Genomic DNA, 62,817 nt, shown 5'->3' on the forward strand with positions numbered 1-62,817 from the left:
AACCTACCTGCTTCTTTTGAATAAAACGCTGAAAAGACTCCTTAGCTTATCTAAACCAAGCGAGCCATTCTTTCTCACAATAGGCGGTAAGAAGCCTCATTTCTTTCTCATAGTCTCTTACTGTGAAATATGTATTTTTAAACCCCTAGATGTACTATAGCAGTATAAAACATGCCCAGTTTAGGAATCAAATACTCAGACTCTGGAGGTAATCCATGTATTAGGGTAAACCTATTAGTTTTAGCTGTGAAGGACTATGGATTTCATCATTTTGCCAATCTCCTACCTTGTGCTATTATCTGGAACACACACTCATACACACACAACACCACACACACGTACACAGACACACAGACACACACACATACACACACACACACACCACTGCAATTCTGATAACCCCCCCCATCAAAATGCTGGTTGTTAGCTCAGTGGTGAGCTAACAACCAGCATTTTGATGGAAGGACGAAAGGTTAACAAGCGCCAATGTCCGTATAGCAGTGTCCCAGCGCTGACTCCATGAGCTCAGGACCACAGTGTCCCCAGTCCCACCGTCTCCCCGCCGCTCTGTGCCCAGGCTCGGAGCTGATGCCCAAGGCTCTGTCCACGCGCATCGTGGGGGGCATCTGGTGGTTCTTCACCCTCATCATCATCTCCTCCTACACTGCCAACCTGGCCGCCTTCCTCACCGTGGAGCGCATGGACGCGCCCATCGACTCGGCCGACGACCTGGCCAAGCAGACCAGGATAGAGTACGGCGCGGTGCGGGACGGCTCCACCATGACCTTCTTCAAGGTAGGGTCCGGACGCGGGTAGCTTGAGGGTGGGGCTCGGTCTGCATAGGGTCGTCGGGCTGCACCAAAGCCTCTTAAAAAGAGAAAGACAAACCTTTGAGCAGATACTGAGGACTCTGGCGTTTTTCTATTTTGTCAATAAAATGTTGCAAATGATTTCCGATGTCCATTGCATGTTAGCAGGGCCCAAAGGGGTCTGAGGGCTTAACTAAAACTCAAGTAAACTACAATAGTTCTGTTCAGAAAATACTGTATATTTGAATTACTAATTACAATTGCTTCGTAGAAGTTCCTAAAACCTTTTATTTATGTTGTGATCTTTGCATCTGTCGTTGTATGTCTATCTGCATGTCAATCACAGCAGTTCTTTAATTTCACAATAGGTTCATCATTGCATCATTAGGTTGGTGATTGTGTGTTTAGCAATATATATGTCACGGTTTATGCTCTCTCATCTCAATACCAACGCTAGCTGTCCTGCCCTGTCATGCATATGCTGTGAAGATAGGCATGAATAGCAGCATAATTAGCATTGTTCATTTTCCATTTTCCTTAGAATGTGTGTCTGCTTCGGTGCTAACTGCACTTCAACCAAACTCTCTCTTTAAATTAAGCTTGAATCAACTCACACACATACACATACACACGCATACACGACCACTACCGACAACGACAACAGCAACAAACATCAGCAACAACAGTTATCAAAAATATGCAAATGTTGTTTACTCTGAAATCAGTGCAATGGTAATATATTTTCTGCAATGGGAACATCTGCAAAATGTGCTGATACAAACACACACACACACACACACACACGCACACGCACACGCACACGCACACACCTACACCTACACACACCCGCGCGCACGCACGCACACGCACACACGCACACACGCACACACGCACACACACACACACACACACACACACACACACACACACACAAACATAACTCCTGCTGGGGGCCAATCCGACCTAAATAATGATTAGGCAGAAGGGTTATGGGGAAGTCTTTAAAACTATATACTTTTTATAAACTACTGTTTCAAAGCCCAGTGTGCATCTGCGTTATCTTAGGTTTAATATCGTATCCAGCAGTCTTTTATATGTTATCGCGAAACTTTAAATAATTAATCAAAAGTCAGATTTTTGAGTGACTACCTAGATCAGTATGAGACACACTCGGAGCAACTTTGCTTGGCCATGGCTTCGCTCCCTTACCCCCTCCCTCCCTCCCTCGCTTGTAGCCAACCCGTCCTGCATCCTGGTGGCCCAGCATGGGTGATCCGCATGGGGCTTCATCCCCACAGATTGCCGGCTGTGATTATAGCTGCCTGGATGGGAGGGAACAGACAGCGTTGATGGCCCAAACAAATTGAATCAGCCTGGGAAGATTTAGATTGCAGCTGTCCCATTTTTCCCTTGAATTTCTCCATACTGAGCGAGGAGAAATGCACACACACACACGCGCGCACGCACGCAACGCATACACACACACACACATACACACATACATACATACACATACGCCCACACCCACACAAATGAAATGCACAGACACATAGATAGTTCATAAATGCACAGGATCATTTGTGTTCATTGGTGTATCTAACCAGATGTCATGGATTTGTTATCATATGCATATTTCCATATCCATAGAAAATGAAAAGGTAAAATAAAACAATAATATAACCATACCTTTTAACAACTGTAAAAAAAGGTGCAAGCACATGCAGGGTCTTCCAACGCAATGTTTTCTTGCATTAGAAATCAAAGATCTCCACCTACGAGAAGATGTGGGCGTTCATGAGCAGCAGGAAGAACACGGCGCTGGTGAAGAACAACCGGGAGGGCATCACGCGCGTGCTCACCACGGACTACGCCATGCTCATGGAGTCCACCAGCATCGAGTACATCAGCCAGAGGAACTGCAACCTCACGCAGATAGGAGGCCTCATCGACTCCAAGGGCTACGGGGTGGGCACGCCCATAGGTGAGGAGGAGACGTCAGAGCACAGCACAGCACGGGCCCTCATCAGAGGCCCTCATCACGGTGAATAATGACACAGGTCATTAAAGGTTCCCGGTAATAGGCGGTCTAATCTTGGCTCAAGCCGTCCTTCTTATGTTATGGCAGAACGTCTGGCGGGGCGGGGGGGGGGGGGGGGGGGGGGAGATGGTTCGGAGTATGAGCCGGAAACCAAAAACTGAAGGTTTAGAGTTATGCCTTGATTTAGTTTTGTTACAGAGAAATTCCACCAAAGATAAGCACAGAAAGACAACTTTCACAAAGGGGGTTTTGTGCTGTTGAATTTGAAACTGAGAGACGGTATTTAACTGTTTTCTAGTGCTGGCCGAGCGTGTGATCGCTGTTAGTAGCCAATTACATGCTTACTGATTCCACGCTCCAGCGTCATGATTGGTAGAAACAATTATGAACCAAAAGAAAGAAGCCCCAGTCCCCTAGATGTTAGCTCGTCTGCCATGATCAGAGTACAGATTATACATCTAAAGTCTTGCTCATTGGATCGGACACGGAAACTTTTTGAATGGGAGTCAGACGCCCACAGGCACTTCGCTGAAAATCTTTATCTGAGCGCTGAAAGCAAACGTGATACAAGGGCATGTTGGGCTGAAAGGAATAGAGAAGGTTAAGAGACACTTAAGACTTAAGCAAGCACCAGCAAATACCACAGTCAAGGTTCTCCGGTCAATAGCCTATTGTATCCACACTCACGCACACAGAAAAATCCTCTTGCCGTCAGCCCAGTGCCAAGTGCATTAATTAATACTGCATATTGAGCTCTTTTTACCTCTATTCTGTGTTAGGGCAACTAGCCTTGCAATGCTTAACCTTGAATCAATGCAAAATGTAAATTCTGGCGATGCAATTGTGGCAAGGATGTTAATGGTACTTATAATGTAAAGATATAATGGTGTTAATGATACTTATAATATCCCGATGATCGCGCCATCCCGAGCGACCCACTGAACGATAGTTATGTTATTATACCTCTCTGATTGTAGGCGTCCCGTGCGCGCGCTCGGATGCACGGGACAAGCCCATAAGGTCGAAGCCCAGACGGCGTAACCTAACCTCTTACACACCTCCCATGAAACGTGTCCACATCCAGACAAAGCCAGCCATTCTTCCCCCCCCCCTGAGAGGCTTAGATTAGAGATCTAGACCCATAGCGTGTCCAGCATCACTACCACTTGTAACAAAACATGATCAAGGACAGCTCTCACCCTGGGCCTGGCCTGTCTGTCCAGCTGCCCTCAGGAAGGAGCTACAGGTGCATCAAAACAAGGACTGACAGACTCAAGAACAGTTGTTTTTTTTTCAAAAGCCATTAGGCCTACCACCCTGAACTCACACGTGCACTGACCTCATGCACTCCCCCCCCCACCCCCCCCGCCCTTTTTTTCTGCAGTATTTATTACTTTTTGTACGTTATTCGATTTGTATTTTCATATTCGCCATGTGTATACACTGGGAAGGAGATGCTTTCAATCTCATTGTACTACGTATAGTGATAATAAAAGGCATTCATTCATTCATTCATTCATTCATTAATACCTTCTCTCCCACGCCTCCGTGCCTTCCCCGGCCCCCGGCGTAGGCTCTCCGTACCGGGACAAGGTGACCATCGCCATCCTGCAGCTGCAGGAGGAGGGCAAGCTGCACATGATGAAGGAGAAGTGGTGGCGGGGCAACGGCTGCCCCGAGGAGGACAACAAGGAGGCCAATGCGCTCGGCGTGGAGAACATCGGCGGCATCTTCATCGTGCTGGCGGCCGGCCTGGTGCTCTCCGTGTTCGTGGCCATCGGGGAGTTCATCTACAAGGCCCGCCGCAACGCCGACATCGAGGAGGTGAGCGGAGAGAGGGGGGGGGGGGGGAGAGGGGGGGGGGGGGGCGGGGGGGGGGCTGTGGGTTCTGAGGGGCGGGGGGCGATAGTCCTCTGAAGAATAAGTCCCGCCTCCGAGGCTCCCGGTTCCCTCGGTCAAATGTCTATGGGCAATAACGTGGGGTTTATGAATGATCGTACATAGCAAACTCTGTAGGTGGCGGAGAAGTAAAAAGCTGCGTCACGTTTTGAACTACACACATTTTCCATCTAGTTCCGACTGGCGTTTTGGATTGTCGGTGCCGTTAAAGTAGTAAACGTTATTTTAACGGCACCGACAATCTAAAAAGCCAGTCGGAACTAGATGGTCCCCCCCTCGCTACGGCGAGGGGATCTGAGATGGACTTTTATTATTTATTATCGCTACATTTGTTTTTGGGCAATGTTGTCTTATTTACATTACATGTCGTCTACATGCTTAACGTTGAACAGAACATGCATGGAGGCATTTTGATTCCCCTCCATCCTTTTTGTTATTAATTATGACGTTTATGTTCTTTATTTCTTATATAATTCCTATATTATATTACATATTACACGGTCAATACATGGTCCTGGCACATGGTCCTCGTGCTGCTTGTTCTGCTGCTGTGGGCCGGAGACACAACTAATCATGCATAGCAAACGATGCCAAATAGTGCCATCATTGCCACGGTTACCCGACCTCTGCAAAGCAGAAATCCAATCACGATTCACAAGGTTGGACGACGACGATGTCTGATGTGATCTGATGGATGTGATGTCGTTTCTCTTCCCCCCTCCTCCGCCGCCGCCTCCGCCGCCGCCGCCGCCGCTCTGCCGTAGCCAGGCCTTTTGTTTCTTTTACGGTGTGCAGTCCCGCGAGTCCCAGCGGCGTGGCTCCGCCTCCTCCTCAGGCACCTCCCTGTCCACCGACCTGGAGAGCAGGGGGCTGCTGGGGGACGACCTAGAGTAGCCAAGCCCCGCCCGCGCGCTCTAGAGCCCAAAGGTCGGTCACCTGTAGCCAGGTCCCCCCCCCCCCCCCCCCCCCCCCCTACTGTACCTACCAATCTTTACCATGACCTGGTTCAAATGATCCCAACGCTGTCCCTCTTGACCCCGGTGACTTTTCCGTTTCCCCCCCCACCCCCCCCCACACACACACCCTCCTTGTGGTTGCTTGTGGTTGTAGTTAGTAGATTGCTTATTTCCTAAGCGGAGGGAATTCTGTATGGGAAGCATGCCTGCCTCTTGAGTGTATTTACCCTGGCTTCATTTACTGTTATTGCTGCTTGAGGTGCACTTCAGTGGATGAAGGCCGGGAAAATGAATCTTAAGGGTGGAAACAAGCACCAGTAATAAGAACCCAACTTCTGGCTTCCACTGTTGAAATCTTTGTTTCATCACGTTAAAGAGTATAACGTAATATATGTTAATTAGGCTTCAGTTAGTGAAAGGATGATTATATATTTCTACTATATATTTATTATTTCCACTAGAAATTGTCTGTAACTATTTAAACAAAGACTATCAAACAATGAAACTGGAAGTATATATAAAAATGAAAGTGGCTCTTTTGACTGTACAGATATATGTTGTATGCAATAGAATAACCTTTCAGTGTGTTGAAAAGATAGAGATGCACTTTGGAGCGTTTTTATTCCAGCCCTTTGTTCAAGGCCAGTGCACCTTATAATAAAGCCCTCAGTCCCTGCACTTTAATACTAAAACGAAAACATGATAATGTCTTCATTTTAACCTCCCTTGAAAGGGGATTTGTGCAAACTAGTGCAATGTTAAACTGTATAAATGACTTTGTAATTGCAGGGCAAAAGCAGCAGCCTTAATTGCTTGGCCAGTGTGACACATTCCTTTGTGGCCGAGTCATTCTGCAGTACCAGGCTCTTTCTGGGAGCTAGATCCAGGCAGCTGAAACAAGTAGAGAGAGACAGGCAATATCAATTAATTGTATGACTTGTTTATCTCCCGTTAAGTGTCCCTTTTGAATAGTATGTTTGAAAATTGCTTTGTGCTTTAAAACTTCAGCATGTTCTCTCTGTTTATTTGGTTGGGTTAGGAACCGAAAAATGTCTTTATCAGGTAAGTTATGGAATTCCTCCTCACAATTGAGGAGGAATAGTGATGGCTGGACGATAAAGGGACAGCTTACGGCCAACATGATAACATGGTGACTTTGGCACATGGATGCAAATCTACAGTGTAACAGTGTAATTGGACATGTCCCACCTTCTGAATTCACAGCATTGTGCATGCAGATGTAACATATTCAAAAGTTGTGTGTCATCACGGTGTCAGAATTGAGTGTAAACAAATGACGCTATAAAACTCATTCGCAGCTCATACAAACCAATGGCTTTTTAAATCTTGTGTTATTGTTAGGCCTTCTTGGGCAGGAGAGGAGAGAAAAGTGCACACTTCATTAATCGTTAACCATAAATCAGCGATTCTCCCCAGGCGTTCCAGTCTGCATTTTCTTGCCTTTTCTTGAGACCTCCAACACGTCAGCCAGCACACCCCATAATTCTAACAGAGTGCCTCCATGCCTAAGTCTAAATTGCTGTCCCTCTTTTTCTTGGTAGTGCGAGTCTTTAACTGCCATCATGGAAGAGCTGGGACTCAACATGCAGTGTTGCAAACCCACCAAGAAGAGCTCTCCTCTGTCCAGCGGCCGGGCAGAGTCCCCCTGCATATTCTGTCAGCCCCCCCTTCTTCCAAAGAGGGAGGCCCAGACCTCATGCTGCAGCCCCTGAATCCATACCAGTCCAGGTGGAAGATGGGATGACAGACTGTTATCTAAACACCATTGAGCATTCCTCAGCTGTGTTTGTGAGCTGTGTTATGATATACAAATCAATGTGCAATCTTCATCAACACCCCCCCCCCACACACACACACACACACACACACACACACACACACACCCCGCCCTCCTCCCCCTACAGCTGAATGTTTATGGTTGTATGTAATGTACAGGAATAGGCATCACAAGTAGGTTTCATTGTGTGTGGTGCATTTGTTGAGACTTGGGAGAACGAACGGGAGAGATGGAGGGTGAGTACCTCGTGTCCCCTTGTGCTCATGCTAGTGTGTAGTCATGTACTGTTCTGAGCACAGTGAAGGCAGTGGAGCAGGCACCATTTGTAGATGTCCCCCTAGCCGGAATTTGTTACCACTGTACTGTTTTAAGAGTAAACAACTTTTGCATATTTTTGAAGACTTTTGTCCTACTGGATTGTTGGTCTGATTTGCTAAAATCAGGGTGTGTGTGTGTGTGTGTGTGTGTGTGTGTGTGTGTGTGCATGTATGGGAAGGGTGACAGGTAAGGTGGTGTTGTACCACAGGAAAGCTGAATACTTCCATGGTTGAATCCATGGTTGGCTCACCTCTTTTTGGTAGATATGCACACATTCCACCCCTTCTTACAATTCCTTCTACTCTGTGCAGCGTATGTCGATCCCCTCTTGTATTTGCCAAAATTACCGCCAATCCTGTAGGTCTATTTCTACCTGCTGAGCCAGGCCAAAGTGAAAAGCAAATGGAACAGGAGGGGAGAGGCAAACGTGGCAAATTACACCCTGTTCCTTCCGGCTCCTTTCTCCCGTGTTCCCTCCATCTTCCCTTTATCTTATTCTGCTTTCCTAGATATCTCCTCTCCCCCATCACCTTTCATGTTGTTTTAACACCAATCCAATCATTACCGCCCCCTCTCAGATGCTCCATCTACTCCTTAGTACTCTCTTCGACCTGTGCCCCGCTTCTCCCCCACCCCCTCCTCCCCTACCCTTCTCTCTCTCTCACTCTCTCTCAGTGGATGTGTCTGAGCCTCCATGCCGAGGCAAAGCCTGACAAAAGACGCACACGAGTGGGGGAACAGCAGCAGTGGAATTGTCCTGGGAGAGGATTGCAAATGCATTTTTGTTTAACCCCGGACAGGACGTCCACAGAAAGCCCATAGAGATATGTAGCTATGGGTTAACGGCATGTTGCTGTGTGAGCGATATCATGGAGATTTATGCCAGCATGGAAGTTTTTACTATCACACAAGACCAACAATGGGCTCAGGAAGCACACGGAGGAATTCAAATCTAGTTTTATATGGGAGAGATGGAAAAATCTGGGCGAAATAAATAGAAAGAAAGAGATCCATGACTTTAGAACTCCTGAACAGAAATCATGTTACACTTTTGTATCACCTGACTTGGACTTTTTTGCGATTCTATCTATATAATCAGTCAATTAATTAAAATACCAAACCTGTAATAACAAATAACATTAATGACTGCAAACATATTCCGTATAATATAAGCTTCCAGAAGGATTTAACATTTCACTTGGTGGGGGTGAGTGCATGTGTGTGTGTGTGTGTGTGTGTGTGTGTGTGTGTGTGTTTGTGTTGATTTTTATGCATGCTAACAGAGTCCAACCAGGCTTTTCTTAATCTCTCCTTATAATGAGTTTTCTCTTTTTTGGTATTGAGATTAATTCTGGGATTGGGCTGTGGCCAATGCAATAGCAGTTAGGTCCCTCTAATCTCCTTAGCCCATAATTCTTAATCAAAACCAAAGTCAGTATTTATTTTTATCATTATCTAATCCGCCACGAACGAGGCCATGGATTATGTTTGGCCGCTGCTCTGAGTCACTGCCTCCCCTGTTCACCATGAGCACCTGAAGAACCTTCCAGAATCTCACCACCTTCATGTCATTCAAGAAACATGAAGACCTCAGAGGTTAGGTGACCTGGAACCCAGAGACGCAGGAGAGATAAAAGACAACATCCAAACAACATCCAACAGACTCATCACTAGACTCTTTTAATGACGATGACCCTAAACATCACACAGGCACGCACGCACACACACGCACACATGTACATGCACACAAAGGAAGAAAAACAACGTATTATGCTAATTAGGCAGCTAATTATTAGATTCAGTCTGATGAAATCGAGTGAAAGAAAATTCATGCAAAGAAATAGAAAATTAGAGCACAAGAAATGTATTTGCCTCCCCACACTTTTACCACAAGCCTTTTTCTACATAAAAAAATACCATTGCTTTGATCTATACGCGCTCTAATTAGATCTCAGTGAATGTATTTTAAGTGCAGAGAGCATCGAGGCATACGAGAGGGATTGCAGGTGCATTACAAAACCAATCCCTCAGCCTTGTCCGTTTCTGTAAGTCCGTAAGAAACAAAAACCCGGTAGGTTGTTTTGAGGAAGCCGGACTCGTTTTCAGACATCTGTCCATCATACGTATAAACATGATTGCCATTAATGACCATAGCCTACATATAGTAAATGCTGCCATCTATCGGTTTCAACGGATTCAACGCCCATTTCTATATGGAATTACTACTGCGCTCATTGTAGCCGATGATATATAGGCCTGGCTTTAGGCCTAGGCAATTTAAACGGACTGCAAATGTAGGCTTACAAAAAAAAAGAAATCGACAAAATATTAAAAGCAAGGCCACTATAAAACTGTCCTAAATTTAAAGAGCGTACAAAAATCAACTAAATAAACAAATAATACAAATTAAAATTAAACTTTACAATATTAAATCTGCACTCACTCTAGTTTAGGATGAGTCGTACAACGTTAAACAAAACACTGTGTATCAAGTCCTAGCCCTTCCCGAAAGTAAAATTCAAGGATGCTTTGTTATTTTTTCTTCTTCCAAGAAGCAATTACAGCAGCGGGTCAGATCGAGCCACGGCATCATGTCCCAGCTATTGCGGCGGGCGGTAGTCAACCAGTGTGGTATGAGCATGTGTCACTCAAAAGCGCGCTTGTGCTATGGACATTTTTGTGCGTTATAGTGTCATCTGAGACATTTAATTGGATCCAGGGTGCTACAGGGGTATAGCTGGACGGCATTATATCAATGCCTGCGCCCTGTTGTGTTGCTAATGCCGTGTTGTGTCGCTAATGCCGCACGGCCGTGGCTCTAATATGTCACCGAGAGCTGCAATAGGCTTGAACCCGCCTGCGCTGCACTCCTGCTCTACGCCAGTGGCTGCCTTCCCAGCAGTGTGGACTACCTACCTTTGTTTTCTCCGAAATACGTGTCGAATGTTCACAAAAAAAAGTGTCAGTGTCACTTTCCTCTCCCAAGCTGAACGGCAAAGTGAAGGCGAGGTCAACTTATTTCAAGCAGAAATACTTTCCCCATTTGCTGGATAACAAATTTGGGACGCGCGCGCTGAGAGAGGGCTTTTCTGGTCGTTAGAGGATCCCGCTCAAATCAGTGTTGAAGACTCAAGTGTATCTACGGACCAGGAGTGAAAGATCCGGACTTTCTACATTGGTGCGGTGTCAGGTAAATACATCAATAAAATAGTTGGTCCTTTTGGCTTAATTTCATCTATCCTGCACAGGATGACACGAAACTAACTTAGGCCTCTCTGTTTGTCAAGATAATGATCCATTTCCTCTATAAGGCTGACGATCACAGTTAATGAATATATTCACATATTCATAAAAAAAAAAAGTATATTATTCACGTTATATGATGTGATATATTACTTTAATTTGTATTGCTATTATTATGATCATAATTATTATTACAATTATTGGCTACTAATCTGTATTATATCTTACAAAAAGCAAGTAATAATAGTATCCACCTTGTGTGACACCGTAGGGTTTGTGTGGGGTTAAGGCAGACACCCACCCTTGATATAAAAAGCCTGTAGGACTACCTTTATCCAGGGGGTCCAAGCCAAAGCCTGGCAACAGTGCCAGCCTTTCAAAGCCCTCTAATTATTTAATCCCAAGTGCAACTCTCAATGCATGATGACACTCTGATGTTGCAGTGTCGGGTGTGTGTGTGTGTGTGTGTGTGTGTGTGTGTGTGTGTGTGTGTGTGTGTGTGTGTGTGTGTGTGTGTGTGTGTGTGTGTGTGTGTAGTAACAATGGTGTATTAACCCACTATAAATGAACACTGCAATCTCTTTTATTATTTCCTCATGCTTTGCATAAAATAAAAATGCTTGATCCGGCCGGGGCTGTTAACACTAATTTAATATGAATATTATAATCATCATGGTTATTAATGTAGTTCCACATTGTCCTGATGATATTGACCATGAGAATCATCTCAGAACCTTTGGGGGTCTTGCCTCCCCCCCTCCTCACGGCCTGTTGTCCCATGAAGGGATAAATGATTAGCTCAACCAGAAGAGTGTCCCCAGACAAATCTGAAGTTCGGATCGCCTTCAGCCTCGACAGCACACAAGGTGAACACACACGCACACACACACAGACACACACACGCGCGCGCGAGTGTACACGCACGCACACACACACACACACACACACACACACACACACACACACACACACACACACACACACACATACACATGCACGCACACACACTCACGCAAACACACACACACACACACACACACGCACGAGCGTACGCGCACACACGCATGTGCGTACGCGCACACACACACACACACACACACACACACACACACACACTCATGCACGCACACACACTCACACACAAGCGCAGACACACACACACACACACACACACACACACACACTCACATGCGCGCACACACACACACACACACTCACACGCAAGCACACACACACACACACTCACACACTCACACACCAACACACAAATATATCCCAGTTGCCACTACCACTACAGTATATTAAAAATAATAATAAAAATTGTGTGGTGAGTGCACAATACATTAACTGATGTGGTCCAGCCCTATTGCAGCATTTCCAGCTATGTGTGGGGACACATGCACTGCATTCTTCCCACCAAAACAGACCTGCAGCCCCTCACACCCTATCACTTTAACTGGGCTCATTCTTCTCCGCCGTGGCGGAGACAGGTGCTCTCATCTATTTCAGTAAGAGCGATGCCTATTACAAACACACTACACACACATGTGTAGTCCCTCCTGCATCTGCGCCCCCCACACACACGCGCGCACACACACACACACACACACACACATACGTATGCACATGCTCCCATGCACAAACACATGCAACCGCACACATACACACACACGCACGCACGCACACACACACACACACCTATGTTGTCCGTCAGGATGCTTCAGTGCAGCGGAGAGAGCCATTGTGTCAGCAGCAGCTGCAGTCCAGCTATACCAGGGTCCGGTTTCCCTTGTAATACTTACCCCGTCCCCCGTCCCCCACCCCCCCATCCCAGCCCGTCCTGCGCCTGATTCACTGTTCAGCTTTTAGAACACTGGCCTGTAGGCCTTTTTAGGAGCAGTTAATACTTAGCATTCCGCCCTGCCCTGTCCCCCACAACGGCCCTGGCCGCACCGGGCCTGCACTTTGTCTCTCAGAAGGACAACTTTTTGGGCTGCCGCAGCCGTTGAGAAACACGACTCAACGACAAATGACGTTCAGCCTATATTTCACTTTCACTTTCAGCCTTGGTTGGTTTGAATTACCAAGGCCTGTCGTAAGCTTGTGTGTCGTCGTAAATCATTTCTTATATTTTTGGCGGAATTAATTCAAGAATAATAATAATACTTTTTGCACATTTTAGTCCAATATCCAATATCATTTAGCAGGCCTGAATGTGAAATTGAAATATTTAATTTAAATATTTTAATATGAATTATAATTTTAAAAAATCCCTGAATCCCCGGTGAGTTCTGGTTCTTGGGCCTCCCTCCAGTATTCGCCCCAGGTTCTGCTGCCCCCTCTCCCCTGGGGCAGGTTCTTGGGGTTCCTGTCTCTTAGGACTCATGTTTCTCGGTGGGTGAAATGAGTCCAGGGATCATCTGCTAGTCCCTCCCTGAATCCATGCCAGGCGTAGTTTTGGACCTTGCTCTGTGTCCATCCCAAGTATATATATATATATACATATCATTCCCTCCATCTTAATTGGCCCCATGACTGCTGGCAGGGGGCCCCTCTAACAACCCTGCTTTTAGAAGGTTGCATCACCGGCCTGGCATAACTGACGCGGCACTTTGCCTTTTGTAGTCTGTCTGTCTGACAGGCTGATTTAGTGTCTTCTGCATGCTCGTCTGTCTGGTTATCTGTCTGGCTTACTGTCCGTGTGTCTTGTCTGTCTGTTTGCTGCCTTGTCTGTCTGTTTGTTTGTGTGTGTGTATGTGTGTGTGTGTGTGTGTGTGTGTGTATGTGTGTGTATGGGTTCCTGTAGGTGTGTGTGTGTGTGTAGGACTATGTGTGACTGGTGTGTGTGTGTGTGTGTGTGTGTGTGTGTGTGTGTGTGTGTGTGTGTGTATGTGTGTGTGGGTTCCTGTAGGTGTGTGTGTGTGTGTGTGGGACTATGTGTGACTGGTGTGTGTGTGTGTATGTGTGTTTGTGGGTTCCTGTAGGTGTGTGTGTGGGACTATGTGTGACTGGTGTGTGTGTGTGGGGGATTGGCATAACTGAAAAGTCAGGTGTCCCAGTTTGTCTGTCTCTCTGCCCGTCTGGCTGGTTTAGTTTTTTCTCTGCCATTCCGTGTCTGTCTGTCTGTCTGTCTGTCTGTCTGTCTGTCTGTCTGCTTGCCTGTGTGTCTGGCCCACCTGTGTGTCTGTCTACCCATGGCCTTTATTTTGTTGTCGTCCTTTGTTGTGTTATTGTGGGTCAGACAGCCTCACGCGTGTCCCGGCTTGTTCCTGAGCTGCGCGTCATTCAGCTGACAAGCCATTAGTGCAGTGGGGCTGGCTGACATGCGGCCCATTTATAAGTACGGCCGGGACCAGCTATGTCCTGGTGTCATGGAGCTCCATACTGTTACACCGGTGGGCCTCTTCTGAGTCACTGGTTCACTGGTTCACTGGAGCGAGGGCACCAGAGACACAAGAAACAATTCAGAGGTCAAACTAATACGGATCCGATCTGTTTTCATGTCTGTGCTGGGAAAATTCATGTATCAAATAAACATGATATTAAACGGATGGAAAGTACTCCTGTTGTGTATATAAGAACACATACTGACTGGTGATCAAGTGGTCACTGTTAGACACTACTATATCATCCAGCAGAATATGTTTTGTGTTTTAGTAGAATATGCACTCAATTTGTATTGAATACTCTTATGTATAGAATGAAGGGAATAACATGCATACGAATAACAGTCTGTCGCTTTATGTTTGATTGGATCCTGTTAGATCGAAACGATGTGGCCGAGCTGTCTCCAAACTTCCCAGACCTGGAACAGAGATTACAGGTACAAATCACTACACTACAATAGAGAGTACAATAGAGATTACAGGTACAAATCACTACACTACAACACAACATGTTCAGACACCATCAGGAGACCTGGAACAGAGATTACAGGTACAAATCACTACACTAGAACAGAGATTACAGGTACAAATCACTACACTACAACACAACGTGTTCAGACACCATCATGAGCTTATACTTTTACTGCAACAGCAGGATATTGGGATGGGATTTAATTAATAATTCGAAATGCATTCTCTCAGAGAAGACCCCCACAGGAAATATTGGATGGGATATTTAGTCTGCGCACTTAGATTTGGTGACCAGATTTCAAATGAAAAAAACAACACATTTATTGAACTGATGCATTATAGGATTTGAAGAAATTAGTTAACAAGGTCAAAAAGGTCAATATTTAAATGTCATTCAGAGCGTCTTATTTCCATAATATGATGTATTACTGAGTAACACGTGGTTATAACGCATGACAAGGATTTTGATTTTATCTGTCAGGGTAAGCACGCTGGTCAACTGTTGGTAGATAGTGGCTAGCTAGCATCAGCCTAGATGAGGAGCGTGATGTTAATGGTTAAAACGTTAAGCCTGCCAGACATTTGATTGATAGTATTCAATGTGAGATTTATCTTTGCTTTTGACAAACATGGAACAGTAAAGCCTCTATGATTATAATATTGACATTACTTGGAAAGGAACTAAAAAGGGGAACCTTTTGTATTTTTATCATTGCGTCGTGGAGTCATATGACCACTAGATGTCACATGTTTCACTTTGTATCGGCTGCATGCATGAGAGGCAGTTGCTGGGTATTGCAAAAAGCATTCAATGTTTATTGGACCGTAAGCAGCGTGTATTTATCTACAATTTCAATGTAGTTACAAGATAAGGTGAGTCTGAATGCGAGCAAGTTATTGTATTGGATATTTTGCTTCCAAACTATAGCGATACAATGATTAAATTCCTTATCTGCCTTTGGCCACCGCCCCTTTAAATGATCTCCACATATCCCACATTCCTGTCTCCAAACAATGACAAGCGATAACCTACCGCCGAGTTGTAAGACTACACCTTCACGCAAAATGTTTTCAAAGATGGGTTACCCCCTCTTACGTGGTTTGGGCAATTATGGTTTTACCACATAGTATTTTTTTCTTTGTAAATGACCATGTGATTGACACCAGGGTGTCTCTCCTCTCGGTGCGTCCCTGCAGCCCGTGCCGCCCTGTGGGGCCCTGAGGGAGAGCGTTCACGTGTACAGAGAGCACTGCAAGATGGCCCGGGAGTTCCACCAGGTCAAACATGACATCGCCCTGCTGGAGGAGCGCAAGTGAGGGGCTCTCTATCTCTGTATCTCATCGCTCTATCTCTATATCTCTATATCTGTATGTGTGTATATATATATAGGTCAAACACGACATCACCCTGCTGGAGGAGCGCAAGTGAGGGGCTCTCTATCGCTCTCTATATCTCTATAGCTCTCTATCTGTGTATATATATCTCTATAGCTCTCTATCTGTGTATATATCGCTCTATCTCTATAGCTCTATCTGTGTATATATATCGCTCTATCTCTATAGCTCTCTATCTGTGTATATCTCTATAGCTCTCTATCTGTGTATATATATCGCTCTATCTCTATAGCTCTCTATCTGTGTATATATTGCTCTATCTCTATATCTCTATCTGTATGTGTATATATATATATAGGTCAAACACGACATCGCCCTGCTGGAGGAGCGAGTGAGGGGCTCTCTATCGCTCTATCTCTATATCTCTATATATGTATGTATATATATCGCTCTATCTCTATATCTCTCTATCTGTATGTGTATATATATCTGTCTATCTCTCTATCTGTATATATATCTGTATCTCTATCGCTCTATCTCTCTATCTGTATATATATATCTGTCTATCTCTCTATCGCTCTATCTCTATATATCTCTATCTGTATATATGTCTATCTCTCTATCGCTCTATCTCTATATATCTATCTGTATATATCTGTCTATCGCTATATATATCTATCTGTATGTATCGCTCTATATCTCTCTATCTGTATGTATATATGTCTATCTCTCTATTGATCTATATCTATATCTATATATCTCTATCTGTGTGTGTGTATATATATATATATATATATATATCGCTCTATATCTCTCTATCTGTATGTATACATATATGTCTATCTCTCTATTGATCTAGCTCTATATCTATATATCTCTATCTGTGTGTATATATATATCTGTCTATCTCTCTATTGCTCTATCTCTATATCTTTCTATCTGTATATATATATATATATATATGCCTATCTGTCTATCTCACTATCTATATCTTTCTATCAGTATATATATATCTGTCTATCTCACTATCTCTATATCTTTCTATCTGTATATATATATATATCTGCCTATCTCTATATCTTTCTATCTGTATTTATATATATCTGTCTAACTGTCTATCTCTATCTTTCTCTCTGCCTCTCTATCTTTCTATCTATCTATCTATCTATCTATCTATCTATCTCTCTCTCTCTCTCTCTCTCAATCTATGTCTGTCTGTCTGTCTGACTGTCTATCAATCTATCTATCTATCTATCTACCGTCTCTGTCTATCTATCTCTGTCTATATGTCTGTCTGTCATTCTGTCTGTCTATCTATTTATCTATCTCTCCGTCTGTCGGTCTGTATGTCTGCCTTTCTATCTGTCTGTCCGTCTGTCTGTCTGTCTGTCGGTTGACCGGACCCTTTGCATGTGAACAGTAAATACGGTACAAGGCGCTACGACCGCGGCTCTGTCCCACTCTACCAATAATAAAACAATTACGCTGGCAGGGCTCTGGTTTCATACACATGTCAGGGGCCTTATGGGGCAGCACTTGTCTCCTTGTCCAGCATGTCACGTCATATCCCCGCATAAAGACATGTCTCTGCACATGGCCCCTGGCGCACTGCCACGGTACTCTGCCTCTCTCACATACCCCCTGTCTCTCTCGCTCTCTATCTGTCTTTCACACACACACACACACACACACACACACACACACACACAGGCTAACACACACACAGGCTAACACACACACACGCACACACACATTCACGCAACCACACACACACACACACACAAACAAACGTACACATGTACGCACGCACACACACACACACACACACACACACAAACACACACACATACGCACACACACATACACACACACACACACACACACACAATGTCTCCACGCCGTCCCACGTGTCCTCTGCAGCTGTGGGTAGTCTTAGTGGAGGCAGTTTCAAGGCCCTGCGGTGATCCCACTCACACACACACACACCCCTCCAGTGTTACTAAATAGAGCCACCAGTGGCCCGGCCAGGCTCCAACTTAACATTCAGAGAAAACAATAACAATTCATAAATAAAAAATTCATGGACGTTTTTTTTTTTTTTTTTAATAAAATGAAAAAGAAAATCATACTGTGGTCGCTAAGCAACGGCACGTCGCTTCTGTGAGAACCGCTATTACTGTGAGAGGAATTCTGTTTACCGTAACAGTGACAAATATTCAACAACATGCGCGCTCAGTCTCAGGCATCTAGATAGATAGCACCCGTCATCCACTGGACTCAAAGGCACCGCGGGACAGAGCACTGTCAACCGCTTCCCCAGCGGTCCCGGAGCTCGGAGGGCTCTTCTGAGCAGGACATCCTCAGCCACCACCTCTGCTCCGCCCGGGCCTCTCCTCCTCAGGATAATCAGCGGCGCCGTGTCAACCGGCTCAAGCTGAATAGACCGTTTGTCACCTGTGCCAGCTTAGCCACGTAAAAACTGTTAGGAGTCGTGCCACTGTCTAATTTGAGCTTCATTTAATAAAAAAAGGAGAGTGTGTCGTGCCTATTTGAATAGCCTGCCGTGTTGTCGGCAAGTGTAGCTGTATGTCACTGTAGTTGACTTGTGCTAGACCTTCAGGAGAAGTGCTTCCATTTTCATTTCTATCCCCTACCTCGACTTGGGGCAGTAAGACATCAAAGTGCTGCACTTGGCTGTTGAGGCTGGTGGAATACTTTAGAAGCTGCTCAGTCTACCCAAAAGTATTCTTTAGACTTGATTGATGAAAAATTGTAGCTCATTTATTTTCTAGCTCAATAGAAATGTACTTTTATGGAAGGATCCAGACGCATCCAGTCTGTTTTGGCAGCTTCCTCAGTCTACACAGCAGAGTAAAGAGGTGCCAAAATGAAAAGTTGCAGTCTGATCTATTGAAGATATGATATGAATGCAAGGAAGAGAAATGGATGTGTCATTTAAACATGACACGAAAGGGCTGTGCTATTGAAGACATGATATGAATGTAAGGAAGAGAAATGCATGTGTCATTTAAACATGACACGAAAGGGCTGTGGTTTATCCAGCTCTGGGAAGGGGGAAGTACTGATTGTAGATAAGGGCCTGATGACTCATAGAATGAAGACACCCTTGCACTCAGTCAAGAGTACGGCTTGAAATGCTGCAATCCTGGAATCATTTTGTATTATTTACTTTCTCTTTCTTTACCCACACTTTTAATCCTGTAAGTTTGCCGTGATTTCCACGTGTCAATAATACGTTTCACAGTCGTGCGCAGCAGTCATTCACACCAAAATCCAAACACGCCGCTAGGGAAGGCACATTTCACGATTCACTATAAACTATGCAAAGGATGTGTTGATACAGGTACAGACATATTTGTTTACACATTTGCGATGGCTGAGTCACATGGCAGTGCTGAGAAATCTGTCGGGGTGTCAGATAACAACGTGTGGCGATGCTCAAAGGAAAATCATGATAATATCAACAGTGGTGACCCATGGGTGCTGTCAAATGTTAAACACAACATTTCTCCCTTGGCCTCTCATGTCACTAAGCTATCACTGTTTATTTATTTGTTTTAAAATACAACCGAAGATCAGTCAGTAAGTGTAATCAGATTAGCACCCTGTAAAAGGCTGGCCGTAAAGCACACGCTGTGAGATAAGATTTGAGTTTGCGAATGTTGTGTATGACAGGGTCAAATTGAAGTCACATTATAACAGGAAACCGAGAAATACGTGGTGATGAACAGAGAATACCTTACATATAACCGCTTTCATTGTTTTGCTTTACAAAATGCACACACAGACACACACACACACAAACTGGTACTCAGGGATTTGTTTGACCTTCTCTGCTCTCATTTAACTTAAATGAAAATAAATGAACAAACATGCTGAGGTGGCTGAAGATCTATTCATGTCATGCCGACACTACATTACGAAATGAGAGCATTACCCAACAGAAAATTGTGAAAGAGCCGCAAACAACACTGGGCTTCGCTGTTATGTTTGAAACGTATACAAAAAAAACTGCAGACTCCTTATTCTGCTGTTTAGCAGCTATATTAGCAGCTATTCGCTGTTTGCCATTATGAGTTTGCTTACAAGGGGTTAGATTTACTGACAGCTACTATACACGTTCTCCTGGCTGGCAGTGCGCCACACACAGTCTCTACCCGTCACAGTCCAAAGTGCCCTCATGTGTCTTCTGGGTATACGCCGGGTCAGCTCATTTGATCAAGACCAGGTGCCTACAGGAAGTTTGTTCTTTTAATAATTACACTTCATTATACCAGCGGGAGCCAGTATGGTTATCGGGGGGAGGGTGGGGGGGGGGGGGGGGGGACTCTCTGTTCACCCTGCTGGGTAGACTATAGGCCAAAGTGTGTTGCCTCTTTAAGAACTGTACTGTACTATCGACTCTTGATTCCATGTATGATTCAACTGTTCCTCTCGCTGTGCCTCCTGTGTGTTTCTGGGGTGGCTTCCCCCTCACCTCAAGGCGCAAGCTCCTGGCCGAGCTGGTGGAGGACGACCAGGTGGCCCTGGAGATCGCCCGTCTGGAGGAGGAGTTTGAGCTCCTCACCGAGGAGAACCGCGCCCTGGCGTCGGTCCACGCGGCGCGCGCCCAGCAGCTGGAGGGCCTCTGGCTGACGGATCAAACGGGGCCGGAAGACTCGTGACCTTTGACCCGCAAAGGAGAGATGAATGACGTCACCAGACATCCCCGCTGATTTCCAGAAATGTTGGGCCTGATTACAGACAAAGCGTGAGAGAGGGAGAGAGAGAGAGAGAGAGAGAGAGAGAGAGAGAGAGAGAGAGTGAAAGAGAGAGAGAGCAAGAGAGTGGAAAGAGAGAGCGAGAGAGAGAGAGAGTGAAAGAGAGAGAGAGCAAGAGAGTGGAAAGAGAGAGAGAGAGAGACCATATTTCTCATGTGTATGAACCAAGGATACAATAATACAATGTAGTGTTTTGTTTTTCTTCAATTGTAATGAACTACATGGTTTCACACAACTTAGAACTGGACAGTGGAGTGTTAAACATCCCAATCCCATGCAGGTGCAAGACTCAGCCCCTTGTTATCGCACGGTTGTTGTTGTCTTTTGTATAACTGCCCCTGAGACACTTGTCACTGGTTCCCTGGAAATGTTAGGGTTTTTAACTTCCCAATGTAGCAAGATGTGGTGCAAATGTGTTGTAGGACGCCATTTTCCTCACCCAAGCTATTGGCTATGCATTTATAAGACTTTTGACTTCCTGATGTGGCAGCACTTATTTAAAAACCACAAGCACAACGGCAGGGATAAGATATCATAATCAAACAGGAACAGTAGAGGCAACAGGGGGCTATCGTAAACGTCCTACCTTTAAGTGAATGTTTGTTTTTGGACATAGGCGTGAGCCTCCCAGCAGAGGAAGTCACCACATGACAAACTGGCGTATATTCCTCTTCTATAAATAAAGTCAATTGTATTGTACAATGGATGGTTGGCGTTGGGGCTTTTTTTTCGTTGAGGAGAATTGGTTTGTTGTTGTATGCTTCACGACCACATTGCTCACTAAGCAACTGTCTTGGAAACGGGAACCATTTTTCTGGGCATATTAGATGAGCTCACTCATGGTGAATGGATGTCCTTATTGGCCAGCTATGCTGTTCCTCCTTAACTCATCTGGCAGGCAAATCATGTGATGTTCTGTTGCGCAAAGAATGTTACACTCACATACTGTGTGTGTGTGTGTGTGTGTGTGTGTGTGTGTGTGTGTGTGTGCACACGTATGGGTTTCTATGTGGATTTGTGTTTGTGTATGCTTGCTTGTGTGTGTGTGTGTGTGTGTGTGCTTGCGTGTGTGTGTGTGTGTGTGTTTGTATGTGTGCTTGTGTGCGTGGGTGTGTGTGTGGCAGTGTTCATGTCCTTTTACTTTATTGGTTGCATCATACATACTTAAAATCAGGCTTAATAAAATGTCATAATGTCAGTTTCCAAGGTAAACTCAATAAACATTACTGTGTAATGACATAGATGGTAAACACATACATTTCCTGTCAATTCATCTTACATAACATAACTCAATCAGAGTTTATGGACTCGTATTTTACATCGGCCGAGTCCAGACATGAGCGAGGCTGTAAACTATAAACAAGAATGAGAGCGGCAGTGTGAGAGAGCTGGAAAGAGAGTGTGAGAGAGTGAGAGAGGGAGTTTGAAAGGAAGTGAGAAAGGGAGAGAGTGAGAAAGAGTTTGAAGGGGAGTGAGAGAGGGGGGAAGTGTGAAAATGTGAAAGATTGAGGGAAAGTTTGAGAGAGATCATTTGAAAAAATGAGAAGGGGGCAGTGAGAGAGAGAGAGAGAGAGATAGATAGTTTGAAACTGATTGAGAGAGGTGGAGAGAGAGAGAGAGTTCGAAACAGACAGGAGAGGAAGAACATACCACAAGAGAAGAGTGGCAGGTAATTTTCTCTGACGACAATGCAGCCAACTATCACTGAAGCTGGATTCCCTGACGGAAAGCCACTTAAAAGATACCATTATTAAGTATAATGAGCTCTGTTCTTCTCAACCCACGACAGGTCAGTTGGGTCATTTCACCCACTTTGTACACAAGATTAACAGTAGACCATTTTGTCTCAGTAAATTCATCTCAAATAATTTACTCTACAATTCTATTCTTAACTATTCGTTTGCGACTCGTCTTCGTTTTAGATTTGTATCTTCAGTCTTCAGGTTTTTTTTTAATCTACTTGCTGAAAGGTAAATGTATTGAAGAGTTTACGCGTGTTTAAGCCTCTTCATTTACTGGATGGATTCAAGGGCGGGACTGGGAACAGACGGGAACTGCTTTCTCATCCTTAATCAGCAGGCGTGCATGACTCAGCACTGGTGTTGCAACACACTCAGACGCACACGCACAAACACGCAGGCACACACACACACACACACACACACACACACACACTCAATCTAGCTCTCTCTTGTCCCTCCCTCCACCACCACCCTCTTTCTCCCTCTCTCTCTCTCTCTCCCTCTCTCTCTCTCTCTCTCTCTCTCTCTCTCTCTCTCTCTCTCTCTCTCTTTGCTCCCTCCCTGCATATTCTGACACACATCAATGCATGGCATGTTGGTTCACTCAGGAAACTCATGTTTAGTTAGTAGTTGTAGACTATTTGTGACATGGCCCTCCCGTCCTGTCGGACCGCATTGCGTTCTTGAGAGTTATTGTTGATTGTTTGGCGTGTAGTGTGTCTACACAACGGGGACTGTTGACCGCGACGCTTCACACTTGACTCGGCGTCACTCTCGTAAGGTATGCAGGATTTTGAACTAACTTTTACCTGTTGGTTTTAGCTCAAGGTTCACCTCTGCCCATGTAGGCTGTACACGGTTTCAGTGGGCAGTCTTCCAGATATTTGTTGGGTAGTGTTCAATGAGTAACTGTGTGTGTGTGTGTGTGTGTTTTAGTTTTTGTCTATTTTTTTTTGTCTCTGTCTGTCTGTGTATGTGTGTCTTTTTGTGTGTTATCTGGAATATTCAGTCTGTGTGTGTGGAAGTGAGTGTGTGTGTGTGTGTGTGTGTGTGTGTAATTGTGCCAACAACCCAACCATCTATTTTGTGCATGTGCCTGCGTGTGTGTGTATGTGTGTATGTCTATGTGTGTGTGTGTGTGTGTGTATGTCTATGTGTGTGTGTGTGTGTGTATGTCTATGTGTGTATGCGTGCATGTGTACGCGTGTGTTTGCCCCACCAAACCTAACCATGCACTTCATTTGCTACGTGCGTGCGCGTGCTCGCGCGTGCAGACGTCGCTGGCCGCCATGCCTCTGGCGGCAGACTCCCCCCGGTCGTCCGTGTTCACCTTTGAGTCGCGGACCCACTGCCTGAACGTGCTGGGCCGCCTGGACGAGCAGCGCCATGGCGACCACCTCTGCGACGTCACGGTGGAGGTGGACGGCCAGAGCTTCAGGGCGCACCGCGCCGTGCTCACCGCCTGCAGCGAGTACTTCGCCAGCGCCATCTCCAAGTACGCCCGCCACGGAGCGGCGCTCACTCTGCCCCGGGAGGTGAGATAAGGGGCCCGCTTATGACGGGAGCGTAGCGCTATCTCAGCGTTGGTTAAACAATGGGGGCCGGCCTTGGCTTTGGTCAAACATATGGTATTTTACACACACACACACACACACACACACACACACACACACACCTGTGAACATGGCGGCAGGTGCAAGAGAGGTCAAGAGCGTGGACAGGCCGGCTGTGAGGCCTGCTACAGTTAGAGTGCAGTGCACTGGAATATCGCTGGAACGCTGTAGGCTGTAGGCTGTAGGCTGATGAGTTAAAGTTCACACAGTAACAGAAAAGAGCCCTGGATTCATGTGGTTAATGTAGAATGAGAATTTCTTTCACGTTTGTTGGGTTCTTTCTGTTCCGTTCGTTGGTCAAACCCATGAATGACTTATGCATGTGACCATGTGTGTCTGGTGTGCTTATCCAAACAGGTGACAGCTGCCGGCTTTGAACCTCTTCTGAAATTCGCCTACACATCCAAACTCCTCTTCAGTAAGCAAGATGTCCTTGAAGTACGCAGCGCAGCATCCACTCTGGGATTCAGAGATTTGGACAAAACCTGTTTTGATTTTCTGCTGCCAAAGTTCTTCAACAGCGGCAGGAGCTCTGCGCCGTTTCCCAGGAAGATATGTTGCAAGAAGAAATGCAAGAAGCAGCAGTCAAAGGAAGACGATCGCCTGCAGGGAAGCAAAAACAAAACAAAACCAGCATCTGATTCGTCCTCCGACCAGGAAGTTGGCGGGATGGACAACCAACCAGGAATCCGTCATACAGGAATTAAGAAAAGCCGAACAATCCCAACTTCTGGGACAGACAAACAATCCGAGGAGACAAATGCCTATTTTCTGCAATGTCCAAAGTACCGCAAGTTCCAGCTGGCTTGTTGCACAGACAGAACCCTGGGCCTCCCAGGCGGGACCAATGTTCCCCTCTCTGGTCACGACAGTCGTGGCTGTGAGGACCAGAGAGAGAGCGGGGTCGCGAACCCTGCAAAAACGGATGCTGCGCATCGCGGTGGTTCCGTGAATGCCGCAAAAGAGGAACAATCTCACGCAGAATCGCAGGAGTCGACCGAAAGCCGACCGAGCGATGAGCTAGTGGTGGACGATGATGTGGAAGCTCAACGGAACCAGGGCGACGGCGAGCAGGGGGGACAGCCGGTGGGGGCCGTGGGCCGGGAGGCTGCTGTTGACGCTGGGTCTTCTGGGACCACAGCATGCCTCAGAGACACCTCCAAAGAGGGCAGTTCTACCACGGGTCAGACGTTACCGGGGTTAACATTACACCATCCTCTTCCTGGACGGTCCATTAGAGAGGACCGTTCTGGCACGGAACGGCGCGTAGGGTCAGCGGAGACGTCCGTCGCGGAGGTCGAGGTGGACCGCAGGAACCATAGAGCGGTCCTACCTGTGGCCAGCCGCTTGAAGGCAGAGGAAGAGAGGTCCACAGGTGAAGAGGAGACGGGCTCGGTGAAACGCGAGGCGGACCTCGGCCGGACGGGGAAGGGAGACTCTTCGGTGGGAGAGGCTCATGAGGACGGGGCACGAGAGAGGAGCAGGGTGGAGATGGAGGTGGCCAGGCATCTGGCGGAGGGAATGTTGCCAGGCCTTCCTCCCTTACCGCTCCCCCACTCGGGTCACTATCCAGGCATAGGGAGCTCCTCGCTGGACCGGCCGAGAGTCCCGGTCCACCCCGGTGTGGGATCCACCTGCTGCCTGTTCCTGCGGGGCCTGGCGCCGGACAAAGGGGAACGCCAGGTGGCGGAGGGGGCCGTGTCGTCGTTTGAGAGCGAGGGGGTGTGTCCGTCACAACGGCGCCCCCCCTCTGTGTCGCCGCTCAACTCGACGGAAGAGGTCGACTCGGAAACGGAAACGGAGGGCGATGACTCGTTTGCGCAGGAGAAGGCCCGACAGGTGAGCTCTCTGATATACTGTATGTTTTTAATGATGTGTCGTTGGAAAATGTGCCTTTTGAACCTCTGAAAACAATTGACACACATTAATTTGAGATGCTTCCTTTTTTTTTCCCTTTTCTCTATGCCACATGTTGGGTTTATAGAGAGGTCAGTGTATCTTAAAAATGTAAATTCACCATGACTTCATTTGTTACATCATCCGTTTACTGTGTTTACTGGCAATAAGAGGAGGAACAAACTCAACATTCGCCCATGTGAATGGCTGTAGTGTTCAAAGTTAATGATTTTCCTTTTAGTACTGGTATGTACTGGTGTGTGGTGTGTGTGTATGTGTGTGTGTGTGTGTGTGTGTGTGTGTGTGTAGCATCATCCCATGTTTTTCTTTATGACCCCAAAAGATATTTGACAAATGACAAATATGTCATTCGTAATAATTATCGCCAAACTATTTTAATGAGGAACAAATGTTTTGTTTTTCATTTCCTAATCTCCTGCAATTGACTGCATGGTGACTTAAACATTTGCTCTCATTGTGGACATCTGAAAGCAGCAATGACACTTTTCAAACAACACACCCTACACATTACACACAAGCTACACTTTTTGCTTCACCCCTTCCATAACAACGCGCTCAAGACTCTCGTGTGTCGTCCACACGCAGGTGCAGCTGCCCTTCTCCCTGGACTGGGTGGTCAACCTGAACAAGAACGACTTCCAGCAGCTGCTGAAGAAGCAGACCCTGAACCTGGAGCAGCAGGAGTTTGTCCACGACATGCGTCGCCGCAGCAAGAACCGCATGGCGGCGCAGCGCTGCCGGAAGAGGAAGCTCGACTGCATCTACAACCTGGAGTTGGAGATCAACAAACTGGTGAAACCTTTGTGCTGTTTGTATATATGACTCCAAGACAAAAACCCAGGCTTAAGGTTCAGTTATGGTTCCACGTCGACGCAACGCGACGACCGCGCAGACGCTTCGCCGCGGTCGTGAACCTGTTTTGGTTCTGCGCCGGGCTTTAGTTAGTGGACCAATCACAGCCCTTTGCTGCTGCGTCGCCTTCGACGCAAGGATACAGTTTATGGGAGGGCGCACGTCAGGCCCTTGCTGTGGACGCAAGGAGGGTCCGCAAGGACGTAACGGGTCCGTAAAGCCCCTTGCGTTGCGTCGTCGTGGAACCATAATCTGACCTTTAGAGTCCAAAGCGCCCCCTCGGCGGTTGGGGAGGTGGGTTGGACTCTAGGCCTGGGCTTTTTGAAAGATTAACTTTTCTCAAGATAGACTTTTTCTCAAGTCTACCTTTAATTATTGGGCAACATAAAAATCAATGCGTGCGTGTATGTTTCTGTTGTTTGTTGTGTCTTGGTGACGATGGCCACAGAGGACAGAGAGACAGAGGATGCTGGCTGAGCAGAGTCGACTCCGACAGCTGAAGATGAAGTCATGGCACACCGTGTCGGCGTTGTGCGACAAGATCTGCAGCGAGGCCAGCCTGATGCCGGAGCAGCTGCAGGTCTTGGCCAAGTACACCACGGCAGACTGCCCCTTTGCCTCCTTGATTCCCTGCCTGGACAACGCCCTCTCCGGGCCCGCACCGTCACCACAGGCCCAGGCTTCGTTGTCGGCCTGTGCTTCAGACCTTGCTGCGGATGAGGCCTATAGTCGGCGTTCGACAATCCCTGGCAGTGACGCGTACAGCAGGGAAGAAGAATCTTTGGAGGACGCTACGGGCCCTTAAAGGAGTCAGAAGAAGCCTTTGAGTACTTGCACACTCAAAGGGAACCAGGCTTGTGTTTGGAGAAGCCGGATATCAGATTTTTCGCACAGGACAAATAACTTATTCCAAATACTGAATACAGACAGCAGGATTGTCTGGTGGTTATTATGGTGCTTGACTCCCAGCCAAAAGGGTTCTGGGTTTGATCCCCAATGTCCAGAGTCTGCCCGTAGCCATCGCATCAATCCCATAAATCCCCTACACTCGTAAATCACCAACCCAGGTATTACAGTTTTGTAAGTCAAACACTCTCACACTGTCTCCACAGAACAATGTCTTAGGCGAACTACGACAAACAATACCTCTCGCAACGTTTTCCGTCCTCATTCTGGAACATCTTGAATGAGCCGCACAATACACAGGCGCTAAAATTGCTTTATAACTGCAGCTAGACAAAACGGACGGCTCTCCGTGGTCACGCCGTGTTGCTTCGACGCCGCATGTTTTCATGTTTCATTGCGGTTCGCTCTCCGTTGGCCACACAGCCGGCCCCAGTGACTCAGCTGTTCAGGGAGAAACCAACGTTTGCCCACACAACGGCAGTATGATGTCTTGTGTGAAGGTATTTTTCATGAAAGGACAATTCTTTTATAATTGTATAATTAAGGCTTTGCCTTTGTTGACATATCTCCAAGTGTTTTGGGAAATACGGTTCTTTTTTATCGGACAATTGAAGTATAAGATGTCCCTTTTTTATTTTGGTTGTAAAATACTAAGGAAGTAAATAGGTCTATGTGTTCATTCCTTTTCTACTTTACTTTATTTTATTTTATTTTATTTACCTTTTTTCTTTCTAGTTTGTTGTATTGATTTGTCGGTTGATTTGTTTTCGCCATGGTTACATCACCTCAGACACACTCACACTTGATTCACATTTGTATTGATATGCAAACTTTTTGATAGCCCTATCAAACCAAAAGTCAGCTTTATGCTATCCACGTTGAAAGTTCATAATCAAAGAAGATTTTTTTTTAATCGTTTATAGTTGTTAATAATCATAATGTTTTTATAATAGGATTTGTATTTTTGACTATGTGCTGATAGTGTTTGCTGATAATGTGCTTTAACACCAAAAATAAAAATCTAAATAATGTACTCGTGGGGTTGGTAAAAGCCTTATTAGTCAATATAAACTATGGTTTCAAGGAGTCGAGATTTTTTTTGTTGTTTTCAACTAAAACGGGGTGTGTGTGAGCAATGTTTAAAGAATTCGTTGTAGGTCAACTGTAATTTAACATATCGGCAAAGCTTTAAGCCACCCATGCCCTCTAGTGGTTAAAATACATAGAAGAAAAACATGAAAGAATATTAGAATTATACATTTATATATGTGACACATATCAAATATATGTTATAGCCTTTATAGGCCTATATAAAATATATATATAATAATAGGCCTATGTTTACTCCATATATCAACCAGCCCACTGCTGTAGACTGTCCGCTATTGGCCATAGTATGTAATCATTCTTTCAGTGTTCGAAGGTACACTGCCATGTAAACAAGCAAACCCAAAGGCTCTCAGAATCAATCTAGTTATGATCATCTGACGTATATACGAATATATTTAAAAGTCAACCCTTGACCATTGAAAATCCAACACATACCGTTTGACTTACCTCTACCAGCATTCTATTCTCACCAGCTTTCAGTGAGCCTGCAGCAAAGCCTGGATCAGGGGGTCAGCGGTCAAGAGTTTCACCAATAGATGTTGGTAAAAGTGAATAAAAATACAGAGGTAACAATGTCTCTGTAAGGGTCACCCCTAGATAAACACAAATACTGTAGTAGTGTAGTGTGGTAGTGTTGGTGTGAAGACTAAAATCAGTTCATGTTAATGCTCACCTTTTCTGTGTGTTTGAGTGTGTGTTCATGCATTAACGCATGCGTGTGCGTTGAGGTGTGGGACATGATACTCACTCAGTTGTTCGACCACTAGAAGGAATGACATTGTCCACCAAGTGCTCTGACCCCAACAGCAGACAGATGGCGCTGCATACCACTGCAAGTGAGCGATAGGGAAGGCAGTACAGAGGCCGACCACCAGATGGTGCTCATGTGGGACATCTGTTTATACCCGACGGGTTATTTCAATACTCTTGTAATTTCGATGTCACCTCGGGCATGTTCTAGGAATAATACAATACAACACCGAAGTATGGACTGCGTTCTGCATACTACACTGCACTACTGTCTCATTACAACGTTGCGGGTTTCTTCTTTTTTTTTGCCGCCCTTTGCACTTTCTTCTTCACCCTTACATGACCTACATTTCTTTCTTACTGTTTGCTGCTATTCGCCACCTTTATCATCTTCCCGCCTTCGCGCGCTGTCTCCGTGCCAACGCGTGGGTGGTTTCTGTGCGCGTGGTTCTGGAGTCCAAGCAACAGATTATAGATTCTCTTAGTTATAGATTCTCTGTTATTTACAGATCATAGATTCGGTTGGTTATATACAGAACACGTATTTTGTTGGTTACATACAGACTATACATTGTGTGTTATAGTATTGTCATGCCAAGATCGACACGACAGTACACATGATGAAAGAAGGAACAAAAAAAGGAATGAAAGATGGAAAGGGCGAATGAGGGAAGGAACGATAAGTGCGTAGTGGTAGTGAGGAGTGTGTGTGTGTGTTAAGATCAGGCAACACTAGTGTATCTAAATCTAATCCCTGAGGAAAGGAATCATCCATCCAGTCAGTCATGTGGCTTCCTAATGAGAACCTGGGAGTCCTGGATCAAAGTGACTCCTTTACGAGACACACACACACACACACACACACACATACCACACACACACACACACACACACACACACACACACACACACACATACCACACACACACACACACACACACACACATACCACACACACACACACACACACACACACATACCACACACACACACACACACACACAAACACACACATAGCACACACACACACACACACACACACACACACACTCATACCACACACACACACACACACACACACACACACACATAGCACACACACGCATGCACACACAGATGCAGGCATAAATGCACAGACAAACGGATTCGGAAAAAAGGCACACACACACACATGCGTGTGCACACACAAACCTACACACATTCTCAAAGGCATTCATGGACACACGCACATACGCACACAAACACCATCGTTTTATGATCAGGCTTGACGTTTAAAGTCCTTCTCCATGAATAATGAGAAACACTCACTACAATACCCACTACCTACTACATACCAACGACGACTATAGCGTGCCTCGACTGAGATGCAACATCAGCATGTTTAGAGAGTGAAGTGAAGAGAGAGGATGAGAGGCACCCAGAAGAGAGGAAGATAAGAGGAAGGGAAAATCCATGCACTCTTTTTTTGGCCAAGGAGGTTGGATGAAGGTTCCATGTCTCAGCTCTGGGGTAGAGCCCGGTGGAGTTTATGTAACGTCTGTGAATCACAGGGACAAGAACGCAGGAACTGAGTTTAGCGGGCAGGAGAGGAGCGGAGCTTTGTGAGGACTGGGCTGTATGATGTGGCATAGGGGGAGATATAGGGGCTGAGAGATAAAGGATGAACAAGGAGGAGCAGAGAAGGAGCAGGGAGGTTCAAGTAAGCGCACTGTCACAGAAGCCATTGTGTGTTTATACTGTACTTACTTTACATTACTCTACTATACTACACCATGCAAAAAAAACAAAAACAAAATGTAAACTATAACTATACTAAATCACCTACATGGATACAGAAAGATGGCTTTATTAGGACCATAAAATCATTTAATCCACAAGCAAACAGTAAACATCAATTTTGTTTTTATCTATAAATAAAATATGGCTGGGTTAATTAAAAATAAATAAACAGTAAAGCTTTTCTTGTTATCTTATGACGAGAGGGAGCCCAACTTGGAAACTCAAGAGGTGAAATGGCGGGCATCGGTGGAGATACGCATCTCCATCTTTGAAATACTGACGTAATTGATGTCTGCTGATGACCAGCGGTTGTACAACGTGAACATCTTTATTGAGTCCACAATGAAACGGTCTGCTGAGGTTTTATCTTCGTGATGATATTATCCTACTCAATACAATACTTAGTGGAGAATAATAATGCACCCTGGGTCAGACCACAGCGGCCTGCGGTCTGACATTACATTACGTTTGTTGGGGAGGGCCGTCATTTTCATTTTGCACAAAGCCACGGTCACTTCTGGAACCTGCTGGTTAGACTTAAGTCCATCTTTAAATAACTCTTATCAACAACACATGGAACTATTTCAAATATATAACATTTTTAAACATAAATATTTCAGAGGATAAATGCATCCATAAAAACACTGTAATGTGCAAACATAAACACAGGTGGACATTTGTAGACGGGGGATTAGTCCATTGAATGTGCGTCCAAGAAACCGAGGAACGTTCTGGAAGGACAGAGCGTGTACTTTTGCTGGTCTCCCGATAAAGACACAGAAGGAGCCAAGCAGGGGGCGGACGACACGACGGAACCAAACACCACTCAGACGGGAGTGCATGCGGGAATTAATAGGGAAATGCTTCTCCAATATTTTCCATTGTTCCAGTGCATTGCACCTACGGTGAAATATGGTGAATCTCTCTCTCCCTCTGTCTCTCTCTCTCCTCCTCTCTCTCCCTCTGTCTCTCCCTCTCTCTCCTCCTCTCTCTCTCTCCCTCTGTCTCTCTCTCCTCCTCTCCTCCTCCTCTCTCTCTCCCTCTGTCTGTCCCTCTCTCTCTCTCTGTCCCTCTCTCTCTCTCCCTCTGTCTCTCTCTCCTCCTCTCTCCTCCTCCTCCTCTCTCTCTCCCTGTCCCTCTCTCTCTCTCCTCCTCTCTCTCCTTCTGTCTCTCCCTCTGTCTCTCTCTCTCTCTCTAGGGTTTGAAGCAGCCAGAGCAGAGACTCTCGCTGTGGGAGCCTAGCTGCGGTGAGATGGTGTCTGGCACTACGGATTTGAGGATGTCGTGCTCTGTGGCCATGATGTGCTTCACCAGGAAGTTGGCCGCCTCGTTGATGTTGGTGTTGTCCTGAGGGAGAAACGGTGGAAGTTCAGATTTCAGAGCTTTGTCCACAGTTCATATCTTAAACATAATTTTTTTCTGTTATGTTATCTGTTGATTGTGGATGTTCTCGGATTTATCTTTTATTTTGTCTATTCAATTCTACACAGCTTCTGACTAAATAAAGATAATGTATTTGGCAACAACAGAGGTTATTATCCCTCTCTCTTTGGTAGGCTATAGACGGCTGCACGAGCCTTTAAGCTGCAGCCCGTTCGCACTGGCATTTTCTCTCCACAGCTTTGGAGAGTGTTGATTGAGCTTTTGGTGGCTGATGGATTTCCTCTTTAGACATTTGAAGAAAAGTGAGGGCTGCAGTGAAAAATAAGTTGCAAAGTTTCCCAATTTAACCAATTTTGCCCCATGAGATTATGCCGCCAAATCTTGTGGAATGCATTCAAAACCTGAAATCGATTACCATTATCAGAGTCAGAGTAGCTGACGTTACCATTTACCTGGACAGATGAATATTAGATCAAAAATGTATTGAACATAACGGGCAGTTAAATATGACTGGCAGTTGAATTTAACTGCCAGTTATTGAGGTCGAGCCAGTCACATGTTCAAAAGGTGGATAGGTTGCCCTACAGTTTGTGGTCATTTATCATGTGTGTCGTTTAGTGTTGCTGAACAGTGTGAACAAACCTCGACATACCGTTAACCGTGTATTGGGGGAAAGTTACAGGAGTCATATAAACAACTTTACTGACAACTTCCAAACACGATGTCTGTACAGCTTCGCTCTTTCTGGATCGCTTAACTCGCTCGGAACACGCACAGCCTTTCCAAAATTGACCTTTGACCTTCAAGAATGTCAGACCAGCGTGACATGAAAGAGGCAACGCGCGCCTTCTTTTTAAAGACATTAGTATCGGCAGAAAGTGTGCGAATGAAGACGCTTTAGGAACCTACAGATGGGTGTGAATTTGGCACTGCGTTGTGTTATTGGCGTATAGTTTCAGCAAATCATACAGTACATTTAAAGGTTATCTGTATTGAAGAGTTTGCTATTGAAGATAAATAGAAAGTACATAAGTACAGGAGATGGTGACATGTGAAGTTTAAAAATACAACTCTCCCATCGAGCCCTTGAGCTTCACATCCATGCCCAAAATCGGACCCACCCCCATACTCCACTAGCGTTATCCTTGTCCCACTAAACCACTTTCCACCAGCGTATGAAATTCCAGTTGGCAGTGCAGAGGTGTTCCTCACTCAGAAGCAGCAGCATCATGTCACTTACTATGGACGGTTGTGTCTGCAAAAGCTCTTGGCTAAACACTTTGGTCCCAATACAATACAGAACACTCTAGGCTCTCTAGTACAGAACAGAAGTACAGGACAGAATGGCATTTCTTTTAAACTTGTTTCACCTTTTAAAATATCCTCTTATCTACATTATGTACATAATTACGTGTTTCTTCATGAAGACATGTTTGCCTTTAGCAAACATGCAGACAAACATGGCCTCTAGTGGTCATAAATCAAATAACACTGCTTTAACGAGATAATGTGCTTCTGTGTTCATTTCAATGTGTCTTGTCGAGGGCCGTAGACAGGAATTGGGTGACAGTTGCTCAGGGGGTAGAGTGGCTTGTGTAGCAAACAAAGGTTTGCCTGTTCGATCCCTGGTGTCGAGGGCTCCGTTAGCGAGACACCTAACGGGGCCCGACGAGCTGGCTGTTGCCTAGCATGGCAGACACATCCGTCAGTGTATGAACGTGTGTATGAACAGCCAACTATTGTAAAGTGCTTTGAGTGCCCACTGGTTCTGAAAAGCGCAATGCAAACGCAGTCCATTTACCGTTAATTCTAAAGGCACCACGTCTCACCTTGGCGGACGTCTCAAACCAACCGACGAAGCCGTTGTCTTTGCAGAACTGGTCCATCTTGACGCCGTTGTTGTTGATGAACTCGTCCCGCCCCTGGTCGCATTTGTTGGCCAGCAGCACAGTGGCGATGCTCCGGCCATTGGCCAGCATGAGCTTGGAGTCCAGGTCCTCTTTCCACTTGGTGACCGCCTCGAACGTGGTGGGCCTGGTGGCGTCGAACACGATAAAGGCCCCCATGGCCTCGCGGTAGTACACACGCGTCATGTTGCCGAACCGCTCCTGTCCTGTGATGAGCAGGGACACAACACACACACACACACACACACACAGACATAAACACAAACGTGAATACCTAAGTAAGCAAATAACACACTCTCTCTCTCACACACCACGGATAAACAGGCAATCAGGGATAATTGTGGATCATGTTCCCAGAAATCGTCGGGACAAACGACCGATTCAGGTTGTTTTGCTGCAGCTGGCATTCTAAGGTTGCTCTCACCAGGATCTGCATTCCACTCAGACAGAGTTGGTTCTGCTGAGCTGGGACACATAGTCAGAGCCACCGCTTGTAACAAGCTGTTACAAGTATAACAGCTTGTGTGGTATTCAAATGTAGTTACATGGACTGGAATATTAACTCTAATCTACATGAATGTAAACATGCTTCAGGCTTCGAAGGTCACAATGAAAATATATGCTGTCAAGTCGGTCAGAGTTTGAGCACTGAGCACGTCGGCTGACATATTTGTCAGCAATATGTGTGTGTGTTGGTGCACCTTGGACTTAAACATAGGTCCTTCCGATTCAGCAAGAATATTGTTGGATCTCCATCGCAGCTGGAGGATTTCTCAAAGACATTTATCAGTTACGTTACGTATACCTCAAAAAAATTAATTTTAAGTACGAAGAGATACCTGGTGTGTGTGTTTCAGTGAGAGCCTGCTGGGTTACAATGCTCTCCCATATGTTGCATACAATGCACAACGAAGCGCCTAACTCCTTGAAATGCACCTCACATGGCCTGCCTCACATGATCCCTCAGCATACATTGCATGAATGACAGCGCACTCTTCTTCTTTCATGACAAAAAAATAGAGCATGTGGGTGACAGGAGTGTTCAACTGAGAAGATCTCGTTCTGTATAGCGTGTCCGTACACCATAAACCTACCCTATAACGTCTAATATGAGGTATCTCTAGTTATAAATCAGGAGGATCTGTTCTTGTTCAAACATTCAGAAGACAATCACTATATAGGCCTACATTCATTTACTATTTTTTAGGGGAAATATTTCAGCTGTTTTCGTAGTAAAAACGGGAAGGCAGAAGCTGTCTGAGAGCGTTTATTTGCCTACAAATTTGTCAACGAATGTACCAAACTCAAATGCATAGCCTATGGAAATCAATTCCCCACCTGCGATGTCCCAGAGTTGGAGACGGATGGTCTCAGAGTCCCAGTTCAACACCTTGAGCGCAAAATCCACTCCAATAGTTGCGCGGTAGTTGGCGGAGTAGGTCTGGTGCACATAGCGCCTGATAACGGCCGTCTTCCCCACCCCGAGGTCTCCGATTACCAGCACCTTGTACAGGTGCTCCTTCCGAGGACTCTGCATGGTCAGCCTACTGCTGCTCCCCGACGAATGGTTGGTCATCCCACGACTTTTATGAACAAAAGTGTCACCCGCAACGGCACGAGTGGGCCATTTTCAAAAGTTGCCCCTCGGCCTACTGTGTGAGCAAACAGAAACAAAAAGTTAAAGGCGATATGGCGATGGTTGTGTTTTCTAAAATACTTTAGCGTTCCGTAAAAGGAGTAGGCCTACTACTCTCTGAGCTCCGGCGTGTGAATGTGAAGAGGACCCGCCCTGGCCGTGGGGAGGTGAATGACACAGCAGGCTCGCGGTGAGGAATCTTGTGACCTCGTCTCGTAACCCCGGGCGGCGCACGGGCGGCACGCACAGCCGCTCCGGAGGGGGCGTGGCCCGCCCTCCAGGTTGTCGGTGTCTCCGGTCGGTGTTATAAGATGGGCGGCATGGGCCGGTGTGCTCAACGTGGTGACGTTGTTCTCAGGACAATACAAACTAATGATAGACACTCTTCTGGGTGGACGGTAGAAAAAAAACATTTATTTTTAACCTGACATGTTTGCAACAAGGTACGTTTGTTGGTGAAAGTCGTCCAAGTCATACAACTCCTGATAAACACACGTTGTACAGTATTGCCTGTATTTTCAATAGTTAAGAAGAGCATTTATGAGCAATAGCTCATTTACACTAGTTGGTAAATTGGTGTTAAATAATAAAAAAAAAAGTATGCTATGCCTAGTTTAATGCCCCACGATATATATTATAGATAAGAATAGGCCTTACAAGCTTGCAAACAAAAACAAACGTAGACAACCTGTATTTAAAACATTTAATATTCAAATGAAAAGCAAGAATACAGCAACAAATGACATTTATAAAAAAAAATGCTTCAAATTTCCAAAAATGGTGACCGATTGTTCATTTTAAAGATGACATAAGAAATAATTAACTTAATAATCAGAAAATGTGTTTTGTGAAGAATTAGACATATAGGCAGACATACCAACAGATAGATAGATAGATAGATGGATAGATGGATAGATGGATAGATGGATAGATGGATAGATGGATAGATAGATAGATAGATAGAAAGACAGATAGAAAGATGCATGGTTTGTATGCATCAGTTTAAAGGCAGGTGAAATGGGAGAAAGCCAGTGGTCTTTCTCACAAAGATATTGGCTCAAAGCAGCGGTTGGCACAGACATTGTCTTCTGAGGCATGCATATATGGTAGTAATCTTCATTCAAATCTAGAATATAAATAAAAACCCTAGTACACACTGCTGAGTAGACCAGTAGGGAAGCAACAGTCCACACTGTTTAGAAAGCACACCAATATTAAGGAAGTTACTGAGTTCGAATCCAAGGACTAACTTAAATACTAAAACACACGTTGTCAGCATAATCAAGCCCATGCATTTCAAAGCCTAATTTATCTATTCAATGTTTTCCATTTGACAAATGGTTTGGAAAAGTGTCAACAATAACATAGCCATAGACTTCATGCCATGGAAATGCTTCAGAACATCAGTCTCAGTTTAAAACGCTGGCAACATTTATAACCACCATCTGTGCATAACACACCAAGGGTTTGAGAGATTCATATCTGAACAATGGCTTCCTCTTCCTCATAAGCAAACCCTCACTTCTACTTCCACCCCTATTCAGTTACTAATATCATTCATGTAACCCATTATCTGAAACGGAATACAATAACCAGATTGAAATGTAAAACAACTTAAACACACACTACTCAACACAAAACTTATCCCGATTAAAAGGAAATGAAGGCATCATGCAAGTTCTGGTTGACTTTGATCTGATGATTTCAGCCAAGAAAAGACATATTAATATAAGCAATCATCACGTAATAAGTAATAATTAATAATTAATAACAGTTTGTTCAAAACATCCTGAGGTGCAACATTGTTTTGGTCCACTTTGTTCTGTCAGACATACATTCTACATTTAACCATGTCCACATGTTGACATGTATGGAGTCCACTAAAAAAATGCGGTGACTTTCAGATAGTTTCTTGCCATTTTAACATGGATTTTTCTCGTTTACATAGATATTCATTCATCTCTCCGGAGAAATAAAAGGAAGCACACTTCACACAGCCGCCCTGTGTTGTGAAACACAAAATGTTCCCTTTCTCTCCTGCTGTGTAGGTTGAGTCATTATGCTAGCAAGTTTATCTTCCTGTGATCAATAGAAACGGTAGCAGCAAGAGCATCTTCTCCACACAAAAACAAAACATTTCCACAACAGAAGTGCCATTAGTCAAAGTCTGTTTTAAAAACAGAATAGTACACGCTTATTTATTTCACTTTTATATATATATAAAAAGGTATATGGTTTAAACGCAAGTACATCCATAATGTAAACTGCTAGACTGCTTAATAACAAACAGAAGTTTCATGTTTTAAGAGGAAAGTATCCTATCTTTAATCAGAACCGGTATTGGTGCACTGACATCACGTTGTGACGACATCTCTCTTGTCATGCAAGTCTAGCTTTTCAAATAGTCTAAAAGTAAAACTGTTATAAATCTCATTAAGTCGGCAAGCTCATTCCTGTTGAACAAACAAAGCAATAACGAAGAAAGTCAACCACATGGTGAATAGGTTCACAATACCGGGCGTAAACCCTTCATCATCCTACTGTTCATATGAAGGTTACGTGTGTATAGTCTCATGTCTAAACGAGGCAACTCAGAATCAGAAATACAAACTGGGGAAAACCCCTATCATCTCTGGGGAATGCAAAAAAACACTTGAGCGGTGTCTTCTCGGGTTCCATTTTTCCGGCGAGACAGCGCTAAACCGCGGCGCTTGCGAGAGGCGAGCCGGACTAGAGGGAGGACGAGCTCTGGGTGTAGTGCCGCAGCAGCAGCTGGTCGTAGTCCTCCTCAGAGCCCGGGGAGAGAGACGGCGGCGGCGAGTCGCTGTTGGAGCCCGTGGACAGGTCTCTGAACGGGGACGGGGGAGTCAGTGTCACCAGCTCCTCCGCATTCCTGGACCTCCGGACGTTGGCGCACACCCCGGCCATGCGCTCGTACGTCATCGGTCGCGGGTTATCGCCGGCGGCGGCGGCGGCGCTGCTGCCGCCGCTGGCCGACACCTGGGCGTACGCGGTGACGGCGGAGCCGCTCGGCCGCGCCCGGGGCATCAGGGCGGCCGGGGGCGGCCCGCAGGCGCCCGCCTCCGGGCCGGGGATGAAGGTGCCAGGTCCCGGGACGGCGGCGCACGCGCCGGTGGCGCCCCCCGGTGGCGAGCCCGGGAGCATCATGGTGTTGAGCTCGCTGATGTTGGCGGTGAAGCGGTGCACCACGCTGCTGATCTGGTCCATGATGGTGGAGCACTGGGGCTGCCCGGGCAGCATCCTCACCCCGATGTCCCCCACGCCGACCCCGCTGGTGTCCACCAGCTGCTCCTCCGGGACCCCCGGATCCGCCGCCGCCGCCGCCGCCGCCGCCACCCCCCCTCCGCGGCTCTCGGGCAGCCTGTGGCCGAGCGTCTGGGGGGTCCCGGGGGAATACGCTGGCAGGGCCTGCTGGTGCGCCGCTGCACCTCCGTCCTCCCTGCCCTGGGGGCCCTGGGGGCCCCGTGGCCCGTCGTCGCGCAGGCCGCCAGGGGCCGGGGCGTGGAAGGGCGGGGGGGAGGGCGGGTAGGTGGTGAGCGGGGACTCGTCCTCGTACTCCACGTGGAGGCTGCCCGTGTCGGCGGGGGAGTCGGGCCCCTTGGAGAAGGGCTTGATGATGGCGGTGTGGTTGACCTCCAGCTCCTCCGTCTTCTTCACGTGGATGGAGATCCTCTTCCACAGGTTGGGCCGCTGCTGGCTGCGCTCGTTCTGGGCCCACGTCAGAGACTTCCCGTTGGAGCTGAGCAGGATGGGGGACAGCACATTCCTACCTTAACTCCATGTAGAACATATCCAAATGAAGTTATATATGAAGTTGTTGTAAGGCGTGTACAATCATATCGTGGAGGGTGTGAAGGATGTAAAATAAATGCAATTTAGACGTAACTTATTGCGATATTCTCCGTTTTTATGTGTGATTATGTACAACAATTGGATAAACTGTATCCATGTATCTAAGACTAAGTGTGAGAAAATGTCTAAGAAACACACACGCGGCGCGCTGACTGCCAACCCAGGATCTGTCGCACGGAATCGACCCGGAATCACACCGGGAAGCATCCTAATGAGGACCGCCCTCAGGACCACCTTCTAATCATCCCTGTTACCCCCTCCCCCACCATCCCCGCCTCCCTCTCTTTCATCATCCTATCCCTAGAAAGAGTGCTCCGACGGGGATGGAGGGTCCCTGTGGGGATAGCTAACCCACATGTAGCGGGCTGCTTTTAGCTCCAGGTACATTCCAGACAATCCAGTCATTGTTTCCTCTGAGCTATTAAATAATGATTAATAGCTGAGGGGGAGAAAAAAAAAATACACTTTCGAAAGACATTCGAGTTACGCGCTGTGAATATGTGTGTCGGAATTCAGTCATAGTAAACGATGGGTTCGATAGAAACGTATTCGTGGCAACGCTTGCGGAGCGTGACGTCTTCTGGTGAGGCGTCTCCATCCCGTGTTGCTCTGTCCCATGTCACCTGCCCCATTTCATCCCTCCTTCAGGAGGGCCGTGCAAATATTGAACGTTATATCCGTGCGAATTAAGTATTTCCTGTTTTAATTGTGCCTTCAGATATTTGCTCTGTGTGTGCGTCTCTATGTGCGCGTGAGAGAGAACACAGAAGATATACACACAGAAAGAGAAAGAGAGAGAGAGCGAGAGACACTGACTTCTTCACTAACTGACAGGCAAGTGAATGAATGAACGGCAGACAGGTCTGAATGACGCGGGAGAGAGGGGCCCGCGCGCCCGCCGTCCCGCGCCCGTCCAGTACCTGACGTTGCCCTGTCCGGAGTCGCGGCGGCGGAACATGTTGGCCATGCTGCTGGTGGGCTTGGCGGCCTTGGCGGCGGTCTTGGCGTCGCCCACGTGCATGCGCACCACCGTGGACGTGGTGAAGGCGCTCCGCACGTTCTTCTCCGGCTTGGCGAGCATGATGTACACCTGGTCACACCCAGTCAGGAGGTTATTAGAGTATAACATTCACATTCACATTCAGGGCGTTTAGCAGACGCTTTGTCGAACGCGACGTACAGTAAGTACGTTTGTCAGAAGAAGGTGAAATAATAGATCGCTGTCGGTACAGTAAGGATGTTCATAGAACCAAGTGCAAAGCACTAACAATCACTAGGGTAACCCATTCCCCGTATACAACAGAGATAGCTAGGATATGATAGATAGGATATCTGCCCCTTATGACATCATAAGGGGCAGAAAGTGGGCGTGTCCACCTAGATGTGTGCTGGATAGATCAGTCTACCAGCCTACCCAGTGGGACTGTAGCAAACGTTGCTCATCTATCCGTCACACATCTAGGTAGACACACACACCTGTGATGTCTTAAGGGGCTGATTTCCAAAACAGCTTGTAACGGCTAATCACACCAGACTTGGTGGCATGTCATGGGACCTTTAACTTTTGCTTGTTTTATGCTACCCCCATTCAGCCCTTTCAGATCAGAATCAGAATCAGAATCTTATTTATTGCCAAGTATGTTTACACATGCAAGGAATTCTTTTTGGTGTGGTGGTGCAAAAACAAACAACAAACAAACATAGTGCAAAAAGAGAAGACAGTGCAAATAACAAACAAACAGTGCAAAAAAGAGAAGACAGAATGAGGTAATAACAGAATGAGGTAGTATGATGAAGTACAATATTTCATTTGTTTCAGTTTTTCCTTGGCCTTTAAAGGGTGTACAGTGAGGAGGAGCACATGTGATCAAGTGGCTCTACAGATGTGGCTGACCCGAGCGCACCTTTCCCACCGTGCTCCCCGGGGCTCACCTTGGGGGCGAACATGCAGCAGAGCGCCACAGTGGCGCTGAGGCTGACGCTGAAGCACATGGTGATGATCTTGTAGTTGGAGCCGAAGTAGATGGGCACGAAGGCCAGCCAGATGATGCAGGTGGTGTACATGGTGAAGGCGATGTACTTGGCCTCGTTGAAGTTGGCCGGGACGTTGCGCGTCTGTGGGGGGGGGGGGGGGGGGGGGGAAGCAGCGTTTGGTGACTGGTTTAGGGCTCGTACGTCGTGACGTCACATCGCAGTGACCGCCGCCGTTTTGGAAGCATAGGAGCGTTCTAAGATAATAATGTTACGATACGATACGATACAACTTTATTAATCCCCAGTAGGAGAAATGTGTTTGCTGCAATAGCCCAGCAGCAGTAGACAGTAAAACACAGGATAATAATAAATAATATACAATACAATAAGAATGCAATCAAAAGCAGACGCTAAGGGAAAATGCTAAACGAAATGCTAAAGTAAGGAGAAGAAAGTTAATTAGTTAGTTAGCTAGTTAGTTAGTTAGTTAGTTAGCTGAGTCAACGTCTTTTTTTTTTCTTGTCCTTTGGTTCTTTCACTCAAGACATTGCAAAACGTTCCATTAGCCTAGGTTACTTTATATTTATGTTGATTTAGATTGAACAGTACTACAGCTCTCCTGGGTCCTTTCCACATGGCGCCATGCCCAGAATGAAAAAAACCTCAGGGCATTTTTTTAAGTTGAGGGGTGAGGGGGTTTGGTTCATCTTTAAAGGCTAATCAAACTACTCCCCCACCACGGTGTTCTCTGTGTGTGTGTGTGTGTGTGTGTGTTGGGGGGGTCGGGGTGCGGGTAAATGGGACAGGGTGGGGTGGAGGGGCACCTTGAAGGCGTAGAAGGTGCAGCTCAGGATGAGCAGGCCGTTGTAGCCGAGGGGCGCCACCACGCCCAGCGTGGTCAGGTTGCAGATCAGGTGCACCTCCCGGATGCTGGGGTAGTCGTAGATCACCTGGGAGGGGGTCGTGGTGTTTGGGTCGTTGTTTAGTAATTAATCGTGAAATGATTAGTCATTAAAGTGGAGACATTGTCGTGTGTAAATCACAACACACGTTGCAACCGTGTTTATCATGCGAGATGTGGCAAAACAACGTTTACGACGTCATTAGTCGAGGTCACGATATATAAATACGTTGATTTAGGATTTTTACAGTACTACTGCTCTCTCTCTCTCTCTCTCTCTCTCTCTCTCTCTTTCTCGATATGGTGGAGTATTGCCAACAACAAATCCCATGATGCATAGACCTCTGAAGAATAAGTCCCGCCTCCGAGGCTCCCGGTTCCCTTGGTCAAATGGGAAATAACATGCGTTTTTTTGAATGATTGTACATAACAAACTCTGTAGGTGGCGGAGAAGTAAAAGCTGCGTCACGTTTTGAACTACACACTTTTTCCATCTAGTTCCGACTGGCTTTTTGGATTGTCTGTGCCGTTAAAATAGCATTTATAACCGTTAGGGTTAGGGTTAGGGTTACTTTAACGGCACCGACAATCCAAAACGCCAGTCGAAACTAGATGGAAAAAGTGTGTAGTTCAAAACGTGACGCAGCTTTTACTTCTCCGACACCTACAGAGTTTGCTATGTACGATCATTCATAAACCCCATGTTATTTCCCATAGACATTTGACCGAGGGAACCGGGAGCCTCGGAGGCGGGACTTGTTCTTCAGAGTATTGTGATGTCTACATACACACCTGCGGGGGCTCTATGACCAGCAGGGCCACGATGATGCCCAGCTGCAGCAGGATGAGGATGAAGGCGATGATGAGCTGGGCGCAGGCCGACATGAAGCGGGGCTTCTTGGTGCAGATCTTCTTCTTGCTGCCTGCCAGGATCCGCGCGATGCGGTTCGTCTGCGTGAGGAACACACAAGGCCACTTAACAAACGCAGCCTGATTGATGTGTCCCGGGTCGTTTCAGCTGCTGGAGGTAAAGAATCGAGAGTTGATAAGAGAGAGAGAGAGACCGAAAAAAAAGAGCGGGACAGCACGAGATTTCGAAAACAAGCAACCGAAAAAAAACGCCCTTCCTACCTTTCCCCGCAATTGAGAAGTGTTGCATTTCCCAGACCTGTGATTGACAGGCAAGGTGGATTCCCCAAACCAATCAGGGAAGAGATGCCCTGATTGGTCAGAAGTGATTCGGGAGCGGTCAAAAATTTTAAATCTGGCTCCTACAGAGGCTGTCGCGGTCAACTCGAGACAGATATTCTCTCAGCACATTCCCCTCATTAACAGCTGACGGATGGCTTAACTTCCGTCAGCTGCTTAACTTCAATTTAAAAGGACATTACAATCCAGCCCAATGCTTGGTGGTATTCCCACCAAAAGGCAGACAACGTCATTCCCCATGAAGTCATGAAGAACCCCTCCCTATGGCGGTACCTTGTAGACTGGGTAGCCCCGCCCATTCTGCCGGCGATTTGAGTTGGCCCTGCAGAAGGGTCTGGAGAAGAGCAATACATTTCTTTCTAGTTTCGATACGTTTTTGCAGGAGCCAATCACCAAGTTGGCTTTTCCCCCCCCTGGCGCGCTATTGGCTGGTTTAACACAACGACGACAGGGAAACGATGGCAAGCAGCCGATTGCGTACAGAGTCAATTCAACTCCGCCCGTTGATCACGCCTCTTGTGCTGAAGAAAATGACAGCAGCCTCCCCCAGACCAACGTGTCAATCTAGGATTGAGCTTGAGTCTGGCAACAGCCAGGCTAGGTACCTTGGTGACCAGGGCCGAGTAGCTCATGGCGGGGGACAGGCCGATGCCTAGCCGCTGGAGGTAGCAGAGCACCACGTGGGGCTTGGCGATGAGGCTGAAGGTGCAGAGGTAGCCCAGGAAGATCCCGGCCAGGATGATGTAGCACAGCTCACGGCTGGACGACTTCACCACAGGGGTGTCCCAGAACCTTACACGGAAACCACAGGACACCCCCTTCAGTCTCAGATATGAAGCAAGGATCACGAAGGATTGCAGTTTGTTGGCCTAAATGGCCCAAATGTGGACATATCTACTTCTGTATCATGTATACTTATACTATCCTTTATGTTTATACTATACTTTTTGTTTATACTATACTATACTATCATTTCTAACATTTATACTGTACATTTTCGAATGCTATATTAAAAGGGTGAGCTGTTTTGTATCAGAAGCAAGAAGTTGAACAAAGTCTTGAGGCTTTACTTAATGAAGATTGATGTTACAAAGAGGGTAGCCATGAGACCCAGACAGGCAAAGACCACGGCAGCGATTGGCTCTGGATCCCCCCAGCGGACATACTGGACAGGGATTGGCTCGCAGCCTGGGGCAGAGGAAAGACATACATAATTCACATTACTGGGCCGTATATATAGCCGTGTGTGTGTGCGTGTGCGTGTGTCTGTGTGTGTGTGTGTGTGTGTGTGTGTGTGGGGGGGGGGGGTGTGTGGTGTGTGATCCGTGTTCGGTATCAGATAATTTGGCACATTTAGGCTTGGAGGAGAAATGAGCAGATCTCTATTCACGATAAGTTGGTGGAAGTGGGGGTCAGGGAAAGAGCAGGAAACCTCCAAACTCCACGAGGAGTTTGATTCTAACGGATGCTTAAGACCCTCTGTCTGTCTCTTATCTGAACTTGGGTGCTGAACTTGCGTTTTATACATCTAATATGGATTAAATCATGAGTAACATATGGCACAGGATTCATGGCGCTTGGATGAAGACAAGCCGTAGAACACACATAAACACTATTAACAAACACGAATAACATAGGAGATGATATACAAGACAGGGAGGGTGTGTGTGTGTGTGTGTGTGTGTGTGTGCGTGCGTGTGCGTGTGTGTGTGTGTGTGTTGTACCGGTGAGGTCGTCAGTGGGCCAGTAGCCTAGCACACATGCTCGACAGGTGTACTCGTCAAAGACAAACTCGTTGTCCTTGCAGGGCGTGCAGGTCCAGCAGCAGCTCACCTCTCCTTTACGGATCACCTGCGGAGACACGAGACGACGCTCTCAGCAACAAGAGGGACCGTCCTGGCATCACAGCAACAGACAGTCCACGTCTAAAGCCCAATACCGGCGCTTGCTCATAAGTCATTGTTAGCCAACGAGTCCCTATGATATGATTACGGGTCGATGATATACAAACGACTGCTACATTCGACATTTCAATTGTAGGGAATTTAGCAGACACTTTCATCCAAAGCGGCGGTTTGGATGAAAGTGTTCATACACACATTCACACACCGACGGCGGAGTCCACCATGCAAGGCGACATCCAGCTCGTCAGGAGCAGTCAGGGTTAGAGTCTCGCTCAGGGACACCTCGACACTTCCCCGGCAAGAAGGAGCCGGGGGAATCGAACTAGCAACCTTCAGGTTACAAGTCCGCCCCGGCTCTAGCTCCTGAGCCAAGCCGACCGTTCTACGGGGGGGGGGGGGGGGGGGGGGGTCTCTTGGGTTCTCACTCTCGCTCTCGGTTTCCACGGCTACCTTGATCTGGGCCCTCTGGCAGGGTTCCGAGCACACCGACTGGATGATGTCGCTGTTGTTGGTCCAGATCTCGTCGTCGTCCATCCTCAGGCCACCCTGGTCCCAGCTGCCCACGTGGATGTAGCTGTACTCGCTCTTCCCCGTGTGCTTGAAGTTCATGATCTCGTACCTGCAACCGGCGAAAAACAGGCACAATCCACACCCCTCGTGAAATCAAACCGTCCCTCCCTCTCTCCTTTCCCTTCCTCGATTCCTCCCTTCCTCCCCTCCTTCCTTCCCTCACCGGCCGGGGGAGTCCCCGTTGGCGTCGAAGCAGATCGTCTCTCCGGACACGCCGGTGAAGTTGGTCTTCATCAGGAACTCCAGCAGCTTGCGTCCGTCGATGGGCCGCATGGCGCCGCATAGACCCTTTGAGCAAGGCACAGGACGTGAGCCTGGAGGTCGGTCGGCGGCGGCGGCGTGCTGCGCTGCGCTGCTAGGGCATCGTGTGAAAGTGTGTAGCACGGGGCCTACCTTATACCCGGGGCAGAGGGACTGCTGCATGGCGTGCAGGCCATACGCCATGGAGTAGATGGCGTTGATGACGAAGCCCATCTTGGTGTCTTGCGCGTACTGCTGGCGCAGAGACTCTCTCCCTGTGGACGAACGGGGACCGACTCGATCAGGGCATAGCCCCCGCTCTCTCTCTCTCTCTCTCTCTCTCTCTCTCTCTCTCTCTCTCTCTCTGAGGAGGAGGAGGAGGAGGAGAAGGAGGAGGAGTTGTTGTTTAGCTTGCTTTCACAGTGAACACTCAGAACCCTAGGGATGTCCACGCTATCAAGAGTGGAAGTGGGGGCTAGCGAGGGCTGGAGCCTGGGGCTAGCGGCCCCTAAACTCAGCCCACTCACCCCTTCTCTCTGCCCCTAAACTCAGCCCACTCACCCCTTCTCTCTGCCCCTAAACTCAGCCCACTCACCCCTTCTCTCGGCCCCTAAACTCAGCCCACTCACCCCTTCTCTTGGCCCTTAAACTCGAGCAACTTGAAAAGATTCACGGCCGTGGGCCAACCGCAAGAAACCTTGACACTCGCTGATGCGAACAAGGTTTACGTCAGTATTGTAAGGGGATGTAAGGGGATTTAAGGAGATTTTAGGGGGATATAGAATCGTTATCCCCATAATTGTGTGAATTTGGGGCAAAGCTTCCCCTGATCTAAGGTAAAGCCGTTGTTAATGGGTTCCTCAGGCAGACCCACACCATCCCACCGCTGCGTTAACGGCATGTTGTTTCTCTGGTTACCGTTGTGTATACAGTAGAGCTCTGTGTCACCCACTGTGTTTTTCTCAACATCTATATGTTTATGTATCTGGCCGTGGGTTGTTGTGTGCACTCAGAGCTGAACCGTTCTCCAGCCAAACCCACCGACCCTGTTGCTGTGGAAATAAACAACTACTGTATCTCGAATATCGTAACGCATCCCCCCAGTGTAAGGCTAACACTAGCCCAGGGTCCAACGCCATACGGTGTGACGGCAAGAGAGGGAAACAGAGTGAGTTGGAAGAGTGAGGAACCCGACGCCTGCTTAGCACCTCTGGAACTCTGCCACCCTGTTCAGACTATAACACCCTGTTAGACTATACATCCGTACTATAGCGTCTCTCCCACCCTGTTAGACTATACATCCGTACTATAGTGTCTCTCCCACCCTGTTAGACTATACATCCGTACTATAGCGTCTCTCCCACCCTGTTAGACTATACATCCGTACTATAGCGTCTCTCCCACCCTGTTAAACTATACATCCGTACTATAGCGTCTCTCCCCACCTTTAAAACCAAACTCTATCAAAACCCACCTGTTCAGACTGGCCTATCCCACTTCTATCCCGCTTTGAGTAAGAGAAAAGCGCTATAGTCCAAGCTAAGTCCAATTTATTATTATTGTTATTATTAACTCCACCCACCAGCCAATGGAATGAATATGCTGCATTGTTTATATTGTTATATATGTTGTTATATATATATTTTTAAAATGTGTTTGTTTAAATTACATCTGCCTGTTTTTAACTTGTTTTTGCTTGTCCAAACTGTTAGGCGACCCTGTGAACGTTTTGAACGGGTGACCCTGAAACAAAACGTATCCTTCTTCTTCTTCTCCTCATTGAGCCTGCTGGTGGCGGTGCTTACAGTCGCAGGTGCGGTTGAAGGCGGCGTTCTCCTGCGGGAAGCCCCGCAGCCCGCACTGGAAGCGGTGCTGCCAGAACTCGGGGAACCAGGGGTTCCTCAGGTTGGTCTCGGGCTTCAGGTTCAGGTAGTAGTCGTCGAACCAGGTGACGTAGGCCGACTTGAGCTTGATGGTGATGCCCCCCGCGGCCTCTCTCTGGTAACCGTCGGTGACGTCGGACCTGTCTGCCCAGCCGTCGCTGGGGGAGGGAGGGGGGGGGGGGGGGGGAGGGAGGGAGGGAGGGAGGGAGCGGGAGCCCACAGAGGGAAACCACGGTCAACACATTTGGTTGAAAGACTTAATTGCATGACTGCGTTTCCACAATGTTTTCCTTGTTACCATGGCGACCTCATCACAATACAAACATGGCAGCATGCGTAAGGTGCAGGGATGGAATAGGGATTATGAACACAGTACTTATTTTGCTATGTTTAAACACTGGAAATGGAGTATGATGCTAGTTGTGCTAAGTTGAAAGATAAAGTTGGAGATTGCTCAAAGGAGAAATTGGCTCAATAATTGGGATTCCTGTTGGTACTCCGGAGATATGAGCAGTGTTTAATTATAACGTGGCTAAGACCGCACGGAATGATGGAAGAAAGAGTCATATCCACCCACGAGTGTAAGACACTTGTAGGTGGACACACACACACACACACACACATGCACACACACACAGACACACACACACACACACACATACGCAGACATACAGGCACAAGCATGCATGCACACACACGTCCCTGCACACGCATGCAAACACACACACACACACACACGCACACAGACACACACACACACACACACACTCTCTCTCACATGAACACTTGTAGGTGGACGCACACATAAACACAACCACACACACACGCACACACACACAAAGGCACACACTCACACATGCATGCACACAGGAAGACATTCACGCACACACATGCACACACACACACACACACACACAATCAAGAGATTGTGTCACCAAGGAAGTGGGCTCCGGCAGAAAAAAAAAGTGATGATATTATAACTTAGCTCAACTTAAAGAGCATGAGCGTTACACAACAGCGGTGTGGGCGGGCTCTGTGGCATGCCTCTGTTCTCCCTTTGTTTCGTAACGCAGCCTTAGAGGAGCGGCCGCGATGCAGCGATCGGTAGAACCAGGCGGGGAGAGAAGAGAGGGATTACGAAAAGCGTGGACGGCTGCAGTCCGGAATAGTTTGAATCACTCGTCGACCAGAGCTGTGCATCCCACGCTCTGACCCGCCAGGGCAACGTGGCGCTCGCTGCGCCCTGCACAGACGCACACAGACACACACGCAGCCATGCGCATACACGCACAACACGCACGCACGCACGCACACACACGCACGCAGTCGTGCACCTATATGTGTCCACACACAACGGAGCCCGGTCGGCGGGAACGTAAGCGCTGCTTGTGGAGGACTCATGCACTTATAGGCGCCCCACACACACACACACACACCACGGGCGACTGCAATGTAAGCGCTGCAGTAAAATCACTTCCAACCGGCATTGCACACACACACATATACACACAAGCCCATGTAAACACACACACACACACACACACACACACATTCATACACACACACACACACACACACACGCACACACGCACACACACGCGCACACACGCACACACACACACACACACAAGCCATGGTGGACTTTAATTCAAACCCTGTAGTACATCCAACTTGTTTTTACCAGATCACACTGCAGAGCTACAAGTGGACACTGAAGTGGCCCTCAGAGGCCTCTCATCGGAGACCTCCCAGCGGCGTGTGGAGGACTCATGCACCTATAATGCGTACGTGTGACAGAACGGATATAATTCAACAGAACGGAACAAAGCCTAATAGCCCCTTGTCACCGAAACCGTTGTTGGAGTTGTGATAATCCTGGCAAAAGATTGAAATGATTGAAATTGAAATTATTCCAAAGGAGATAAAAGAAAATTCAATGAGCGATGACAGGGTGAGGACGGCGTTGCTTTGTAACCAAAACAATCACTCAAGTGAATGCGGTCTACTGCCTTCCACATTAGCAAAGGAAAGAATGAAAGATTGAGTGGGAAGACAGCGGGAATATGAGGATAGAAGACAATGTGAGTGGGAGGGAGCGTGTGAGCGTGTGTGTGTGTGTGTGTGTGTGTGTGTTAATCACTGGCACCGAGGCATAAGACTGCAGCTTGGCGACTGTGAGAGTGTAGAGCCATAAATGTTAACTTGAACAAGCTGTGTGTGTGTATTTGCGATCCTATAAATTAATTTTAATTACAATAACAACGTATCAGTTCGACATAAACGTAAGAGTTAACACTAGCTAATTCAATCCGAGGATTAATAACCTTTCCATTTTTTATCGGTACATTTTCAACACGAGAGAGAAACCGTCAGACACAAATCTGATTGAAGGTCTGAACGAGGCGAGCGCCGCGCGGCGAGGGGAGAACACGAGGGAGGCGGCGTGCGGCGTGTGCAGCCCACCGGCGGGGACGCCTGCGGTATGTAGTTCAAGGTTACGTTTCTGTTTCCTGCCGTCAGACGGTGAGCGACAGCCTACATGGGGCTCCTAATAAGGAGCGGCGTTCAAGCCGCACCGGGGACCGGCAAGCCTTAAAATAAAACACCTTATTTTCAGTTTGATTAAAACGCTCCTGCTCTCTCAATCCCCGCCTTAATATTGGACTCCTTTTTTTATTCATCCATCCACGCTACACACACACACACACGCGCACGCACACACACACACACACACACACACACACACACACACACCCCTCCCCCGCCACCACACCAACAGTCTGTCGTTTCAATAAAACGGGGCTGTGGATACCGCCTTTCAAGTCGTGGTAATTCCTTTTAGGAATAGAAAATTGCCTCCCCAGGTTGGATTAAGCAGGATTAAAGGTCTTTATATTAAACACTCATAAAGCGCCACCCTTTAGTCTCGATTTGGATGTCATCTGGGAGCAGACTTTGACTAGATCATACACATAGGGCAACGTCGACATAGAGAAATGTATGTCATGGCATGAAGATACGGTACATACCTGCTTAATGTCCCACGGACGAGATGGTGATGATGATGAGGGTGATTGTGGTGAGGAAGATGCATCTGATGAAAAGACAAAGAGTGAACTGTTCTGTATGGTGCTGCACGGCGTAATAATGAATCCATAAATAGGACAAAAAACCTCCTGTTTTTCCTCGATTTAGAAATAATGACAAAGGATCAACTTATTTCAGTGTGCTGCCAGGCTGTTCATTTAAAGCCGTCACTTTAACAAACGTTTTCTATGAATCACTTCTTTTGAGAGGCTCTTAAAGGAGACCCGTTTGGCTTACAGCTGTGATAATCGGGCAGCACCGCCGTTCAGACCGACCGCACAGCCGTTATTTGTCTGCATGTCGTTATGAGTGTCATAGCAGTGTTTACCAACATGCATTGTCTTAGCAGCTTGGGACACCACCAATCATCAACAGCCGACCAGAAAGGATTCTAATATCATGCAGTATCATTATTAACATTATGGTGGTATGAGAACTTAAAACTGAAGAAGCTGAGTAGTAATTCTGTTTCCGGTCTCAATTTAATTGATCAGCCGAAATCAGCAAACACATATAAACTATGTTAATATTTCCATTATAAATATTGTATTTTGCATTCAGATTTTACTCTGTACTTTTTCTATGAAGTCATAACTTTTGTTTTTGTAAGTACAACAAAGCATAATCAAAAACTTAATATGTCGACCAACCAGAACATTCCGCTCACATACCCCATGGACCCTTGACCCCTTATGGGGATCATTGTCCCCGAAACGTCTTTCTCCAGAAAGCTGCTAATCCTATTTCACTGGAATGCTTCACTGGGATGTTCCACTAGAACATTCCAGTGGAACGTTCTGCTCTGCGCCCCTAAAACCCTGAACTGCTCAGGTAGACGTTTACATTCAGCAGACACTTTTATCCAAATCATCTTACAACAGTTAACACACACCGACGGCAGAGTCGACCACGCAAGGCGACAGCGCAGCTCGTCAGGAGCAGTCAGGGGTAAGCGTCTCGCTCAGGGACACATCGACACTAGGAGGAGCCGGGCATCGAACCAGCAACCATCACGGTTCCAAGTCAACCTGCTCTACCTCCTGAGCTAAGCCGACCCCAGTAGACCAACAACTCCAAGGGGAACACACCACCAAGACATCTGCCTTTACCTCTGGTGGGATAGGGAACCCCTGAGTCTGCGTGCATGTGTGTGTGTGTGTGTGTGTGTGTGCATAGAGTCAACATCAAAAGACCTCAATCGACCGCTTCCGAAGGGAAGGGGGGGGGCGTGGCTCCGTCGTACCTGCCCACCAGCAGGAACTCCCCGACCAGGTGACGGCGTCTCATGGCCATCAGGATGCCTCTGACGGTCATGCCCTCGCAGAAGCAGGCCACCACCCTGGCTTTGGGCAGGTGGCCGCGCAGTTTGTCCAGCAGCTTGTCGAAGCTCTGCTCGCCGGCGTTGCTGTATATCTTGTCCGAGTGGGCGATGCAGATCCCCTCCTCGGCCGCCATGTCCTTAAATGCCTCCATGCCGCTCTCGCCGTAGTTGCCTGGCGATGGGAGTGGGGGGGGGGGGGGGGGGGGGGGAGGAGGGGGAGAGATAAGCAACATGAGTGATGTAAAATAAGCAGCCCAGAGAAATAAGATGGCCACGCTTTTACAATAAGGGTGCTTATTATTTTACCATGAACTAACGTTGGGTTTATGTGTCGTGATGTTCATTCATTTACGGTTAATCAGCGGGTTACTACCGTGTCTAGTAATCACAGACTAATTAACCTAACCACTATGCTAATGCTATGTAATTATGATGAGTACTGCAATAACTAACGCTCATTATAGTACCCGTATTGTAAAGCGTGGAAGTAAAATGTGATTACTTCCACAGACGGCAAACAAGCAGGAGGGAATTAGATCATCATCATCATCATCATCATCAACAACATCAACAACATCACTATGTGCTTTGAATATGTCTTCACTCTCCATAATGCTACAGTGGACAGATGGACATAGCTGAGACTACATATCAAAATGTTCTTCATCTTGTGAGTGGATAAGGATTCAAGATACTTAATATGATCACACACTGATAAAAATACATCCAGCATGCCCAAACACACACAGAGACTTGCACACACACACACACGCACGCGCACACGCACGCACACACACACACACACACACACACACACACACGCACGCACACACACACACACACACACACCACACACAAACACACACTCACACACACACACTCACACACACACACACACACACACACACACACTCACACACACACACACACACTCACACACAGACACACACACAACCTGCCAACCCAATGCCCCAGAATCTGATGTGTTACACAACCCAGCTGGGGTACAATCCCCCGTTTTCTCTGGAAGCAGGTCACCCACTTTCTGTTGCTTAGAAGGAAAAAAAGGAACCTCAGACTGGCAGCATGACAAGGTTTAACACGGAGAATAATTCATCTTTTCGCTGCAAAGAACTGTCACACACGCACAGAGAAAAAAAACACGTACGCCTACGAATGGCTCATCCAGTATTTTTTAAGATGAGGTGATTCGGTGTGTTGAAGGCCGTCTCTTATTGGCAAAAGAGTTTCTGGCTAAATTCTTTGTACTCCTCTTCCTGGAGCTGAGAAGGTCACAATCCTTTTCTAATCTCCAGCCCGTCTCAACCAGATCGACGCTAGTCCCGATCAACGAATGAGGCTTGTGAGAAACATGTGAGACATGTAAACATGCAGTAACCTGATTAGCTCTTGTTTTCTTTCTGTCGTTAGTATAGCAACCCTTGGCATGGAAGATCTGTCTTTAAATCCCCCTCTAAATCCGGTTCACACACACACACACACACACACACACACACACACACACACACACACACTCTCTCTCTCTCTCTCTCTCTCTCTCTCTCTCTCTCTCTCTCTCTCTCTCTCTCTCTCTCACACACACACACACACACACACACAGCTTAGTGTTTGAGTCAAGTGATCACATGACAGAAATACAACCAAGAAATTGTAGCACAGATTCTCCCATGTGTCGTGTGATTGTTATGTTCCTTCTTTATTTAGTTATCTCCAGGCGTCACTGTTGGTGAGGGTGGGGACTGCCTTGAGAATCAAAACATAACATAACATAACACAAGATAATAGGAAACAATATCATGTCATTCCATGCTCCCTGAGCCTGTCCCCTCCCCAACGTTGTTTGACTTGTTGATAGAGAAAAGCAGCGAGTAAAAAACGTCCATAGTGAACCAAACGTCCATAGTGAACCAAACGTCCATAGTGAACCAAACGTTCATAGTGAACCAAACGTCCATAGTATGAGGGTAAACTCTAGTAAATCCTAGAGGGGAGGTTTTGATGATAAGCCCTTGGGGATCCTAACCTCTCCTGCACATCACGTGCCATGTTTATTTGAACATATACCCTTGTTTTGTCCCTTCCTTTGTGCTTATATATAAAGAAAAGCCGTGCTACATTCCCACCATGGTGCCTCGCGCAGCTAAAAACAATACGATGCTATAGCTCTTTTGGGTTGCGCTAAAAATACGAATTGAGATTCACGCTTTGGTCTTAAGGTATGCGTTGTGTGTAAGGTATGCGTTTGGACCGTGAACAGCTGGCTCGGACAGGAGATCCCTAGCCAATGAACAGGCACACACTCCCGCCGCCCAGAAGGTCCCAGACCAAGTGGGCATAAACCTGCCAATCACCAGCAGCGTTACACAGCACCGTATGATGTCCTAGATACAGCTGTATGAATATTAATATTCAGGAGAGATGGTACATAGGATATATGTGTGTGTGTGTGTGTGTGTGTGTGTGTGTGCGTGCGTGCGTGCACATGTGTTTGTCTGTGTGTGAGTGTTGAATGCGGTCGATTGACAAGAGCCCTGAACGGGTGACATCTTTGACTCCGCTGAATGAAATGCGTTTCCTCTTCCTGCTTCTTTGTGTCTCTGTCGATGACGCACAGTGTTTCAGGGCCACTCGCTGTGGGCGGACGCTTGCCCCCCTCGCCCTTTTGAGACCGAGTGTTTACACCGCTCCTGACGCTGAGTCACCAGATTGAGTGTTGTCTCTTTCAACAGGTCAGAGCCTCGGATATCACCGGGCCGCGTGGAGCAATGCCCCCGATGGGGAATTATGAGGCACGCTGCCTAGTTACCTAGTCCCGGAGTCTGGTGGTTTATATAACAATTGAGATGCCATCAGATTGCTGTTTCTTCGACTGCTAACAGCTACAGTCGCTGAGTTATGTTTTCAAGTTATCCTCTCATCCTGGCCCCTTGAAGGACAGTATTGGTCTGGACCGAAACACCTTAATCGTCTCTCCTGGCTTCACTGAAACATCCTTTACCAGAATAAAAAAATCGATTCTGCCTCAGATAATTGTGTGTGAACATGCCTGTCCTGATGGTAAAGAATAGCAGTAGCACTCTGCTCTTTCTACTCTGATTTATTCCTACTGTACTTGCCAATTTGATGTCTATTTTTCGTACTCCATACTGGCAGGTGCACAAAGCCTTAAGGCTTTTTGGCAGAATCTGATACAAACGGCTGGCAACAATGGCTTCATCCAGACCGCTTTTGTCCTTCAAGTCGCACTATGTCACTGCTAGCTCATGAAACAGGCCGGTCAGCGAACACTGCAGAGCTAAAGTCGTCTTTAAAGAGTGCCTGTTCCATCACCAGGTGTGATGTTGATTAGCCATCACCCAGGTGTATAATAAAAAGAACCAATCCGCTAGTAAACACAGTGGACCGTACCAACTGAGCAGGGGGATCTTTTTACCATAGCTGTGGCTAGATGCGCCCATGAGTGATCCATTTTTAAACAGCTTGCAAGGGCTTGTCAATATCCCACCCGGTGGTAAAATAATCCCTTTAACATGGACCTTCATAACAAAGCTAAACAACAGCTAAATCAAGTGATATAACCGTGAGGAATCTGGGACACCGGAGGTGTACCCAAGGTGTATAAATGAAATAAATAAAAGTGAAAGAGGGAAATATATAAAGAAAAAGGAAGAAATATGAAGAAAGGGGGAAAAAAACACGGCAAAGTCAGATTTAGCTCCCTTGTTGAGGAGTGCAAGCTGTTCTCCGTGGATGAACAGAACGATGTCATCTGTGTGTGAGGCTGTCCCTTCTTCAAACACACACACACACACACACACACACACACACACACACACACACACACACACACACACACACACACACACACACACACGCTCACATATACACACACACACACACACACATACACACACATGAATGCATACCCTCCTGCACACACATGCACGCATGCAACACACCAACACACACACACACACACACACACACACACACACACACACACACACACACACACACACACACCAATCTCCAGCTCACCTTCTGTGTGTATGGCGGACACATAGCTCCAGTTGTAGCGCTTGACGATGTCCACCATGGCTCGGGCCTGCTGGGCGTCCGACGGAACCACCCTCATGAAGTACTTGAACAGGCTCTGGACACGTGGAGCGTGGAGAGGGGATCCGTGTGAAAAATGCTTTTTGTAACAGTAGTGTGCGTCTGTATCTGTTTGTATTCGTCGGTTCGGTCATTGGTCCTGCGTTCTTTCACTATTCATTATTCATTCATTCGTTAGAATTATATCAATTATATTTCTCCTGGTTCAGCTTCTCTGAACCAGGAGAAAAGAGACAAGACCAGTTATGCCGGGCATGGTATCCAGCCCATTTCACACAGAATCTTCAAAGATACATCACGATATATAGTTACGTGTCAATAAGACAAGAAACATGTGAGACGTGCGCTCAGAGTAAGGAATAGTTTCAAAGCCTCGACACAAATACAAAAGCGTCGTAATCTCCAGCAGAACACGTTCAATGATCCCCACCTGAGCAGGAAACTCAACGCGTGTGTAAGGTGAGCGGGTGAAACCGTTGGCCGGGCTCTGACCTTGTCGCTGAGGTCCATGCTGGTGGCCGAGTAAGCTATCTGCGGGATGTTGAACAGCTGGAGGAGGTTCTGAACCTGGATGGCGACGGAGCTGGAGCCGGGTCCGATCAGACCCACGATGGGCTTCTTGGACTGCAGCACCACGGGGCCGTCCTCGCCGGCGCACTTGGCCTGGCTCTCCTCCTCCTCGTTGGACACCAGCGTGTCCCGGATGAACTCGATGCTCTGCTCCAGAGCCACGGCAGAGTGCCAGCACGAGTCCCTACGGGGGGAGGAGAGGAGAGGAGATGAGAGGAGAGGAGAGGAGATGAGAGGAGATGAGGGGCGCGCAGTGGGGGGGGGGGGGGGCTGCTGGTGGAGGGATGTCAGGCAGGGCAGGAGTGAAGGGACATGTGTAGTAAAGGATTTACACATGGTGGATCTACTTAATCAAACTTAAACTTGAGTTCTGCTGGACTCTGATGGCCTCGCGATTCCAGCCGGAATCCCACAAGCTCACCTTGAGTTTTTACGTTGAGAGATATACAGTAAGTCTGGAACCAGAATTACATGGGCAACTCGGATTCAAAACCACATTGAGTCGGCCAATCAGAGAACCCCGGCGAGTGGTCACCGTGCAGCGCTGCTTTTGACCTTTTGGCTGTATTACCATATCAATATCTATGCTGCTTTAAAAATACTTTTTTTCTTACGCAAAAAGGTTTTTACTTCAATGTGAACGGTAGCAGTGACTGAAGCCGACTAAAGCTGACTAAAGCTAATGGTGTTTACTTTGGAAATAAGGCACTAGGGAGCCGACTGCCTGAGGCTCGCCAAAGTAAGGTTGAACTGACATCTCCCCACAACAGACACACTGCCGACTCTCCCGACCTGATGAGTGGAGCGAATATGGTCGGGCTGTCCGAGGATACATTGATTTTCTTTATATATATATATATATCAACATATTTATATATCTATTTATTGTGTTTCATGGAGAGGGCTTATGGTTCTGGGCAGTGGCGGAGCCAGACTTTTTTTCAAGGGGTGGCAAGAGGGTGGCCAAGGCTTTTATAGGGGGGACGCGATTGTCGACCGGGGGGGGCGAACGCCATTGTCAACGGGGGCGGGGGGGGGGTGCGGACGCGATTGTCAACGGGGGGCGATCGCGATTGTCGTCGTGGGGGGGGGGGGGGGGGGGGGGCGGACGCGATTGTCGAACGCGGGAGGGGTGGCACCTGGGGTGGCCAATCGGGTTCCAGGGGTGGCCAGTGCCACCCCGGCCGCCCCTCTGGCTCCGCCACTGGTTGTTGTATCATGAACCCTTTGAGACTGTACAGACTGTACAGACTGTACAGATTGTACAGACTGTAGTCCAGCTCCAGCTCCCTGGCCCTGCGGGGGGCTGACCTGATCTCACAGCCCAGCGTGATGTTGGGCAGCAGGGTGGGGTCTGCGTTGATCAGGTCCAGCGTGTGCATCATGGCCTCCACCCTCTGGATGCCGTACTGCTCCCTCACCGCCCCGCACTTACGCTCATGGACCTGGAGTCGCGCACACACACACACACACGCACACACACACACGCACACACACGCAAACGCACGCACACACACACGCAAACGCGCACATGCACACACACACACACACACACACACACACACACGCAAACGCACACATGCACACACACACACACACACACACACACACACACACGTGCATACAAGCGCACACACACACACACACACACACACACACACACACACACACACAGCTCACAATGTCCCACAGTCACACACACACACACACACATGAAAGCAAGAACAACCATAATAAATACACACACACACGCAAGCAAGCAAGCACAATCATACCAAATACATCACACACACGCATACGAATAATCAGCTCACAATTTCCCACAGTGACACACACACACACACACACACACACACACACACACACACACAAAGCGGGGTACCTTGTCAGCGGGGGGTTGGTGGTGGACAGAGAACAGCGCGCCTATGATGATGTCGCCGGGGATGTGTGCCAGCACCCTCCTCTCGGTGGCCTGGGCCGCGACGCCAACGTGGCCCCCCCCTCCTACGCCCGGCCCCCCGAGGTCGGACCCCCACAGCACAGCGACGGCCAGCAGTCTCACACACAGCCCGGCGTGGCCCCCCGTGCCGGTCCCCTTCTTCACACCCTTCATCTTCGTCTTCGTCTTCTTCTCCCGCTGTCCTCTTACGGTCCGGGTGGTAAAGCTCCTCTTGTCTTTGGCATGGTGCCGCCAGAGTCCAGATTCTTAAAGGCTATCGCGCTGGAGAATAACGCGCACAGTGTTTAAGTGAGCAACAAAGCCACGTCTGAAATGTCTGTCATGAAACAAAAAAAAGTGTCTACAAAGCAGAACAACTCAATAAAGGCGACGCTGTGCTCAGAGTGACAGTTGAGATGGTTCTAGTGTGGAGGCGCTCGCTCCTTCTACGACGTTCGGTTTAAAGCGGCGGGCAGCGCGCGGTGCTGTCCAAGGTGCTGAGAATGTTCCGCCGCATCTTCCTTACCAACGGACGGAGAGAATGCCAAAATATCTTTGTAAAGAAAAACACATGACTAATCCTATAGTTAAACCAGCACCATCCACCCCTTTTGAAATCGAGTGTGTTCTATGTATATAGTCTGGCTTTTTTTAATGGTTCTCCGAATAAAAACGGATGAGAGACATAGCCTACCTCAGTAGTGGTCTGTGAGTTGCGGGGTAAATTGCGTGCCGGTTGAAGCCCGTCGGAGGACCACATGTCTGGATGCTGCTGCTCTCCTCTTCATATCAGCGCGGTGCCTGGTGACAGAGAACTGGAAATAGCAGCAGATCATGTAACGCGCTGTTGGAACATGTTTCCAAAGCAAACTGACGCACACGCACGCACGCACACACACACACACACACACACACACACACACACACACACACACACACACACACACACACACACACACACAGGCGCGCGCGCGCGCGCGCGCACACACACACACACACACACACACACACACACACACACACACACACACACACACACACACACACACACACACACAAACACACAAACACAGCGCTCCTCCACCCTCATCCAAACGCAGCAGAGAAACGTACTTGAACAGACACTTCTCTCCGGGGCGCTGCGAGGGCTTTACATATGCGAGGGCTTTACAGGTGTGAAAGCAGAGAGAAAATGTGCTGTACACATTAAAAGATGAATGGGAAAAACACCTCAGTGAGGCTATTCTCTGCGCTTACGTTTTTTCTGGACAACAACTAGGCCTGCCGACACGCGTGGTTTGATTAAGACGATGGTTATGTGTTCATTTTTTGCCTTAACACTCCAAATCACAGTCGAGATGGATTGTCAGAGGGTAGGCTACATTACCATATTTCCACCATGGCAACAGATAAATATAGACCAATCTATTTCTAAATGCTGTGTGGCAAAATGCAACGGATTCCGTGCATGAGACCACTATCCTGTTTTAATTGATCAACTGAAACACACAAGCAGAACTGACCATCAGTTTGTAAAATAATTCAAATGACATATGTTTTTTGGTCATTTATTGCAATCTTTAAATTGTGATTGAAAAGTAACTGGACCGAATAGATGTTTGCAGTAACGAAGGCACTCTTGACATTTTTCAATAGGGAAGTCATATTTGGCGTCAGAGTGAGAACAGATAGGTGGATGACTCCGGCAGGGCTGTGAGCTGTGGGCGACCGCACAGCTCACAACCCAAACTTAGTCAAAGCGCGTCCCCTGGTGGACACTGTGCGGTACAACAGACTCACACGCCCGGCTGTCGAGTCTCCAGACTGCTCTATCCTGCACGAGGGGTAACCACCAGGCCTGCCACTTATCAAGTCCCCCGAAAATTGTTCCAACTATTATTCTCAGAAATGCAATAAAAGATCACGGGTAGCATCGCTGGGTTAGCCACATGAAGGAAGCGTTAGATCCAACGGTTAGAGTGCATGTGGTGTCCTGGGGCTCTGTGCGATGACGCAGAATGAACAGTAGCTTTTTATAATGCATCCATGGTAGTGTGGGACACGTGCTTCACCTCTATGGACGCTGTGCCTTTTTTTATTTGTTAATTAGCTCATGTATTATACAAATACACTGAGGTGAGGGGAGAGACGACCACCTGCCAGTCGGCTTTAGGGGTGATGGTCGGTGTGACATGGATGCCCCAGGCTGTCATTTAGTCTTATAGCCTCCATTTCAGTCTTATAGCCTACTTAGTTTTATAAAGTAGGCCTATTAAGGAAATTGAGACCACATCTCGAACTTTATTAACTAAGAATGGACAACAACTATGTAGCTAATTAAAAAAAAAAATGAACTAGTCATGGTAATTTTTCATGACATGTTCTAGTTTTTTCTAGGCAATTTGATCAATTTGGAAATGGTCCATACCCAGCAAACATTTCGACGTCGATCAGAGGTCTAATCGACGTTAGTCATGGAGGCCCCCCCCCACAAACTTTCATATCAGCCCCTCAAATAGACGTCGTATCGACCTCCATGACCAACGTCGATTAGACTTCTGATCGACGTCGAAATGTTTG

The 62,817-nt window shown here is 47.1% G+C and overlaps 5 protein-coding genes across 10 annotated transcripts in view; 3 read left to right on the forward strand and 2 right to left on the reverse strand.

Moving 5' to 3' along the window:
- The window catches only part of LOC311354422 (glutamate receptor ionotropic, kainate 1-like), a gene marked incomplete at both ends in the record, with an annotated part of 26,812 nt that extends 21,172 nt beyond the window's left edge, over window positions 1-5,640 (forward strand). Inside the window, 5 exon segments of the mRNA XM_084474231.1 lie at window positions 578-795; window positions 2,565-2,818; window positions 2,820-2,866; window positions 4,421-4,671; window positions 5,542-5,640. Of these exon segments, the coding sequence (XP_084330357.1) occupies window positions 578-795; window positions 2,565-2,818; window positions 2,820-2,866; window positions 4,421-4,671; window positions 5,542-5,640 (869 nt within the window).
- Window positions 5,641-10,845: 5,205 nt separating this feature from the next.
- map3k7cl (map3k7 C-terminal like) lies at window positions 10,846-21,637 on the forward strand. The gene is made up of 5 exons (XM_084474036.1): window positions 10,846-11,008; window positions 11,846-11,927; window positions 14,826-14,884; window positions 16,116-16,231; window positions 20,758-21,637. The coding sequence occupies exons 2-5, from the start codon at window positions 11,852-11,854 to the stop codon at window positions 20,936-20,938; spliced, it is 432 nt and encodes a 143-aa protein (XP_084330162.1). The 5' UTR covers window positions 10,846-11,008; window positions 11,846-11,851; the 3' UTR covers window positions 20,939-21,637.
- Window positions 21,638-22,532: 895 nt separating this feature from the next.
- Window positions 22,533-29,076, forward strand: bach1b (BTB and CNC homology 1, basic leucine zipper transcription factor 1 b). 3 transcript variants are annotated; one of them, XM_084474732.1, is made up of 5 exons: window positions 22,533-22,823; window positions 24,051-24,311; window positions 24,747-26,228; window positions 26,892-27,098; window positions 27,607-29,076. In XM_084474732.1, exons 1-5 carry the CDS (start codon window positions 22,794-22,796, stop codon window positions 27,961-27,963), a joined length of 2,337 nt encoding a protein of 778 aa, XP_084330858.1. In that variant the 5' UTR covers window positions 22,533-22,793; the 3' UTR covers window positions 27,964-29,076. The 3 variants fall into 3 exon arrangements, with proteins under 3 accessions (XP_084330858.1, XP_084330859.1, XP_084330857.1); XM_084474733.1 differs by lacking the exon at window positions 22,533-22,823 and adding an exon at window positions 23,332-23,557; XM_084474731.1 differs by lacking the exon at window positions 22,533-22,823 and having other exon boundaries at window positions 23,574-24,311.
- Window positions 29,077-31,875: 2,799 nt separating this feature from the next.
- On the reverse strand, window positions 31,876-36,843 carry rab38b (RAB38b, member of RAS oncogene family). Of its 4 annotated transcripts, none has more exons than XM_084473819.1 (4): window positions 36,741-36,843; window positions 36,332-36,645; window positions 34,916-35,199; window positions 31,876-33,050 (listed from the first exon to the last, which is right to left on the reverse strand). In XM_084473819.1, the coding sequence occupies exons 2-4, from the start codon at window positions 36,567-36,569 to the stop codon at window positions 32,898-32,900; spliced, it is 675 nt and encodes a 224-aa protein (XP_084329945.1). In that variant the 5' UTR covers window positions 36,570-36,645; window positions 36,741-36,843; the 3' UTR covers window positions 31,876-32,897. The 4 variants fall into 4 exon arrangements, with proteins under 4 accessions (XP_084329945.1, XP_084329947.1, XP_084329946.1 ...); XM_084473821.1 differs by having other exon boundaries at window positions 36,744-36,834; XM_084473820.1 differs by having other exon boundaries at window positions 36,332-36,814.
- A 2,516-nt stretch (window positions 36,844-39,359) lies between these two features.
- Window positions 39,360-60,411, reverse strand: grm5a (glutamate receptor, metabotropic 5a; the record flags this gene model as incomplete). The annotated part of the gene is made up of 17 exons (XM_084474232.1): window positions 39,360-40,389; window positions 41,423-41,592; window positions 42,435-42,617; window positions 43,301-43,426; window positions 44,170-44,328; window positions 45,192-45,378; window positions 45,657-45,774; window positions 46,311-46,437; window positions 46,941-47,109; window positions 47,224-47,348; window positions 47,454-47,575; window positions 49,106-49,341; window positions 53,514-53,763; window positions 57,651-57,765; window positions 58,221-58,482; window positions 59,610-59,743; window positions 60,181-60,411. 17 exons carry the CDS (start codon window positions 60,409-60,411, stop codon window positions 39,360-39,362), a joined length of 3,744 nt encoding a protein of 1,247 aa, XP_084330358.1.
- Between the last annotated feature and the right edge of the window lie 2,406 nt (window positions 60,412-62,817).

This window comes from Micromesistius poutassou (assembly GCF_964030765.1).
Source record: "Micromesistius poutassou genome assembly, chromosome: 10".
Lineage (NCBI taxonomy): Eukaryota > Metazoa > Chordata > Actinopteri > Gadiformes > Gadidae > Micromesistius > Micromesistius poutassou.

Excerpts from the sequence above, each read along its gene's own strand:
- map3k7cl (XM_084474036.1), top strand. The coding sequence starts at position 11,852 with ATGATTAGCTCAACCAGAAGAGTGTCCCCAGACAAATCTGAAGTTCGG. Across the intron at positions 14,885-16,115 it reads ACCTGGAACAGAGATTACAG|CCCGTGCCGCCCTGTGGGGC; the intron begins GTACAAATCACT and ends GCGTCCCTGCAG. Across the intron at positions 16,232-20,757 it reads GCCCTGCTGGAGGAGCGCAA|GCGCAAGCTCCTGGCCGAGC; the intron begins GTGAGGGGCTCT and ends CCTCACCTCAAG.
- bach1b (XM_084474731.1), top strand. The coding sequence starts at position 23,895 with ATGTCTATGTGTGTGTGTGTGTGTGTGTATGTCTATGTGTGTGTGTGT. Across the intron at positions 24,312-24,746 it reads CGCTCACTCTGCCCCGGGAG|GTGACAGCTGCCGGCTTTGA; the intron begins GTGAGATAAGGG and ends TTATCCAAACAG. Across the intron at positions 26,229-26,891 it reads CGCAGGAGAAGGCCCGACAG|GTGCAGCTGCCCTTCTCCCT; the intron begins GTGAGCTCTCTG and ends GTCCACACGCAG.
- rab38b (XM_084473819.1), bottom strand. The coding sequence starts at position 36,569 with ATGACCAACCATTCGTCGGGGAGCAGCAGTAGGCTGACCATGCAGAGT. Across the intron at positions 35,200-36,331 it reads CCAACTCTGGGACATCGCAG|GACAGGAGCGGTTCGGCAAC; the intron begins GTGGGGAATTGA and ends TGCTCATCACAG. Across the intron at positions 33,051-34,915 it reads GGTTTGAGACGTCCGCCAAG|GACAACACCAACATCAACGA; the intron begins GTGAGACGTGGT and ends TTTCTCCCTCAG.